General features: G+C 41.2%; 2 protein-coding genes and 1 long non-coding RNA gene across 3 annotated transcripts; 1 reads left to right on the top strand and 2 right to left on the bottom strand.

Moving 5' to 3' along the window:
* Positions 1-6002: 6002 nt before the first annotated feature.
* LOC118236198 lies at positions 6003-7204 on the bottom strand. Its single transcript, XR_004767000.1, has 2 exons — positions 6887-7204; positions 6003-6342 (listed from the first exon to the last, which is right to left on the bottom strand). It is a non-coding gene; the product is annotated as an uncharacterized LOC118236198 (long non-coding RNA).
* Positions 7205-9791: 2587 nt separating this feature from the next.
* On the top strand, positions 9792-22837 carry vkorc1l1 (vitamin K epoxide reductase complex, subunit 1-like 1). The gene is made up of 3 exons (XM_035433180.1): positions 9792-10101; positions 14193-14302; positions 18783-22837. Exons 1-3 carry the CDS (start codon positions 9872-9874, stop codon positions 19007-19009), a joined length of 567 nt encoding a protein of 188 aa, XP_035289071.1. The 5' UTR covers positions 9792-9871; the 3' UTR covers positions 19010-22837.
* A 210-nt stretch (positions 22838-23047) lies between these two features.
* gusb (glucuronidase, beta) lies at positions 23048-32817 on the bottom strand. Its single transcript, XM_035433178.1, has 12 exons — positions 32534-32817; positions 30888-31073; positions 29827-30008; positions 29260-29402; positions 28932-29119; positions 28584-28736; positions 27878-28056; positions 27494-27640; positions 26755-26839; positions 26026-26202; positions 25608-25743; positions 23048-24878 (listed from the first exon to the last, which is right to left on the bottom strand). Exons 1-12 carry the CDS (start codon positions 32747-32749, stop codon positions 24730-24732), a joined length of 1941 nt encoding a protein of 646 aa, XP_035289069.1. The 5' UTR covers positions 32750-32817; the 3' UTR covers positions 23048-24729.
* Positions 32818-60948: the final 28131 nt, after the last annotated feature.

Raw genomic sequence — 60948 nt, 5'->3', positions numbered from 1 at the left:
AGATCACCAGGAATACGCTACAATACTGAAAACAGTGAACGGCTCCTTTATAGACATTGTCATGTCACATAATGGCACTTCTGTCATCAAAGATAGACACATGATGTAGGCGGCTTCACATCATTCACATCACTTTGCAGAAGGCAACCCTCCTCACTCACTTTCACCGTTCCTAATTACTAATGGGTCCTTTTCAATTGCAGGAATGGACAGTGTCAGTACTCTGTTCATAATATGACTTTTTCAGACAATTCCTTTCATGTTTTATGTAAGTAATACTTATGCATCCCTCTTTTTTGTAGTAGATCGTAGTTGGGTCTGTGTATGGGAATTTTTACTTGCATAGAACTCCTTGGCACACATACTGTGGCACACACTCATGCCAGCACAATTTCAAGATATTTATAAGATGTAAATTATTATGTTGTCATGTCAGTAAGTATAATTATATAAGCATTTCATGAATAACACATGAAAAACCATACAATTACTATGACTATACGGCTCACATAAAAAACAATTTGTCTATATTTGAAAGGCTGGTGAATAACCTTAAAATCTTTAGAGAAAAACTTGTTTCTTATGAACATTTACCCTCAGTATGGAAATGAGAAATAATTCTGCAAACATACTAACCAAATAGGCTTATCTGTTTTCATCTTCTTCATTGCTTTCCCATTGTGAAATTCCCCTGTAATCAGTGACCTATTCCATGCTTTCTGGTCATTGTCTTTCCCATTTTCAGAACTTGCTCTTGGACTCCGTTTAAGGTGCTTTAAAAGAGAAAATCTATTTTATTCCTCAAAAATCTGTTCACAAATTCCTATTATGGCAGGTCTGATTCCTCTCTGCCTTTAACAAAAACACTTGTGGCCATTTGATCAGGGAGGCCATTTTGATCAGGCTTTCAGCTGGGTACACTGATATTTGATGGAATTTAGCAAGTAAAATGGACAGTGGGTTGGTGCCTTAGACCACGATGTTCCGAGCGCTTCTGATAAAGTAGAAGCAAATAGTTAGTGAAGCTGCAGGCTCGCTGTGTCAGTGATTTATGCTGAAGAAGGCTGTCGCTGAAACGTTGGTGCTCATTGTACTTCATACATGTACTGTATATAATAAATTATCAGTTGGATTTTTCTAGCTAGTGCTGCCTGTGTTTTTCTCCACAGCTAACTGTAAGATACATGATACAGAAAAGGATTGCAGCTGGGCTGCAACACTCATTTAACTGCTATTGGTTAACTACATAATCTCTCTTTCTCTGTAGCCAAATAATTTTACACAGCACTGTGCTATATTTTATGACAATATCAAGGTATGTGGAAGGACATCCAGAAAATGTATCTAATAATTTGGTAGATTATTATTATTATTATTATTATTATTATTGTTGTATTTTTAGAATACAATACGGCAGTATGAGGTAGGCCTTTTTTTTTTTTTAAGACCTTTAGATAGGCAAGCAAAGTAGCAGTGTATTTAAATGAAATTATGACTTGATGACATACATCAGTGATGCATTTTAGATGGCTCTGTAAAGCTAATTCTCCTCCTCAGATGCAAATGGCACTTCGACTTGCATCATCCTGCCTGCCGGTCCTGACAGCCTTGTCCTGAGCTGTATCATTGTGGAGGTCGGGGACATCACCAAGTCACTCTATATCTTTGGTATGTCCACTCTGGAGGCAGCCATTGAACTTACCCTTTATGTTACAATGTGATGTGAATGCTAACATAATACAGTATATAATGGATATATACTGCCATGATTGACACAATTAAGTGAAAGGAAATCAGGTGCCTTGTTTAAAATGGCATTTATGAAAATCAGAACAATGCAAAAGGGGTTCTAAATCAGTGCACAGGACTTAAAGGCAAAGTTGCCGATTTTTCATATCTCTTAACTGTCTCAGTCTCTCATATTCCAGTCTCATGCTAGCTCTACGGGCAATCAACCTGATATTACATGGCTCTGTCCACAAATGGTTTTACAGGGAGAACAAAGACGCTGAGCCAGTCTGCATTGGAGATGTACCGCAAACAAGTTGAGTGCCTGAAGTTTCCACAGCCAAGCTTCAAATATGATGGAAAGCTAGGTCAGTGACTACTTCATCTGTTATGTTTCTACCCAGCCCTGTAATAACCACTGAACAATAACTGAAATAAGACCATATACGACAGGCCTGTAACCACCAATAATAGTGTCTTAACCTCATTTTTCACACTACCACTATGTTGCTGCTCACGTGTTATGTCTTATGCTTACGAGTTTCATCTTAAACTGTGCAAACTGCATTTACAGACATTTCATTTAATTTCATAGGACCTAGGTCACATAAAGGCCTTCCTCTTCTGTCCCTTCCTGTTTCTGTTCACAGCCTTAAACATACTATTCTTCTTTTGTAATCATTATATCCTATTTTCCAAGAAGTCGGCTTGATTGTGATTTATTTTTATTATTGTGAGACAATATCATGGCATTAATTGAATCATTGTATTAACATAGCACTTTTCCGAACCCTCAAAGGGCTTCACAGTGATGAGTGGGAACTCACCGCACCCACCACCAATGTGTTGCACGGCAGTCATTTTGCACCAGAATGCTCACCACGCATTAGCTAAGGTGGAGAGGGAGAGAACATTTCCTTTAGCCAATTAAATCAAGGGATGATTAGGTGGCTAGTTTGAGACATCCAGGTTGGGAATGTGGCCAGGACCCCGGGGAACCCCCTACTCTTCGCAACAAGTGCTGTGGGGCCTTTAATGACCGCAGTGAGCCAGGACCTCGGTTTTTGCAACAAGTGCTGTGGGATCTTTAAGGAGTCAAGACCTCAGTTTAATGTCCCATCCTAAAGACAGCATCTCCAACAGCACAGTCTCCCCCTCACTGCACTGGGGAAGAGGCCCTGCTGGCACCAAAACCACTTCCAGCAGCAACATAGTTTTCCCAGGTGGTCTCCCACTCTGGCACAAACCAAGGCCACCCTTGCTTAGTTTCAGCCATTCAGCATGAGCAGAGTGCATGGTGGTGTGGCTGCATAAGGCCTTATACTATACGTATATACTATACATTATGTAATTATATACACTGTTATTCGTGTATACAATTAATGTAGTTATTTGTTCACAGTGTACTTCAACTGCAGTAGTAAATATCCAACTAAACAGATTTGCTTTAGAAGTGAATTTGCACAACCAAGAGATTTAATCATCATCAAAATTTGCACGACATAGACAATCAAAACAATATACTCTTACAGGCCCACAGACTCACCTGTGTCTGAATCAAGAGAAAAAAGATTTAAGAAAATGCGCATTTCGGTTTACACAGCTACATGTAACAGGACACAGATATTTATTGGTTTGACAACAGTCTTTATTTTTATTTACAGATATCTGTCCTGATAAAGAGAAACCCGCAGTCACAGAGGAGGACAAACAAGGCGACAAACAATGAAAGTGCTTGGTGAAAGTGATCATTGAGTGACATATTTGGAAATAAATGCTACATGGTCCCATGACAAAAAGTGTTCTTGTTATTTTCATCACACACTATTTAAAAAATCATTGAAATAAGGATTCATGACAAAGGGACAAGAAAAAAATGTTAAAAAGCAACACACACGATTCTGCAATTATCAATTACAAATATATATTTTTGCTTTATATCGTATGCATATATAGAATATGGTTTCCAGTGAAGAGAACATAATAATTATTCCCAGAATAAATAAATAAATAAAAATACACAAGACACCCACTTGCACACATGCTGATTGAAGAATCTAACGTCCATTTTGTTAACCATTGCATTTTCTTAAAGGAGAAGTGCACCCAAAGATATGGTGTTTTCTAGATAGAGAAATTCCAAGTCTCTGAAAACAATATTCTCCAGACTTCTGCTGTTACTTCAACACCCACAATGCACTGCTGTACTATGAAGCGCCGTTGTGGACAAAATTCAGTCAAACTAACGCAAGAGGAAGCAATTTTTGAGTGAGAGAGATGCAATTATCCAGTGAGAGCAACTGAAACCATATGAATGAAACATATCACCCAGTTAGGTAGCTTCACATTAGTTACCTAGATAAATACTTAGTATCCTCAGTTAGCTAGTTAGCCAAGACTACATCGTACTGCTAGGTGGCTGGCTAGCTAGATCGTGTCTATTGATTTCCCAGGCAAATTGCTATTGAGATAATATAAAAATGATGATGATCATGTTGACAATTATAATGTATAGTAATATTGTCGCTTAATTTCAATTTATCAGTAAGGCACCTGAACTTTTAAATGCAAGACCATCCTGTCTTTTCATTGCTGTAGAGGTGAAATGCATACTTGCATCGTACTCCTGCACCAGTGAGATCTTGCCAAATTGGCCCACTAATGGTATAAGAGCATGGTAACGTTACTGACTTTGTAAACAACCAGGAAGTGGTAGCTGCTGTTACCTGGCTACACATTAAGTATGACAACGCAGAAAACAGTTGAGTTGCCTTATCGATAATTGGAAATAAGCGACAACATCACTATATATTACAATTAACTCAGTCTTTTTGCACATGAGGACATAAAACTTAAAATCTGGGTTCTTGGCTTGGTTATTTGTACAACCCAACACACAACAACATTTCAGCATTTTTATGTTGGTAATCTACTGACTGCTTATTCTAACAAGTTTTTCCTCACCTTGCTAGTCGAAATATGCAGAAGTGGTGGTTCTGTGCTATAGGATGGACTTTGAAGTTTGGAACCGGATCTTTTATTCATATTATGGCCAAGTAACATGGGGAAATAAATGGTGCAGTTCCCCTTTAAGTGAAGGACACTGCCACCTAATGTACAATATTATCCAGCTGTGTTATTTTCAATATATGTCCCATGTCTCTGTTACTACCAGACCTACAACTGGGGGTTTTTGAGTCCTGAAACAGACTACCTATGCACAAAGTGTTGGAGAAACCTCTCTGAAAACGTAACTGTACATACTACCAATTACTTCACACTGAAAGTAGTTGAATTACAACCAATGCATATTGATCGTATATTTTGGAAATCCCCACACAGCAATAAATAATGATTGTTCCTTAACTGAACTATGTAGAATGAGGGAAAAGATTGAAATTGGAGACAATTTACACATCGGATCTTTAATCTGATTCGTTATGGCATGTTCCCTGTCTTTCCGGTCACTCCGCCCACTTGCCTCACATCGCCAACTATCCCAGCATTCCTTGCGGATGCGAAAACTCAGCTACCATTGAAAATGGAGGTGGTTACAAAGTCATTTCTTGTCAGATGTTTATCTTGACCCTGACCCTGATGCTGGTTCTCACTGAATCCGGCGAGGATGCCTGCCCAAACTATCCGTTTAATGGGCGGTAATATGCAGATAGTTTTGGCGAGTTCCATCGGATACATGCCTCTATGGAATCAATACGAACAAGTGATGAAGATGGGCGCTCCTTATAATCTCAGATTAAAAATCCCAATGGGAAAACTAAATGTTCTTCTGGCACCATGTGGTTGCTAAAGTGTTTCTCTATTTTTTAAAAAGTAGCCTACATTTAGGATATAATTCTCTCATGTGGGGCTGGAAATAATCATAATCCTACATTCTTAATGTGACAATAAAGATTACAAGTTTAGACTGATACATGAGAAGCACATAAAAATTGAATATTTAGGAGATTCTATTTAATATTACCATATGCGTCGATTTTATTAAAATTATTTTCAAATTTTTATATTGGTGATGTTTCAAGGACACAAAAGTAACACTTTTAAGGATTTATTTCCCCTTGTATAATCTGTTAATCATTTAAAGTATATTAGATGCAGTTACATGGATTTGCCACTTTCTATGAAAACCCTAAATAAAGGTTGCCAAAAGAAAAAGAAAAAAAATTAACAAAAGAAGCTAACTTTTTTCTGTGTATTTTGATGTCAAGAACTGTGCCATCTCCTTTATGATTTGTATTTAAAAACAAACGAAAATATTAATTTATCAATGTATTCTTTATTTATTGACAAATCATTTGACCTTGTCAGAAACTTCTAGATTCCAGGAAGTATGTCAGCTAGATTAAATTACACCCATGCATATTGCCTGTTCTTGTACACCTTTGTGACACCTGCCCATTCCAGGCCACATTAGTCACATGAAGCGGAAAACGAATAGGACATTTTCTCAGGAACAGGATTTAAGGATTCAAAGATGCATCACAGTCTCCAAGCTCCATTCTTGGGACAGGAAACCAAGTAGTTGAACCAGTAGTTCAAGGAGGGTACAGTACGGTCATCTCTTCAGTCCGTGATTCCGTTGTGCAAACATCAACACTAAAGGAAAAAAAAGAACAGTTGCAATTTGTAATGAGCCATATTTCATTAAGTTGAACACTTTAGCTAATAAAACTGCTTTCCTGTAGAACATTTTTGACCTTTGAACATGTCCTAACAATTATCATATTTCTACTGTCAAGCGCACAGCTTGAAATCTTGAATCATAACAGTAGTAATATTGATTTTGCAGCATACCCCTGGCTTCCTTCAAAGCAAAACCACTGGGAATTCTACATGATACCTTCATCCTATGCAGTCATATTAACGATAATCACATAACCCAGATTTATGTAAAATACATTAACTAATTTGCAGCCCGTTGTTGTATTACAAAAGGTACAATTAGTAGATGGTTACAGCCGTACAAAAAAGGGATAATGGCAAGCGAACGGCGTCCAGCGGATCAGACACCTTTTGTGCAATTGCGCAATAACAGTATTCACCAAAAGACATGTTGCATCAAGAGTTTTAGAACAAATGTTCTAGAAAAAAGCGCATACTTTTCGCCTTGCTACATCGCACTCCATTTCTATTGTATTACCTGTAGGGTATCCATTAAGAACAACTTTTTGTTCTTCTGCGTTTTATCTCGCTGTTATGATATTTTTCTGCAATTTTCCGCTCATGCCCAGCAGGGGAATGGCGATTGGTGTTCAGTTCAATCTCCCTTTTTGTTCTTCCTTTCCCTCGTGCATGACACGAGTATTCATTCATATTGTAGTACTCATACCGATCATAGTGTTGCTCTTCGAAAAATGCCAATGTCTCAATTTCTGTTGCCATGTTTTCAGAAATAAAAACAGCCTAAACTAGCCTAAACGAACAGTCTCAGCTTTCACTGTATGTAAACAAATACTAGCCACTCCTTAAAGGCGCAGAAGTCACATGTTCGTTTTTTCATAAATAGTGCCGTTTGATTAGCTGAAAATAGGGCGAGATGTGGCTGAGTATTCTGGGCTTGTGTTGTTGCGTTGTGTCTGCGAAGATACACGGATATTTATGAACTATTGACGGGCGAATTCTGTATGCACAGCGAATGGGTTGAGCCGTAATGATGAATTAACGACCAATGCATTAATGCTATTTTACACACCACGGCGCATATCATGATTGTAAATATGAGCATAAATCTCAAAAAGCAACACATTACTTTTTGGTTTATGTTGCTTTGTTTTTAATCCACTTTGACAACACGAAGTGAACACATGACAGTGGACTTGTTTTGTCTGGAAATAATACCGTTTGTGAAGCAGATTCCTGTTTAATGGCTGTCCTCATGGTGAGTTTTTGAAATGCCGGAGGCAGTGTACAGCTGGGAGGTGAGAGGAGAAGTTTGAAATGAAAGCTGCAGATGGCTCCCACATTGGGCAGCAAGGGCCTCTTAAGGCCTTGTCTAGTAATTACACACAGAAAATACATTGTGGTTACTTCAAATGCAATGACGTTAAACACATTCTTTCAAAGGTAAAAATTTGCCATTTAATTCCAAATGCAAAAAACAAAGCACCATGGCAGACCTGCACCATGCCCAAGAAAGAAAATTTCTTTATGAGCACAAGAAGGAATGAAAATGAAAAATATGGGTTTCTGTAGTGTTTATGTCAAAGAATATTTGGTCAAGTTATTATTCTATGTATATAGGTATGAAACCATGCTAAATATTATTTTTGCTGAAGATTCTCTTTTTATCACATCAGTACTCTGCTGTCAAATCTACACTGCCATCCAGTGGTATTGCAGTAGTACAGCTCCACAATGCTCCCAGCTTCTGTTGCTTTTACCTGGTCTTACCACTGTCTCAGATCTGGAAACACCATGACTTAAATACACAAATACTCTGTTCAATATTGATTTATTCTCACCAGTTCATACCATTATGCTGAATTCTTAGGATGACTAACATGCATTACAGTATTATGACAGATTTTAACAATGACTATCCATCTGTAAAAGGTTCAAATATGTTACATGCAGATTGAAAGAAGCATTCTTTGAGGTACCCTGTACTTAAAAAGTGGTGTGTCTTGTTTCCATTTCTGATTGTGCAACTTCTAAAACAATACTTGCATGGGTCTAGTATGCTTGAAGATGCTTTATTGACTTTAAATTCACTTTGTTAAATGCAATTCTATTATAATTATTGAAGTTGGAAAGCTTCTAGATATTAATCCTGAGCATTTCACCGATAATTTCACGCACTGCTTTTCTGTAAATTTCAGGAAAAACCGATAAGCTTTTGTTTCTTTTCACCAGCCACGACCTAACATCCAAGTATGGAAAATTGTCCTTAGAAAGTCATTAGGTATTCATTATATCAATACTCAACTTGGAAAAAGTGTTTTCCAAATAGTGTTATTAAATAAACCATGCAGTATCAGACTAAAAAGAGTAGCTATGTTGGTTCACCGGTGTTTTGCAATGTTTCTTTGCCTGGAGGAAAAGCCACACAAAATGAAGCCATTATGTTGACAGCACATCACAACATCTGGGTGAGCCATTGCTTGAGCGTAATTGGATGCAATGTAAATGCTGTTTAAAAAGTTGCATACGTTGCTCCGCTAAAGAACAGCATCTGCTAAATGCCTGTAATGTAATGTCTGGCACATATGATTAAAATATGAAGTGCAATACAGTGGTAAAACTGTGACTGCGTTTGATTTCACTTCTCCTTGTGTGTTGTGCACAATGCTATTAAAATGGCAAAAGCTGTGGCCATCATCTTTTGGCACATAATCAATGGAAAAATGAAGGCGTCTGGTGACAGAGTTGCTTTAAAGAAGCATGCAGCTTTATACCAGAGCCAACCGTCTAAGTCGTGTGTCCAGCTATAGAGTGCGGGCTGATGATATTCTGACCGTTTTAAGAAATGTGGGTGCTTTTTATATGTTAGAAATGATAAGGGGAGATGTTTTGGCCAAATGTCTTTTGTCCTGATCTGAAATAGGGGTCAGTGCACACTTTTGTGCTTTACCTGACAAAGCCCTACCTCCCAAAATCTTTCCTTTGTTTCCAGAAAAACACTTTTGGCCATTAAACTGTGTACTCCTGGGTTAAAATATGTAATTTGACAAATCATGTCCTCACAGGATATAGGATTTATAGAATGAAAAAAGTAATTCAATCAATCCAGTATGCCTGGAGAATCGTTATGTTTCATTGATGAAAGGCAGCAATGAAGTATCATGCCTGTTTTAGATGTAACAGGACTAGTTGCATTATTATTATTATTCATATTAATAAATAAAAAATGCTACTTGGATACATTAAAGCAATATACAAGCTACAGATTAATCGATTTATATTCTCTGAAAAGTAGTGGAGCTGTGTCACAACCTCTGCTCCAGAGACCAGCAGCCTATTAGGCTCCGTTCCAGCTCCGGGTCAGTGTGAAAGTCTATTATCTAGCTCCGCGTTTCACAGAAGGCTTGGTCAGCTCATGTAGACAAGAAAAGTCGAACAGGGTGACACGCCCCTGGCGGTGTGGCACGTCGTACGCTATTCCACGTCGCAGCTCCCCGGAGCCCCAATGGTAGGCGGCTGCGTGTGCAAGCAAGGCCGTAGAAAGATGGCGGCGCCCGTCCTGAGAGTGTCTACCCCTCGATGGGAAAGAATAGCCCGGCTGCTTGTCTGCCTGTTGGGCATCCTGCTCTCACTTTATGCCTTTCATGTGGAAAGCGAGAAGGCGAGGGACCCGAATTACAAGGCAATGTGCGACGTGAGCAACTCAATGAGTTGCTCTAAAGTGTTCTCCTCCAGGTAATTTGAATTCAGTACAACGGCGGTGATTGTTGGTAGTGCGAGTTCAGATGAGCGACTGAATGAGATTTGGAGGGGGGTCTGGTGGCATCATTCCCCTGTCAAAATTATTTCGTTCATATTGATGTTGCCCCATTGGTGTTGCTCTCATTATATGGTAGTTAGTTCTGAAATCTTGTAACGTGTACAATGCACGACTCGTATTTCAGATCACTGTGTTTGATTTATTGTAGCTAGCTAGCTGGTTAGCAAGACAGAATAGCTAGCTTGCAAGCTAGCAAGCAATTCAGCTACATAATGCCTAGCATTGTTCAAAGGCCACCCTGAAATGTGGTTATCATGGCGATATTAGTTCATAATGATCCACCAGTGGAGCTATCGATAGCTGGATAACGTTACTTCACAAAACCCACTGTTTTTGTTTTAGGTTCGCTTAAATGTAGCTAGCTAGCTGGTTAGCTGGAGAGAATGGATTGACAGCCAACTAGCGTGAAGCTAAAGAGCTAGCAATAAAGCAGCCCATATATGTGGGCATGTTCTGCATTAATGGATTAACACAGTGTGTTTGTCGTCATTTAAAAAAACTAAAGGTAGGTTTTAGACTGTGAGCAGCTAGATTAATGGATAGTTACAACGTCAGAATGGATGGATACCCTGTAATCAACGTTATCGATAGTTCTTTTAGTGCTATTCGCATTGACTGGAGACAGTCATTGCTTAGGCATTCTTCAGTAATACGAATATTTGGAATAGCTGGACACGTACTGTGTGTGTGTGTGTGTGTGTGTGTGTGTGTATATATATATATATATGTGTGTGTGTGTGTGTGTGTGTGTGTTATACACACTCACCCACACAGGTTTTGCATGAGTTGTACTTTATGCATTTTAGATAGCTATACATTTGCGTATTATTTTATCTTTATTGACTGCTAAATTCAATAGTATACTCAGAGTTTAGAGTAGTTGTTTTCAAACTCGTATCACTGTATATATTCGTTTTTATCACAGCCCATACGGTGATCATTTAAAATTTCTCATAACTAGTAACTTGAAATTTTATCCAGGATGAATAGTCTTAGAACTGCAATATATTTCCGTAGATTAATATGCTGTAGTTTGAAACAGTCGTGCAGGGTTAGTTTGTGCCTCAGAAATGCAGTTTATTCTAAGTGATTGATCATGGGCTTACATGTTGCCTTAGGGCAGTTGAAAGATCTCCTGGAATTAAATGACGAGGATGGGATGAAAAAGACTATACTAGCTAACCAATAACAAGTTAGATGCTGGAGCAAGACTGTGTAAAAAAGAATGATCTGTTATCCCCTGCGTATTTTTGTTGTGTGGATAGTTTGAGAATTCAGCATGCTTATTTATGTGTCAGCTAAGTAAAACATTTCGCATTCATGCATATTGGGTGCCTGAATATGTCTTGGGTTGATAATAATAGATATTGGGTTTGTTTCATAGTTCAGGTACAGGGCTACTTTCTCTCATTAGTCAGGAGTCATATGGTGCAGTTCCCAAGGCAAATCCTAGACTAGGCAACTGCCATTGGTTTGTTGAGTAAACTTTGCGGAACGGGGAGACTTTGCTTGTGGGCTGCATGCAGTCGAATCCTGGACTGGCCGACAGGCTCTCTTGCGTTACGTTCGACACTCACCCCCCAGGGAACGAGAAAGAGGAAGAGCACGTGTGGTGTGGGAGTCATGCAAACCGTGGCGCTGGCGGAAACGGTTTCATAAGCACCCTCAGCTCAGGGAAGGCTGTCATGTGACGGCAGCCTCGAATCGTAGGTAAAAAATAAATGGTCTTATTTCCACAATTCGTGGCGCGGCCCCGGGCTAGGGGAGAAATCCCATATAGTTTCATTACACAAAACGGGGTTTTGCTGATGCGGTGGGGAACTGCGTAGGGGAAATTTTGGCACCCTTAAACCAAAAATAATTTGCATTATAAATCACTGTCATTAACTCTCCTTACACCTGGTGGCGCATGACATGCAAAGGTCATATACAAATCTGTTCAAGCCCCAAAGAACTGACAGGCCATTTCATTATCAGAACTGAACCCGAGGACCGAAGAAAGGTTTGCTCTTTGACTGCATGCCATATTGATCCAGAGTGATCGCCCTGCTTATCCACATAAGCGCAAGGGTTTATTTTCAGTCAGGTTTTCTCCTTGCTTGCCCATGACTGCATAGTCAGAATTATATGAACGTAAATCTTTGTATTTTTTATTAAATATTTTCCTGCAAAATATCAAGGACTGATGGATGGCTTTTAATACCATTTGTATGATGCTTATTGTATATCGCCAAGTGCTTCTTTGCAACTCTGTTCAGGCATTTGCTAATTCATTGTTTGAAACCAAAATGATAACTTCGCTGTCAGGAGAAACCCCCATGAGTGATGGAGTGAAGTACTGAATAGCTTATGGTGCAAGAGCAACAAGTTGAACGTCTATTCAGCTGTTCAGGGACATGCCCTGAAATGATGCCGTTTTCATTTCACTCATTTTTGTTTCGTCGCAATTAAGATTTACCAAACATTTCAGTTATGATTTCTTGAGGTCTGTAGCTGTGACATTTGTGGGTTAACGCAATGCGTGCCTGTGGTAGGAATGCATGCAGTGAATGTCTTCATGGTGTCTGAAGAGCCGTAATGACCTTCAGCACATCATATGGCGTAGAACTTGGGGGGGGGGGATTATCAATTAAATCTTGAGAACATTTTCCCGAAATGCCCAGTTGTGATTGGAGATTTCTCCAGTTGCTGAAGCACCTCTGGAAGTTTGCACAGTAAACTTATGGATTATTTTGAAGTGTTACACATTATTTTGAACCCTCACTCTGGCTTGATGGTTGGGCTGAGTCACTCGTTTATATATAGATATTATCATGTTATTTTATTCAATGGTTTTTGGAGTTTTACAGAAAGCTATTTTCCTATTTGTATACAGTACTGTGCTTTTGCTATGCAAGTTCTGTAAATCCTTTGCTTGAATTTTTTGCTTTTGTTAACTGTACCAGAAAGGGCCTTGCAGGTTGAAGCATTGTTAGCATTTAAACATAGCATTTTTGGAAGCAATTAATTCAGTGCAGGCATCTTCTTCTTTGTTACCCCTTACCACTGCATGTAATACATCTTCTTTAATTATGTCAGTCTCTGTGCTACTGTATTACCGGTGGCCTCAGACAAAAAGAAGTATATGTCTGTCTGAGTCTGCATGACCACTGACAGGGCAGTGTGTGCTGGTGCTCGAGTTTGGCTGAGCATATTACTGTGGCAGAGAGCAAGGCCTTCAAAACAGGCTGCATGTTGTCACAGCACTAGGCTTACTTAAGGTCTCTCCGCAAAGTTAATAATCTTCATTACACAGCAAATATACTGCAGGCTAAAGCGATTTTGGCTAGCCCAAACAAGGAGACCGAGTTTGCCGTAGACAACCATGTGCTTTATTCTAATTTGGGACAAGAGAAGCAACTTTGGTCTCTGTGGATGGTAAAATTTTTTTTCAAACTTCACATTTTCCAAGAGAACTAATGAGGGACCCTCATCTTAGCTTTTTAGTGGAGAGCAGCGCCCACTGAGACTGGAATTATTCATGACCAAAGTTATTGTTGTTATGAATAGTTTTATCCAGTCTATATTTGGAGCAGAGCTGTGTGGGGGTCATATTTCCTTGCAGAAAAGGAAAGTTCCCAGTGAAAAGGCCAGTGATAAGGGGACCATAACTGCCCTCAGGCCGAGTTGCCATCAGTATGGACATTTTATTTATTCTGTTTTGTCAGTTGAATGTATTCTGTGCATTTTAGACCAGTACTGTACTTGCATAACTTGCATTTGCATTTAGGCATATAGCAGAAGTACTTTAATGCAATATTGAAAAACTGTCTACTAAAATTAGTTGTACTAATTTTCCTTTTGTGTTACATCTTCAATTCCCAGTTCTGATCCTTTGAACTGGCTTCTTTTTAAAAAGAGTTAAAAAAAAAAATAAAATAAATAAAAGTAAGATTTCTAATATATTCAGTGTATTATTATGTTCTATATTCGTCAACACACTGCACTACCTTTCTGTCTTTTTCAGGTGGGGTCGAGGGTTTGGACTGTTGGGCTCAATCTTTGGTAAAGACAGTGCAATGAACCAGCCAAACAGCGTCTATGGAATTTTCTTTTATGCATTTCAGCTGTTACTAGGTAAGTTTTGGTTTGTCATGCAGTGAGCACCTGCAAAAAAAGTTAAACATTATAAAAACTCATATTTTTCTTTTGAATATTGTAAGCAATGGGGTTGTCTTACTTGTCAGGTGAGTAAACACGAATATTCTAGATTGGGTGTGTGAGTGGAATGGTTTCTTCTTTTTGGTTTCTGTGAGGCCCTGCCCTGAAATCATGTGCAGTGTGGCTTGTGACCTCACACGGATATTCCATGTTTAAAAAGGCATTTGTATAATTTTCTTTAAACACATTCAATGTGCCTATTTCTGCAAACAGCAAATTTCTGCTTTTCTTTGTGGACCTGTTACTGTGTGTGTGTGTGTGTGTGTGTGTGTGTGCATGTTTATGTGCGTGTGTTTGTGTGTGCGTGTGTGCACGTGTATACATGTGTGTGTGTGCGTGTGTGTGTGTTTGCGTGTGCGCATGTGCGCGTGTGTGTGTGTGTGTGTGTGTTTTTATGGGGGGGATGAAACATGAGCCAAAGAAATGTGAAGTCCGATTAGCCTGTTGACACAGCTCGTCTGAAGTAAGCTTTCTTCTTTCAGGAGAACAGGACAGACGCTTGCTTAGAGTCAAGAATTAACTCAAGTGGCCAGAGTTGAGAAGAGCTTTACTATTTTGGCATACATTGTCGGTTTCTTTAGCAGTGTACATCTGTAAAGGAACTGAGATACTAGGGAAGCATTTACAATTAAATTTCAATTAAAACAATTTCCAGCTATGAACCTGAAGGATTTTTCCTCCCCAAAATGCATGTATTTTCACCTAATTAAACAGCTTGGTTTTAAAACATTGTTTAAAAAAACTTTCCCTATTCTTCGGTCCTAAATTTAGAATGCCCAATTGCAACAGCTAGACATTTTATTGCTGCAGCTATGCTCCAAAATGCATACAGCCAGCTATCGTCACTATTTACTCTGTGGATCCGCAGCTGACCTGTGCATCCATTGGATGGAAAGATAGCACACTTTACACAGCTGCCACAGTCAGACCGCTGGTATCTGATTATGAGAGTTGCTATTATGTGCTAGCCTCACTTGGCACTGTGGCTGAAGGTATGTGTTCTTGAGGGCCTCCCCGCCACTGTCAGGATTAAATTCCCAGATCATAGGGTGCACCACTGCACCCAGAGCCGCCAGTTTAGCTAGGTGCAGCACTCTCGGCCGATGTGTCCAGAGTGACAGGAGCCATGAGTTTCAGTCGGCCAGGCCGAGTTTCAGTCGGCCAGGCCGAGTTACAGTTGGCCAATACAAGTTACTGTTGGCCAAGCCGTGTTACAGTTGGCCAATACGAGTTACAGTTGGCCAATACAAGTTACAGTCGGCCAAGCCGTGTTACAGTTGGCCAATACAAGTTACAGTCGGGCAGGCCGAGTTACAGTTGGCCAATACAAGTTACAGTTGGCCAATACGAGTTACAGTCAGCCAGGCTGAGTTAGTCGGCCACGGTTCCTTGCACTGCAGCTGCAATAGTTCGTTCAGGTGGTTGCCCACAGATTGCTGCTTGTGGTCGGTTAGAGATGCTCCTCTCCACTGATCAGCGTTAGACATCCTGTAGTACTCTGTGGTCTATAATGTGGAAAATATTCAGTGGGTGGTAGGTTAGTGCTTTGGATTAATGCATGTTTATGCTGTATTCTTGCACTGGCATGGATAACTTAGTGGGGATGCAAGAGGCACAATTAGGGGCAAAAAATAGGAAAAGTATATCAGGGGTAGACATGCGCAACTAGGCTATATATTGGGTATGCACTTGATATGCTACTTGACAATCATGAAAAGTAGTTAAAAGTACACTTGACTGTCAGACATACTTCTAAGTAAATATACAAAATACATAAAACCTATGGAGACTTGTTAACATAGCCCCTTAAAAGGCTGTCTCGTGGCGTAGCCTGTAGAGCACTATCCACATGCTCATTGCGAGCCGCGACGTTGGCGGCTCGAGTCCGACCACGTGACATTTGTCGCACGTCTCTCCCTCTCTCTTCCCCTGTTCTTCCTGTCTCTCTACATTGTTCTGTCTAATAAAGCTGAAAAAAGCCCAAAAAAAAAAAAAGAGACCTATTTGAGGTGAACGGAAGATGCTGTTTTGGCCCAGGGCAAAAATAAAAGCTCATATTCTTCTTTCAGCTGCGGTCATATTCATTTAACCAACGCATTTCAAGGGCCGTGCACATCCAGAACAAGCTCTTCTTTGTTTTGACTTTGTTATGCTACTTAACAGAATCTCTGGATGGTAGGCAATGTGTGTCTCTGTGAACCCCTTCATCACCAGAACCTTTCAAAAGAGTCGCGGGACTATGGAACTCTCTGGGTGTTGGCTTTGCGACTTGGTTTCAGACTGATTTCCTCATCTTTGGAATGCTACAGTTATGCGAGGCAGTTCCAGTCAGTTCTGTGGATGAAAACCTTGCACTCTTGCACGTGCCCAAGGGTTTTCGCTTCTGAAACCCATATCAGCTGGTACAGCAAGTGGGTGTTACACGCTCTCTTTAAATAGGCACGGTGTCACATGATAGGGTACGCATTAGAGGCATGGAGCCATTGTTATTATGAGCCATTTATGTGTCCATTTAATATTGCACTGCATAAAATAACTATTGAATTAGGTTAACCATAAAAAAAATAAAAAAGAGAGTACAGGAGTGGGCAGGCTTTATTAACTTAATATTGGGCTCTTTATTTATGCATGGTCTATGGAAGGAGGAAACCTAATTGGACAGTTTTAGGAACGTTTAGGAAATCCTGCCTGGATGGACGTTTTCTGTCCCAAAAGGACTTGTCCAGGGAAAAGAAGGAGATCTGGCCAGCCTAACGGAATAACTCTTCCTACAATGGACTGGTGTTAAAAGTTACATTTGCCTATGATTGAAGTAGATCCCTACTTGCGTGTTTATTTTTGGTTTTCTGGAATAAGGAAAGAGTCCAGTATTTGTCACCGTATGGCTAGTCCACTCACCTTCCTTTCACGATTGGTATATTGACTTCCAACATCTTCCCACAGGCTGAATAAATTAATTGGTGCCCAACAAAAGGCCTTTGAAATGTATTAGCCTCACTATGATAGCATAATTTGGAAAAAGGAAATGTGAACCAGGTGAAATGAGGTGCAAGAAACATTATCGTGGTCCTCACTGAAGTGGTTTAATGAAGAAAACAAGAAAATTGAAGGGATAGCATTTAAAATTAAATGGGGCTGTCAAAAGCTGACGTGATAACTTGGTTGCTTGCTCTGTGTATGGCTTGCTTTAGGATCTCTTCAGCTTCCCCTGCAGTGCCATTCAGTAGACTTGGTGATCTCACGTTTTGCTGCGTCGATCAATTTAGCAGTTCAGATTGCCCGTGCCCGTGCCCAGGCTCACATTTCAGTGTCTCTGAATAAAATTTGGAGCCGACAGATAAGGGCCTTTCACAGAACAAATTGGGAATCCCGCTGCCAAAGAGCGCATCATTAATCCAGTGTTCCGGCTGCTTCTCTGCGCACCAAATTTGTAACCGTGACTTCCTGACTGCGCCCCTCCCAGCCCCACCGCTTTTTGAAATTTCAGCACTTTGAACCGAGCCTGCGCAGCATCAAAGGCTTGCCCTATTTCCAGAATGCCAGGCCTTTAAGCGACCATTCACATCTGGCTCTGCGTTGGGCTGTGGGGTGCTTCACGCCAGCGGGTTTCGGAAAAGGTCACGCTCCTCCTCTCAAGCAAAAGTGCGATGGCCAAAGACAGTAGGGTATGGTTTGAGGTGCGGTAATGGACCCCTCGCTAAACGGAAGAGTCCGTCTTGACAGTCGTTGCACACCCCTCCCTCGGTCTGCTGCTGCAGGACGAGCCCGGACATTTAAAGGTCAGGCGAGCACCGCGCAGACCCGGTCGCGTGCGTTACTGCGTTCACGTTTGTAATGGATGGCGCGAATGCTCGTGAACTTGAAGCGTAAAAATGTCACCAAGCAAGTGGCGTGAGGTGTTGTGATTCGTCTCATGGTCCTGTTCTCGTGGCCTTCTCAGACCTCTGTGGTAGAGTAAGTGAAATATGTTTTTAAAAAATACAGTTATTAAACACTTTCTAATTTGAATGTCTGAAAGGGCTTGTGCTCTGAAAGCTGAGGCTCATTCTGGCCTGTCATTAGATAACAGAAAAATGTGTTATTTAATGTATTTATGGAACCATGGCCTGTAATTAGTTTTTCTTGGGATGAACATCCCTTCACACAGGGAACATGAAACATTAAAAGTTCACGAAGGTATTTGAAAATATTGATCCGGGACATTTCAAAAAGGATCTAAATTGGAATGGATGAAAGAAGTAGATAAATAGATAAATAAATACTTATCTTTCACAGTAGTACCGCATTTAGCCATGTTCAGTAGCACTGCCCTGAGCGCTGGCGATACTGTCTGTAGTGGTGCTGCGTGTCCCTCTTCTTTGTGTGGTACCTTGTCCTGACCTCTGTGCCTTTGCAGGAATGACCGTCAGCGCAATGGCAGCACTGATCCTCATGACCACGTCCATTGCGTCAGTCGTGGGGTCGCTGTACCTCGGCTACATCCTCTACTTCGTCTTGAAGGACTTCTGCCTCGTCTGCATCACCACGTATGCACTGAACTTCATCCTGTTTGTCCTCAACTACAAGCGACTGGTTTACTTGAATGAAGCTTGGAAGCAGCAACTCCAAGCTAAGCAAGACTAAACAAAAGCAAAAGAGGTAAAATGAAAGTAAAACAAAACAACAACAAACAAAAAAAGAAATGTGACCTCTGAACTTTTGACTCGCCATCAGGAGACCTTGCTTCCAAACAATGTTTATTCTGCAGATTAAAAAAAATCTAAACGATAAAAAATGCCACCACTTTGGGGACAGAGATCACAAGTACCGTGCATACAAAGGAAGGATTTAAAGAAACATAAAATGAACTTTTTTTTTTCCTTTTATTTTTGTGTTTTTCTGTTTTGTTCCCCAGTATGTTCTTTCATAAGGGATGGGCTTTTTGGAAAAAAAAAAAAAACAACAAAAATGAATAAAGTGAGCAAGCACTGATGAAGTTTGACTGGAGGACATCTTACCATTGAAGAAGGAAATTTGAAAGATGAGAACGGGACTTGAAAGGTTTATACTTGAAACGGATAGGAAAAATGAGTTCATGTTGATCTCAGCTTTACGTAAATCTAAAGGATCTGAATTGTGGGGATTAAAAAAATGCATGATCATGGAGTTATTTCATAATTCACAATTGTGATTCCCTGAAAAGAGATCAAATGGAATAACACCATAATTTTTTTTGTTTACAGAAAGTTGTGAAGAGGACCACTAATATAAAATATGGGAGAATGTGTATTTTTTTTGCAATTTTGTAAATAGCGGCTTAGCAATATTCCAAGCTAGATTGTGTTTTAGTCTTTGAAACAGACGTTAAAAATATACAGATTTTTGAGTCCTCTGGATGAATATTACCAGAATGTATTTGCAGTTGGTGTGCAACCATCTTAATTTCTGAAATCAAAGCAAGGAACACGGCATGCTATTTTGAGTTGTATGGACGATTGATGCCCACTGACCAATCTCAGCTGTCTGTCCTCAGAAGTCAGTGGAGTAAAAAAAAAAAGAAGCTTGTTTTAGTCCTCCTTCAGACTTCAGATGTTGACCAGAGGAACTTCCAGTTTGGCACCTTTCTTTTGGAATCAATACACGTGTAAAGCATTCCTGACATCATACCTGGAGAGGAACACAGGTCATAGTGTGCAAGTACAAATCTATGACTTCCTGTTGAAGTTAAGTAGACTTACTGGGGAAAAAAAGTGTGGTAATTTTCATAGTATTCAAGTTTTCAGGCAGTTGAACAGTTTATGGAATAATTAATCCAAGGCCAAAAAATTAGAAGTTCACTTTCTTTCGTAAGATGCTGTTGCTGTGATTTCATTATTTCCCCCATCTTTCCTTATTCCTCCCTATTTGGAATTCCCGGTCACAATTTTAAGTCCGACATTGGTCCAACATCCTCTGTTAGTACTGGTGAAGGCACTCCTGGCACAGCTGGTGCAGACTTGCTAGCGTGCGATAAGGCGAGGATAACCTGCTGACTGAAACCCTACCTCCCTGAGAGACGACTTTGCTGCCCCATGGGGCTGCTGACCACTGTAGGCACTGGCAGAGTCAGGGTATGATTCCAGACCATGGGATGCATCACTGTACTGAAGTCAAGTGCTTTAGTAGAATACGCCACCCAACAGCCCTGTTTGTTTGGTCACCGACACCCTTATAGTCACTTTTAAATCTTGCACATTCTGCAACTGATTTGTCTGTTAGTACCTGCCGTACAGGCACAGCCAGAAAGCCTGGCTTATGCCCACAGCCTTCCATCCAACGCTTCATCCAGTACCCTGCATTGCCGCCCAACATGTATGATAAAACAACCTCATGTGACTGCCCATAAATTCTGTGAAATGGAGGAGAAACTTATGGACCCACAACTCATAAAATGTTTTTAAAATTGTGTATATTACAGTGAAGTTAAATTTTGTTTGGGGAGGCGGGGGGGGGGGGGGGTGGGGGGTGGTTGTCAGTTTTTGTCCATGCGTATGTACACATGCACTCTCCTTCCATGGGCTGGGCGATCATATTGGAGAGTTGAAGTTAATGTATATTGTTAATAAAAGGGGTACAGTATCTAGCTGGTGCTATTCACAGAGAACTTTGGCATGGTAAAAAAAACTGGCTTCTCAACAGGTTGTTTCAAGAAAGAATTTTAGTTTTCCATGCAGAGTTTTGACTTTTTAGAAGAGTTAATTCTGCATGATGAGAAGGAAGTGCTAAGCTTTTGCTTCATCCAAATGATGTACACACTGTGATCATGATAATAGATAAATAAACGTATAAAGTCAATCTGCTCAAAGCTCAAACTGATTATTAGGCTTGTATAATGAGGCAACAACTGTAAACTTACCTGTCATCGTCCTGCTTTTATTACCCAATAGTTTCAACTCCCTGTGCGTTAGTGAATGACTTCAGAAATCCCTTTTGAAAATATGCTTTCTCAAGCACATAGGGCTAGCAAGCTAAAATTCTGAAAAATGACATTATGGCATAGGTCTGGAATAACTTCACATCTTTTCATGATCACGCTCCATACAAATGTTATCTGTGCTGTGAATGGGACCTAGCATTCTTGAACTGGTTCTCAATAATAAAAAGCAAACCATAGAAAGTATACTAAAAAAACAAAACGGTTGACGCAAACATGTATGGTGGATCTTGTGAGTTGGTTGCCAACAATGCATTCTTGATGTCGATGATGCCCAAGCAATTTGTGCCATTATTTTATTTGCATAGCAGCAATTGTTAGCAAGAAGGCTGGTGGTAGCTACAGAGAATTCTCTCAAATACTGTGGGACTGTGTAATACTGATTGTGATAAAAAGGACATAAACCATTATGGTTTTAAGGTCAATGTTGAAATGTAAATGTTAATACAAGGTTACTGCTTTTTCAATGAGGTTATTTGTACTGGGTTGTCTTGCAGAAGAGGTGATGGGTTTAGTGGTGGAAAATGGTACAAAGTTATCTAATTGGTTCTTTTTCAAGCAGACAAACCAAAATGTGTAACAAATTTCCTGTAGGATTCACCTGGAAAAAGTCATACTGTTAAGACGAACAAATAAATGCAGCAAAATTTTGTATTTATTTAAATGTGTGGTAAAAGTATGGTATCGCTATTTTGCGAGAGAGGAATCCGGTTTACTGCAGGTGATTGGGGTCGCACCAGTGATACCACAGAATGTGCCTTCTGCACTGACTGGGCCCCGGACAGTCATTCCTTACGCAGCAGAAAATGGCCGCCGATAGTCCCGCCCACCCTTTTAAGGTGTAGTCCGATTACCCAAAATCCCCCAGCACCATGTAATTTGCTCCTAATGGATGTCGTTATAGAGTAGACCAATCAAACTGTCTCAAAAAAACAGTGGCTCCTGTAAAATTTTCTTTTTTTTTTTTTTTTTTTTGCTTTTAGTAGTAATCATGTCAATATTTTGTTTGTCTCAAACTCCAAGAATGTTTAAACTGACCTTTTTTTGTTGTGTCAACTGTGACTAAGTAAAGAGTTTATTTCTCTCCTAATGTTATAAGAAGGGGCATTTATGGTTAAATTTACTGTGCCCTTTAGCTGTGTAGACTTAACACTATAGGTTATTTTATTAGGAAAAAAACAACAAACAGGATTGGAGGTTGGGGATTCCATGTGTCAGCGTCAATTTTTTTTTTTTAAATCAGTTTTTGTGGAGGAAAACTGTTTTTAGGTTTTTGCTTCTGTATTTGCCAAATATGTTGTTCAAAATGCTGTATTTTCTTACATGGAAAAGTGTTACATGATGGGTAGGATGACACAAACACGAAAAACCAATTGATGAAATCCACCATTAGATTCTGTATATGACAAAATGTTGCGTGTGATGACAACGGTGAACATTAAAATCGTGTCATTGTCGTGTGGAAGTGGTCTACCATTAAAACATTCCCTCTGAAGCCACCATCTTCCTTTTCATTTTTGACTGTCTTCTTTACTCCTTTCCGTGGAGAAACATCCACTTAAATATGGCAGAAAGGTTGCTATTGCAGCCAAGCCTCGAACTCCGACACAGATACATGACACACCACTGATGACACGGGTTCCTAATAATGTCAAAGGGGTAAAAAGCTTTCACAGACAAGTTTTCAAAAACATTTCACAGACAAGCTGAAAAATACACAATAAGATTTTTATTGATAATAGAGTTTCAAAAATACAGTTTTCTAGAAATACTGGCATGTGCAAGTAATCAAGATAAAAACCCAGAATAGATTACCCCGAATAGTGTTGAGATTTATCATTCATGACCGGCAGACAGAAACAAGTTGTATAGCCTCACATTTTTGTGTATTGGAAGTGCACTGGCTAAGAATTCGGCTGCAGAAATCACTGGTATGAGAGCAGACCTTTTTTCTCTGGTGATGGATTTCAATCAGCCGAATGCTTTGTTTAAAAGTATTTTGTCCTTTCTGGAAGTTTCCCTGATAAATCATAATGATATTGGGAATAATCAAAGAACCATTTACCTGTGATGAACAAGGTCTGAGCAGTCTGCATTTTTTGTAATAAAAACATGCGGGTATAAACATCCCAAGGATGGAAAATATTTTAAATGTGCATTCCTCATTTATTCAATCCAGCTGATGAAGGAGCTGTAGTGTTTATTCTTCCATAAGAGGGCATAGTGGTTCAAGGGGTAAGAGAGAGGCAACTATACTTAAGGACTTCCAATTTACTGCATTATGGAGGTCAATAAAAAATTATACTTAAACTGCTTGGTTAAATTTACACACATAAACCTTATAGTTTGTTATACTCAAAACTTACAACATATGTCTTGGGGTACTGGTAACTGTACATTGCAATTTACTGTACATAAACTTTACACTGATTTGTCAGAGATATTTAAAGTCAGAAATCACATACAGTAGAACATCTATCCCTGGTGTGACAAACTGCTTTCCCCTAATCAGACTTGGTGAGCTCAAGCTATTCAGGCACTGCTGATTTTACGTAAACCAAAAAATGCCAAAGATCTACCATTTTATGCCATCTATGACATTCCTCTCTCAATTGCTTACTGTTGATTTAGGAGTTTGCTGTTAAGGTATCCTGAACTGATGCCACAATGGAAGATAACTGCCGCAGGCTACAGAAGCGTCAGAGAGCACTGTGGGTGGTACGAGAACAACACCCAGCTAAACCCGTCTCTCCTCCCTCGCCCTTACACCCCGCCCCCGCCCAGCCCAAAGTTTGACTCCGACAAGATTTTCAGCAGCTGTAATGGTGGTATTTTGCTTCCATATGACAGTTAATGTAGCTCACGTGCTTTTGGGGCAGGGCCCATGGGCTGGTTTCCTACCATGGTATTTTAACAAAAAAAATAACACTGCAATTCCTGCCACACAAGGGGGATTATGGGAAAGTCACATACAGTCGCAACAGTGTGGGTAGTGTGGGAGACACCGTTCACACAGGATTGAAACCCATTTTTTTTTTGTTCCTTTTTTTAGCTCTGGCTAATGTTGACCTGTTATTGTAACCTGCATTGAAAGACAAAAGCTTATGAAAATAGCCAAAACTGCCATTTAGACAACATACAATATGGATAGCGGTGAAATGATGAAAACTGAAATTCACATTTATAGCAAAACAACTTGTTCTCTGATTGAAGGAAAAAAACAAAAAAACTTGACCCATAGGATATGACGCGTCGATCAATAAGAGCACCATCCTTTTGTCCCGTCTGACGAAATAAGGCACTGAGTTCAAAGGCACTTGCGCTGGTGCGTCCCCCGTTCCCCTTCTGATTCCGGCAGCGCGGTTGGCCCGTGGCGGCCGCGGCGGTGCCCTCACAGGCAGGGGTACCGCGTCCAGCTGGGCAGGAGGCCCGTTTCGTTCGCCAGCTTCCAGTACCTCTCCCTCAGGATGAACGCGCCCGTTTTCGGCTGTCGCTGCCGGCTGAAGATGCCCTTCTTGTTCCCCACGACCCGAGTGATGGCTGCGAGGGAGAAAGAGACAGCTCTCGTGCATTTCCGTGCAAGCGTGAGCGTGCGTGTGTGTGCACTACTGAAGCTTAATGGATCTGAGACCAGTCCTCCTCTTAGCTAGTGAAAGGAGAAGTGCCAAAAAAAATAAAATACACTGACCTCTACTGCCTGTCTTTTTTTAATATGAATTATTTTTTTTTTTTATGCTTCATCAGGCTGTGACCTAAATCTCCCTTGGGGCGGGCTGTGAGGCCACGCTGTTGGGGCTGTCACTATGGCAGACATCCCGCTATGGTAATTCGAGGAATATGTGAATGCCCGTCTCGCGCGCCAGCGGGGAGCCGTCGCCGGCCCAGCACGTAATTATGAACGCTGCCGCTGTGCCGCCTGGGTCTCAGCTGAACACAGCGCGACACCGCCAGCCTTAAATACCAGGACCGAACCGCACAACGCCCTGCTCCGGGAACGCCCGAGAAAGCATTGTGGGATAGAGGGGCGTGTCCACAAATGTCAATAATACCTTCCTGTTATTACCAGGGTAGGATTTGCGTACATAAGATTGCATAACGTTCAAATGGCCATGGTCATTTTAGAAATTGCGGAAGCAGTACTTAATTAGGTGAGGCGAAATCTGGTTTTACGTTGTTACACACACTTTTTAGTAACAGCCGTTTTCTTATCACCGGCAATTTAATGAGATTGAATTGCTAGGGCAATTTCAGAGTAAACATCTGTCTTACTTTGCGCCGTCATGAAGTCGGCAAAGTTCCAGATGAGCTCGCCGATGACGTACTCCTTCCTCTTCTGGTCAAACACGCGGTGATAATTCTCCAGGACAATTTTCTGGTACTCCTCTGTGAACATCATGGGCGGGTCCTGGCGGCAAAAAGCGCAGAGCATTTATCATCATTCTGACCTAAATCGTCAGTCAACGCTTTATGTTTTTATGTTTTAGCTCACGGTTCTCGTGTAAAACAAATTGCCTTTAAGCCAATAATTGCTTATTTCATTCATTCATTTTAATATAACAAGACAATTTGACTTGAAATGCATGGGTCTTCAGTTGAAAAATCCTTTATATCTGTGTGCTGTGCATCATATATGCATATTATGTCTAGGTGTATAAAGGAAAGAGGGAAAGGGTTTCCAGGCACTCACAGTGTGGAGCCCTGGAACAACATCAGCTCCATATTCGCTCTGAATGATGGGCTTCTGGTATTTGCTATACCAGTTCTCAAACTGGGTGTTCAGCTGAATGGGAATGACTTCCAGATGCCCAGGGTCATGGTACCAGGAAAAGTAGCTGTTCACACAAACAACGTCCACGTAGGGAGCCTAGAGTGCAAACAACACCAAACTAGTTATTTTCTCCCCCTCATCCAATAGATGCTACTGCAGAGCTATGGTTGCCGGAGGGCTGTGAAATTGCAGCCTGCATTAATGCTAATTTTGCACTTACATTGCTAACATTCCCGATATACAGCCTCATTTGGCAGAGTGTAATCTCAAGATAAAGCTGTAATGATCTATAATAAAGGCCAAGGTCATGTGGCTGATACTCTTAGTTAGAACGAAAGTATAGCACAGCACTACACAGTGCTTACACACAAGGAACTGGGATGAGAGGCAGGAAACCTGAACGAAGCAGTGCAAACTTGCACAGACCGGATCAGGGAAGTGCATTTTGCGTGTTGGAATGCTGCTCAAGTCCTTTCCTTTGGTGAAGCTTGTTTTTGAATGAGTCACATTTTTGTGCTCAAAGAGAACAGGTTTGTTGTAGTTTGCCAGCCAAGATACAGCACAGTGTACACTCACTGTAGAAGGAACTTTAGCCAGGCAAATGAAAATGTACGGCTCACAGCAGATGGAAAAGAATACCACTCTCACCCCTTTATCCCTGTCAAAGTTGCTATCGGTAATGAAGGTGACAGGCCGAGAAGAATCCAGAGACTTGGTGTGCGTAATCAACGTCCTAAAAACATAGGGAATTCATTACATTAAACGGCACAGAACTGGAACCAAATGGAGAACCACAACCATATGAAGTGTATTCTTAATTTATTTGAGCATAAAATGAAGGAGATGAGTTTTTTTGTTGTTGATAAGATCAAAGTCTTGTGTCATTCCTTAGTTTTATGCTGCTCTGCCCCATCTTAAGTAACTGGTTGCGCCACCTGTTCTCCTCCCTCAGTAAGATCTTTCCAGGGCTACCCTAACCACATTCCAGCACCAACATGCTACAACTACACACCCAACACTCCATATCTCCACCATCAACCACAGCTAAACGAACAGGGCTAATCTACAACACGGGTATGCAAACAGAAAGTAAAGCCAGGCCTCCTATTATGTAGTTTAGTTACTGTATGTTAAAATGTAGTTTAGTTACTGTATGTTAAAATGTCACATCTAGGCAAGGGTATATAACAGCATGCATTAGGCACAGTGAAAATAAGCATTTAAGGACATGACTGAGAAAGTGCAACTTAAGAAAACACTGTTCTGCTCAATGGTAGATTACATTCATGTTGTAAAGTACATAGACAGAAATGATAACACACAGCAGTATCTACCATTCAATGCATAAGCATAATAAACATTTGCCTACGCTGATGTGCCATCTTACTTAAAGTATAATCCAGCAGGAGGCATCTCGGAAGCAGGTTCGTTGGCTACGGACCACATGACCACAGAGGCGTGGTTCTTGTCCCTCCTCACGAGCTCCTCCATCACCACCAGGTGGTGGGCAAGGGAAGCATTTCCAAAACTGCGACTGAGGGGATCACACACACACACACACACAAAAAATCAACATCCTCACATCTGCCGGACAGCTTCGTTATAATACAGGTCATAGGACAAGCGCGACATATATAGATGCCGTTCTCCTTTTCAGTGGTCATCCATATAATGGCTGCAGTTGGCATGGGTAGTGTGTGAGGGCTGAGAGGCTGTTTGCTAGCCGTTAGCGGAAGCTAAAGCGGCGACGCGGCGGGCGGGCGCCCCTCACATGTCTTTGATGCCCACGCCGGGGCACTCGTCTATGACCACGATTCCGTGGCGGTCGCACATCTGCAGGATCTCCTCGGCGTAGGGGTAGTGGCTCGTGCGGAAGGAGTTGGCCCCCAGCCACTTCAGCAGGTTGAAGTCCTTCACGATAAGCGGCCAGTCCAGGCCCTTCCCTCGAACCTGCCCAACACAGCAGCTCGTAAAAGGCCACTCACGCCCTGGGGAGTGTGGGTGTGACTGTTGACCCCGGTGCTCTAGTCAAATTGCCAAAACGCACTCTGTACACATGCCTACCCTAATAATCCCCTACACAGTTGATATGACATCATCCCTTACATGAATAGCATGAGGCACCATGGTAACCATGGGACATGAAAGGGTCTATGGAGCCAATGAACAGTGAGAGAATCAAATGAGTTTACACTGACCTGCCTGGTTAAAGAAAAGTAATGGTATTCATAAATAAATAATAACTTATAAACTAAAAGTTTTTTTTCTCTACAGAATAAAATGTCTGCCAGATTAATTATATTGATTTATTGAACAATGTTATCAGTGGCATTAGTTTATTGTGTCTTTAGAGTGCTTAAAGGGACAAAGAGCAAGGCTGACTGGCACATTGGTAGGGCACTGAAACTCAATGAGGAAGATAATCAGGTGACCAGGGACTCAAAAACTGTGTACTGCTGCCCCCTGCTGGTACTCACATCAGAGTCCTCATGCTTGTTGACTCCATGGAAGTAGAAGGGCTTGTTGTTGATGAGGAACTGAGTCTTGGTGACCTGGACTGTGCGGATGCCCACAGGAAGAGTATAGAAATCCTCATACTGCGAGCTGCCGTTCACTGCCTTCAATTGCACCTGGAACACAGGAAAGTCACTCTTATCCATCCTGCTCCAGAGCCAGAATTAACCATTCCACAATTTAAAAAAAAAAATTGTAAATTCTGGAACGGTATACAACCTCAAACCATTCCATCAAGGTTGTGAAAGACAAGTAAAACACAGACCTAACATGATATAGTATCATTTTAACAACTGCAAAAGCAGGTGTACCTCAAGAGAATACAGGTATCCCGGATTCACATGCATTAGGTAGGGCCACCACAGATTGACATCCACAATTTTGAGAATCCCAGACGACCCATTGGCAGTGGCCACGCAATGACCATCCTTGTCCATCAGCATCACCTTCACTGCCGGGTTCTGACTGCCCTTGACAGACACCTGGTAGTTTATTAGTCCTGGAAAAGGAGGAGGCAGCATTGGCACTCTGAAAAGTCAGATTCTAGGAGACCATTCCATGTAGTCCATCTGAAAAGCCAGGAGTCTTTCCAGAACATCGGTGTATTTTCATTACTAAGGATCAGGGGTACACACTCACCAATATTATCTGCAAAACTTGTCTCCACTGTGATGTCATCAATGTAAGCCTTCGGGGTAGTGTATAGTAGCACGGGTCGGTGTATTCCAGCATAATTAAAGAAGTCAAAATTTGTATTCTGCACAATATAGTTGGCTGGGTACCTGTTGATTAGCACAAAAAATATAATCACATTACAGTTTTGTATAAAACTAATTTGGCAACAAAATCTGGCAACTGCGCAAAAAAAAAAAAAAAAAAAATCTGAATGCATTCCGGTATCCTACAGTACTAACATTTCAGAAGGCAAAGGGTTAAAGAGGGTACCTGTTGATTAGCACAAAGAAAATTAATCACATTTCAGTTTCTTAGAAAACTAATTTGCACAGCAATGATCTTTACCCATATATCCACTATCTTATCTGACAATGTTTGAAAAATCTGGTAACTGCAAAAAAAAAGGGAATACATTGCAGTGGCCTACAGTACTAACATTTCGGAAAGCAAAGGGTTAAAGAGGGGTTTTTTTTTTTTTTTTTTTTAAAGGACCTTGACACAATTTGCTGAGTCACAATATAAAATGCTAACTTTGTGAGGTCGTCCATGTGCTGAATGGTGCCGGGAGGCAATGTTTGCAGGGTCAGTGTGTTGTTGACGGCAACGGTGATCCTGCAGGGAACGGTGGGGTCAGCTCGGAGCACGCTGCTGACATCCGCTTCGAACGGAAGGTGGCCCCCCTCGTGCTCAGCGACCATCTCCCCATTCACCCACTGGCAGGATCAGACAGGAAAGCAACGGTCACAGTCAGGGGGTGAGGTTCCAGTGCATCATACACTGTTAAAGAACATGCGGCAAATTTTGTCTGACCTGACCGTGAACACGCCTATTTAATTAATCACCAAAAAAAAAAAAAGCACAAGTGAAAAGGATTGGGGAAGTTTTACGTTTTAACTGCTGTGCATTACAGTACTGCGCAAGAGACGCTATAATACATAACTTGAGACACTTTTCATTTTCCATTTCATCTAACAAAAGGAATGTTGCCCAAAATATAGAAATCACCGCCAGTTGTCCAACAACTAAAAAACAGCATTTCAACTAAAGATAAAAGCACCATTTCACATCCCTAGAGATTAGAAAGGCAGAAGTTCACACACCCTTTGATAAACCACATATTTTCACAGTTTTCTTTGTAATGCTTGTAATCATCCCTTTTTAAATGGGAAGTGTGGTCAATCGAGCACTACCGGTAAACTTTGATCCTCATCTTTTCAAGAAGGACTGACCACATGCAAGGACTGACCACATTTTCAGGGATTTTAAGCAGCACACCCATGTGCTCTTTCAGCAAACAACTTTGAAAGGGACACACAGCACTTGCTCTTTGTGGACTCCCAAAACCTGTTTAACCTTTTGCTGAAGAACTGAAGACAGAGTACCAAAACCTCTTTAGATTTTAGATGTAAAGGTGATTCAGGTATAAGTAGAAACTACTGTAAGAATGCAATATGGTTTTTTGCCTCTATTGTATCAATTTGTGAATGAACAAGTTCAGTAAATGTACAAGCAATAATAATGATCTTCATGGTGCCCAGCAACTGAAACCGGTGTTTCCCACAATGCACAGGGCAGAAGGATGGAATACTTACAACCACAGAATAGTAGTGTGCACTTCCCACCCTAAGCACTATTCTCAGGCCCTCATCAGACACCCAGCGGGGAGGGACCAGCACCTCCCGCTCATACCACACCCAGCCAATGAAGTCCCTTAGTCGGGGCTCTTGAGTGATATCATTGAAGCTGGCAGGCACAGGCATGTCGATCACAGGACCTGTCTACATAAGAGATTGAAGGATTAGAGAAAATCAGTTTACAGTGGTGACAAAATGATAATGTGATTTCACAGAGAACCTATGCAGAATCACTTTAGCTTGAATGATTCAAAGAAATATAACTAATCGTTTCTCTAGTTAACAGATCACCAAATGGCCAGCCTGTACAAATGTACAAAACAAAACCTGCTGAGTTGCAACCAACTTCATAGATTACGACAGGTGGGCAAATATACTACTGTAAATTTAGTTGTTTTCGGTAAAATTAATGTCAATACATATTGTAAAAAGAAAACATTTTTGAATAGATAACGTAAATATGCAATGCCGTATCTTCCTAAGCCAAAGTGCAAATGAGTTGAAACAAACTCTTAAGTTTGAAAGGACAAAAAAGGGCATACATTTTTTTTTGGCTGTGTCTGCATAAATTGGCTTATTAGTTTGAACATATTTACTTACAAATATAATATTCACAAGCATTACAACACCTGAGTACGGTTCGTATCGACACAAAACTTAAGGTGGTAGTACATGTTGGCCCTATTTCAGAAATAAAATCCAGGGCATTTGCACAAGATTGGTCAAAAAGTTGTCATGTTTCTGAATGCATCCCAAGCTGTTCTGTAAATACCAAATCGTAAACCTTGCATGACTTGCACGAGACTGGGAAGTTGAATGTCTATTATATGTCCTTCAATTAATTGAAACGCACAAACAACTCACTTCCTTTTCAGGTTTTAAAAAATACGCATGCCATCTTTAGATATTCCTTTCATTGTTAGCGCGCACAGATCCCCTCCAACATGAGTGAAGTGACATTCTTAGGGAAGAAGGACCGTTTCCTTTTTTCCCGTTGATTATATCGCTGATTTGGAAGTCGGTGGCTTTTGTAGGCAGATATGAGGACAAAGTAGGGGTGGAAATCTACGAATCAATAGCGATCGTCCTTCTTGCCAATACTTCAGGACATTACATGCTTTAAATCTCGTTTTTTTAATCAACACGAATAGGCTAATCTGCCACTGTTAGCTTCTTGTTATGCTAACACGATCTACTTCCTAGTTGTTTAATAAACGAGGGCGCTAGGTTAATAATAAACATTCTCATTCAATTAAACAAGCGAGGGGGCAGGTTAGAGGGCCAGTTGCTGTGGCAAGCTAACTCGTTGGGATAACGCTGGTTTATAAATTTACTAGTAAACGATAAAAAGAAGGAATTGGTTGAGGCGTATTAAATTCACGGTAACATTGTAGCTGGAGCATGACTTACAACTTGCATGCGTCAGGACTTTTCCCAACTGTACTCTGCAAGCTAGCCTATTTACTCAGGGTCAAAATACAGTAGTCATCAAGCTAACTAACGTTAAATCTCCTAAGCAAATTATCTAGCTTGTTTGTAGCTTGACACGGAGAATACAGTTCAATGCTTTAGTTTTCGTCGCGATAGTGGCACTTGGTTTTTACCTGTGCCAAGGGACTCTTGAACCATGCCTTTTCAAAGCCCAATTTCCTGTTCCGTGAAAAATCGGCCCTGAAGCTCCACAATCCATTCAGTTCTTTAATTTCTCGTGACATCGACTCGCGAGGATAGAGTATTCCGCCGTCTAATGCGCGACATACATTCCATATTGTAGAAATGCAAATAAAATTGGCGAATACTAGCTTTCGCATCTTCTCCATCTCAGCCTTTGCAAAATCCCGCAAAGCAAGACAGCCAGTTAACTTGAAAAGTCACATGACAACCGACCTAGGTCACATGATTGAGTGTCATCTGCAAGCAGCCTGGTCTGTTTTTTAAATTTACGTATGCGTAGGATTACGGTTACTGTAAGATAACATAAGGACTAGGGCAAGACCAGTTAGTGTAAGGTCACAAAAATCGGAAAAAGGAAATATGCCGAGTGGAACTGGGCTAAGCAAAAAAGTTTGCTTTGGTCTACAGTTTTAAGGGGAACCACAGAAACATTTGCTAGCCTACACCCCAGCAGGATGCATATTTCTAAAATCCTTGATCCTTGACTCACCATTAATTTGTGGTTATTAATGACGTGTATTGATATTTTTGTGAGAGGATATAAATTATTTAATTTAATGTCCTAAGCTGGCGTGCAAATGAAGTGGAATCGACAGATTTTTGAGCGTTGCACTAGCCAATAATGGTTATTAAGAATCAATATATACAAATCAAAACCATTTCAACTACAATGAGGTACTGGACAAAATGTTAATTATGATGCATTAGGAAAGCTGTATAATTTTTTTTATCAAGTTAATGAAATATTGGTCAAAAATCAAAATGATTTAGGGGTTAGTGAAGTGTATTAAGTTAAATAGTCTCTGCATGTTTTATAAGGAATGCCTCACTTTTGTCAATATGGATTCCATTTGGATGGAAAAAAGGCGTTTCTTATTATTTTTATATCTGAATTGATAAATGGGTGGTAGCTAGAACACTGAGTGGAGTCTTTGTTTTGTTTCAACATGAGTGTAATTACAGTGTTCATGTGATAAGGCATTGAAGAATGAGAGAATTTCAGATATTATTCTAAGAAATAGTGGTGCAAAAAAGTGGCCAAAATTGTTTGTAAAATTCTGATGGAGATCCATCAGTTCATGGCAATTTATTGATATACATGTGGGAAAGTGTTTTTCTAAGTTCTTCTGAATAGAGTGACTTTTCTAGGTTATTTCATTGGGGTTTGAGTAGCTTAGGTATGGAGACATTTCTCCAAAAGGCTTTATCATCTTCTAATGTGGTGTTGTGATCAGGCATGTAAAGGTCAGAATAAAAATGTGCATGTGTTGTTAAGTTAAATTGGGTTTTGGGATGTGTTGCCAGGTGTCTCTATACAGTGCTATGAAAAAGTATTTGACTCCTTCCTGATGTCCTCTTATTACATGTTTGCCACGCAGAATGGTTTCAGATCTTTAGACAAAAATGTAATATTAGACAAAGGAAAACTGAGTAAATACAAAACACATTTTAAAAATAATTCAACAACCTTTTTCTCCTCTCGTCTGGAATTTCCCTTGATTGTGGAATAGTGTGCTTGCAGGAACTTTGTGGTGACTACTTAACTCTGATAGTAAGGTTCTGTGTGAGTGAGGTTTAGATTCAAGGCTGGTGACAATAAAGCCTGACTGTGTTAAATCAGCTGAATCTAATTATTAATTAAATTTGGTTAATTGGTTGATTGAGTAACTAAGGGGGTTTACTTTTCAGACTTATTGCATATTTGTCACACTGAGAAAATCAGGATGGGGGCAAATACTTTTTCATGGCACTATACATGATTAATGAATTTTCTGCAGCTTGTTTTAATATATTTGGTAGTATTTTTCCAGTCTTGTTTCAATATCAACGTATTGCTGTTGTAGTCTTATGAGGGCAAATTCAGTTTCTTTATTGATATGTTGTTCAGTTCATGTTTGGCCCTTAGTAGCCTAGTTCTTTTAGAATTGAGTCATTAGGCCAAGAGGTCCAATGTCTTCACCTCCTTTTACAGGTTGTTTTCTATTATTGTTTCTTTTATCTTTTTGTGAAGAGAAGGCAATTATTTTTCCTCTCATCACTACTTTTGCAGTGATGATTCTATGAATGTGAGTTCAGTGCACGCATGGTCTGGCTTTAGAATGTAATGAATGGCTGGATCTGTATTCTATGTGTAATGGAATTATTGACAAAAAGAAATCTATAACCAAGCGTGATTTATGATATGATATTGCCTGTTATTCACTTTGTGAAGTCTCCAGATATCTTTCAGTCCATAATCTGACATGTCTTGTTTGATTATGGATGAGGAGTGATGGGGTTTATATGTTGAGGCTAGGATTGAGTGGTCTAAATATGGGTTAAGGACTCTATTAAAGTCACCAGTCAGGATCGTGTGAGAGTTGGGAAAATTGGACAGGTCTGATGAGAAATGTGTATGGAGGAATGCAGGAGTCTGTGTTAGACTTTAAACATTTGCTGCTTTCATGTCATCTTTGGTGGCAGTGCTGCCATCATTTATGAAACAACTGCCTATCAAATCAGTAGTGATTGTTTTATGGGATTACGGTGTGTTTTTACTGATTAGAAAGGCGACACCATTTTTCTTTTGCAGTTGTAAGTAGCATGGTAAGCCTGGGCAGTCCACTTAACTGTGAGTTTCCAAAACTCCTCTGCCTGTGTGAGATGGATTTCCTGTTCTGAACAGATGTCCGATTTAAGTTTTTGGAAGTGTTTGATACTTTTGTCCTTTTTGCTGGGGAGCTGATTCCGCTTTTGTTCTATGAAGTGGAGTTCACTAAAAGTGCCATATGTACAATGTACCAGGTTTGGGTGTTGAAATTTACAATGCGCACCAGGGATAGGCAGCGAAGGGGGGCTAGGAATAGGGTGACAGCGATGGGTAGGAGAAATGAACGAAACCAGAGTTACCCAAGGCCAGGAAAAGTTTGTGTAACATGTCAGCACCAGGGGCCCCCTCATCAAGGCACCAAGCCCAAACAGAGGCTGGGGCGGGGGTTTAGTTGCTGTAGAGCCCCCGGCACCAACACACAGGGTTGACCCTCCAGAAAATCTCCACATAAAAAAGGGGATTTCAAGAGAGATAGATGTAACAGAAATAGAAATATTAGAACAGTAGGGTCCCGTCCCGTGGGACTGAACATCTGGATTTGGATGTGGATCTCCCTTGACAATGTGCACTGTGCACACAAGGTAGGCTGTGTGGTATCTCATATGAGCTCGCTGGAGTCTTTTAAATTTGGTTCAAATGTACAATGTAGCTAAAAGGAAGGGATCACTCGAGCATTGAGTGTGTACTTGGTTCCCTTTAGGAGACCAATGTTGCCTGCCATCCTCTCAAGTAAGTAACATATGGTATTTTTCTGAGTGTGAACAGCAAAGCTGTTTAGCTATTTCATTGGGACAGTCTTAGATCAGGCATTGCTTTTTCGTATGTCTACCGGCACCTCTCTAAAGGTGATTTCTGTTACCAGGGCATATTTGGCAACTTATATCTGCTATAATGCTAATTGTTTATGACTTATCTATGATGTTCCATCAAAAGTGCTTTATTGGATAGCATTTTATTGACTGAAGTAAAACTACAGTCCAGGGTTTGTATAGCCTCACTTACTCATTGTGTATGCCTCATGCTTTTCATTGAAAAGGCATTGTGTCCAAAGTAGCTAGATTCTACACCAGTGCAAACTGGACTGGTATTCATTAATCATCACTTTATTTGTAATCTTGTATTTTAAAACCAAAAACATGTGTTTGGAGTCATTTTGTTGAACACAGTTTATATGTTGAGTCAAAAAGCCTCTAAATCAAGGTAGCTTTTACAGTGGCTGCTTCCTACACATCATCTTGGGCTTTCAAGACGTCAAGTTGCCTGATTTTTGAAGATGCAATTCCCAAGTTTCAACACTAGGTGAAGCTGCTCCCTTAAGAACACAATTTGACAAAATTCCAACTGTCCCTTATTGAATAGGCATTGGTAACGAGAGCATAACATTCTGCTCCAGGGTCAGACATTATAAAGCCCCATTTCAGCTGTAAAAAGAAAGAAAAACCTCAGACTCTTACAACACAACTGGGGGGATTACATTCTAAATGAGGTCACTGAATCTAACCCAAACAAAATGAGGTCATTGAGATATTGGTGGGGGTTAAAACTAATTTCCTGTCCAAATAATTTCCCATGTCTCCTTGGAAAATGTCAAATGAGGGGCATGTTCTATATAGCATATTTTATTAGTTCAGTATGTTACAAAATTTAATTATGATCATTTAAAATTAAATGTCTTCCTCACTAAAGGTATAGTTCAGAATAAAGAATTCTAAAGCCTGGAATATCCATAGCCTTGATTTTTTGAGTCTCTTTAATTTACATGAGCTAGGTCCCGTGGGGATAAACGGAAGACTTTATGTAACCTCCGTGCATCACCAAAATGCTTACTCCAGTGAAAATACAAGAGTAACAAGTTAGGATATTAATTATGCATTGTACAAGACTTCCAGAGTAGATGACACACATTGTTTAAGGTTCAGTTGGTCAAATTCAGCAGTTTTGATTGTTACTTGGGGGTATCTGTAGCCGTACACCTGGAGGTTGTGATGTTGTGAAAGTAGTCTGGTAGGCCCTACTCTTGTCACGCCATTGGTGCGTCACATTGAAACACTGCAACCTGCTTAAAAATGCATGTTACAGACCAAAGGGGACAGTAAGTGGTGCCCAGCTAGGCTGAGAGTGCTGAGAAAAGAAGTTTCAAATGTTTTGCTGTTTACTGGCCGTACAAACAGCACAGTAGTTTTAAAAGTGCCGAACTAAGGTGAGCTGTGTGCTCACCATATACACGGACTTCAACTCACAAAATACTGCATGACCCACTTTTTTGCATCCTAATTTACTTGGGGTCTACTTGAAGCTTAGTTTTTGCCGGTATCCCCATTTGGGCAATTCGATTTTTAGTTGAAACTGTGGAAATGAAATAAGTGGAAAGAGGTCATGTTTGGTGATCCCATTAGAAGCTTGTGAGGGTAAGCACTGCACCCCACCCAAACAGTCTTCACAAGACTTACCTCCACTACTTGTCAGCAGCCTTACTCAGCATTTCTCCCTGTAGTTGGAAATGGCCAATCGGCACTCTTTTCTATGCTTATATTTCAAGTGAAAGAGTGAGTAATTTATGAGCTTTTGTGCTGATGGGCGCAGCTGTACCCGGTATTTGAATAATTGCTGTAATACAGAGGTGGACAACAAGGGCTGCATGCTTCTGGTTTTCATGCTAACTTCTGACCTTAATTACTTAATTATCCCTATCATTTACGCCATCTGACATTTTAGCTACATTACTTGGTAGGCACGTGAATGACAGCCGAAGACTGTTCTTGTCCCCCTGTATGAAATGCTTTGCTGTGATCTGCTGTAATCTACGAATGAACCAGAGTTGAACTGCATAGCCAGCTAGCTCATTTAGCCATGGTGGCTAGTGGAAACAAGAACCTGCATGCTCTCCGGCCCTCCAGCACCAAAATTGCCCACCTCTGCTGTAGCAAGAGGCCAACTGCAGATGAAATAAAATTCAGGAGGAAGATTCAGGAGGAAGTGAAGTTTTCCCAGTATTGCCACGAGGATTTCAGTGCAAGTTTCTCCTGTAGCATTTAACGGCATTCGAAACAGACAGTGTCCCACATGCAGAACTTTTTTTGGCGCTGTTTTGTAAACTTGCCTGAGTGGTCATTAAAATAAGGTGCAAAGCGTGGCCTGTGAGTGTTTTAAACAGACACACTTGCATTATTAAAGACTGAATGAAAACGGCAACGTCCACTGGAAGTGCGCCGCACGCAAACTTTTCCCATTTCCCAAATGTTTTCTACATCGACTGGAATTTGCTCAATGCCAAATCCTGTTTTGTTTTTAATAAATAGGGCCCATAAAATCTTAAAGCTGCCCTCCTCAATAATAAATGAGCAACAGAAGCGAGTCTGTCTTGGAGGCGCTCGTGGCAGGAATGCGAGCATCCTTGTGAATGCTTCGTAACTGTTACAACTGTGGCCGTGTGGGGAGATTGTCCGTGGTTTAATTACCGGTACAAACAAAACAAAATGTGCTGCTCCTTTGTGAGAGGTTGCTATCTCATGTAACCTTGTGTTACATTCTGCACACTTACAGTTGGAGAATATGCAAGAAACGGAGGCCTTCCATTTTAGAAGAGCTATAATTTGTGGTTGGTTATGAAAATCACCTGGCCATTGAAACTGAGAACCTTTTTCAATACAGTTCAAGTGGTATTGTGTTTAGATTATGTTGTATGATCATTGTATACTAAAATAAACTGTGAGACAACTGACCCTCCTCCCCAGGAACAATGGACCCAAATGTGATTTCAATGTGTATGAGTTCTAGTTGTACAATTTGGTGCTGCTGTAGAATCAGGTCTAGGTCTTATGAAGAGTGAAGTGTATTCTTATTGTAACAGATAATGGCGCTTTTTGTTTCATTACAAAAAGTGAGTTCCATTCCAATCTGAATGTCATGCAAGGCTATGCCGGCTGTTGGAAAGAGAATTGATAACTTGAAGGAATCAGAGTGTTGTTGACGTCTCCTGCAATCTCCTGCTGTTTCCACACTTTGTCTGCATCCTGCTTCTCAACATTGTTGATGTTGCTTGTCAATCTCTGCAGTCGTGTTCACAGGAGAACAAAACCCTCTGGTGGAAGACTTCAACCACGGTGGCCTGAGCTTGAAAAACAAACCTCTGTCCAGTCTTTCAGCCACAAAAGTTTTTTTTTTGACTTATTGTGTTTGTCATTTTCTAATTTTAGTGTTTTTCATGATGAAACCCGCTGTTCAAATTTAACTTAATGTTTTGGGGGGCAAACATGAAACAGAACCGCGCACACCAGCTGCTTTTTCAGCTGTGGAATCTGTTGCGTCGTTCAATGTCAAGTGGAGGTCACAAAGAAGCAACCGCACGGAGCCCGGGCCAGATTTAGCTTCAGGGACCATGTGGTGCAGGGTGAGAGAACACAATTAATGGAAACTCACCGGCCCTCTCTCTCTCTCTCTCTCTTTCTCTCTCTCTCTCTCTCTCTCTCTCTCTCTCTCTCTCAGACGACTCTGCAGTTCAGGCACTGGTCCATTGCCCATGAATCATTACGACACCACGATATGATGACCAACTACAAGCATTTCATTCGGCGTAAAACAAGAAAAACAAAACAAGAAGTTAATTTTCCCTTTCAGCTGCCGTGCAACGACCTTTGTGATGCAGAAAGTAAAAATGATGCCTTGTCTAGTCTGTCCTTTGTCCTCCCTACTTGATTATAAAAGATTAGACGGACAAGAACAATGCAATTGTTCTCTCAAGTCCAGTTTAGTCTTTACAAAATCGTAACAAAAAAGCTATCAAATGACATTTCAAAGAGAGGTGGGCTTGCGTGCTCTTCTGTTGCGATTCCAGGAATGAAACATGGATCTTGTGCTGGACGCACAGAAAAAACGGGACAACAAAGCGCGCCGTGAGGGACTGAGGCGAAAGCGGAGGCGGCCATACTGGAAGCAATCCCCTCAATCACGCAGAGGCGCGCTGCAAAGATTTAACGACATCGTTCATGTCGAGATCCCCCCCGGGGTGCAATCACAGCGGGTCAGGTCTCCTCAGTCACTGGCATGGAGGAAAATACATTAGAGGCACACTCCGATGCAAATCTTTGTCAAGAAAATCCACTTGGGGCAATGCCTGCAGGTCACAACCAGAGTATGAATAGGGTGCGAGGCTGGGCGGGAGCCTCTCTCTAAAAACACAAACACTAAATGCCGCGGAACAAAAGCCTGCCAACGTCCCACTGCGAGGCTTACTGACCCATTAAAAAAAATGTGCTGTGTTTTTGTAATTTAAGATTCATACAAGAAATCGGCTGGTTTCTTATGGTGCTTTCACTCCTGCCCCCCCCCCCATCTCTCTCTCTCTCTCTCTCTCTCTCTCTCTATCTTTCTCTCTCTCAAAAGAGGTTCTAAATAAGCAAAGAGCAATAGCAATTTCCTAAACCTATTGTCAGGGAAGTGACGATTAAGCAAAAAATCTTTAATTTTCTGAATCCTGGAGTTTTGACCACTAACACCCTCATTTGAAGTCCGGCACTCTGAATACCAAACACAAGCGCATCAACGGTGTAAACCTCACTTATCCAACATGCAAAATATATTTAGTAAATCTGATTTGTTAATTATTATCAAAGATATAAACTATTCATTAAATCGCTGAATTCATTGATAGACAGAGCAATCACAGTCATGATAGAAATGGGAGGAAATATCAAACTACAGCTTGTTTTTCCAAGTCCATCCGAGAAAACCGAGACCAGTGTTCAAAAAGCAGAAGACAGCCGAATATTCCAAAAAGCCAGAGGTGAAAATGTAGAAATGCCAAATGAGCTGTGAAACAAAAACGTCAGATCCTGCTCGCACCAAACACCACGTCAGATGCAAAGTTCCGATTCCGCAGATAGCAACAGCAGATATCAACAGCCTGGATGTCGGGGTGGAAGTGTGGGAACAGGGTCAGACAGGGAATGTCTTATCTGAGAGCTGACAAATTTACGCATTAAGTCGTTGAAAGCAAGGCTAAGCACTATGATATTATTATCAAAACATTCATTGTCTTACAATCTTGATAAAGAAACAAAACATTAGTCTGTTAGGAGGCAATTCAGCTCAGTGGGAAGTTTACTTCTGCTTTTAACAAAAGAGATGGTATTTGTAGAGAAAAGTTAAATCTCACCTGTTGCAATCTCCACCTTCTGGGTAAATATTTTCCATGTAACAAAACCAAATATCACTGCGTTGGTTTCCGCTTGAAACTGGAACCACTACGAAAACTGTAGATTTCAGTTATCAGGTCTCAACAATCATTATCTATATAGCTGTATTTACATTATAACTGAGTGCAAGCTAATGATCATAAAGTGTCTATGTTGATCACCGGCAAGTTGATAACTTCATTTTGAAAGTTGTTCCAACTCAACAGATTACAACACATTTACAAAGACGGAGTTACTGATAATGATAATTTTGATTGTCTGTTTTAAATTGATTGAGTGCAACTTTTGTTAACAGTTTGGCCAGAGTCTACATAGTTAGCCTACCTAGTCTACTTAACACACAAACAAAGGCGGAGCAACAATAATTTCAATAAATTGATAACATAAGGCTTAAAGTCTATTGTTAATCATGTGGCATAGACCTACTTTTTAGTTGGGCCCCTGAGTTTGTTCAGATGGACATCTTTTTTTTTCACTTCATCCAATGTCTTCCACGCCTAGATTTCTAAACAGGTTTTCTGGTGACTTAAGTGCCTCTGTTTCCCATGCACAAAATTAACAACACAATACCTGCTGAAAAATTGCCTGATAGTAAGCTATTAACGACAAATCAATAGCAACAATACTTTAATTTGAATTGCTGTTGTATTACAGTGTGAAATATTCAGGATGACAGAGCGATAAGGCCATTTCTCTTATTCATAGTAGCCATCCTTGTTTCACCGATTTTATATTCCCTACTGTTCCATACATGGTTAATTGTTAAAATAATTATTTTAGAACAACCAACATTATCTTAAAACCACAAAACCATGAAAACCAGTGAGGCATAGCAAACGTTTGTTTGAAATTCTTAGCCTACATGCAAAGCACCGTGAATGTGCAGGGGAAACGGATGCTGAACTCAGCAGCACACCAGGACCTGGGTATGTCATGAATCACTGTTTTTTATTGCTACCTGTGATCATAAATCACCGCCTCCCCCCTCCCCATTGTTTGCCAATCTCTTTTCTTTAGCACCCCCATGACAGGAAGGTTTTTAAATCCTGCGCCCGCCCCTCAGTGACCATGTGTGTAAAATGGAAACGATCCATTCAAAGGGATCGACGTCCTTTAATATTCCATCTACTTAATTACAGGTTTTGATTTAAGGCTCACAAGGGTGATGGAGAGGGGCGAGGGTTCAGCAGAGCACAGGGTGGTTTATTTAAAAGGAGAACTGATTGTCTGCCATGCTCACATATTTATCCACTTCATTCAGACAGTGGAAAAGCAGAGAGGGTTACAGATAGAGAAAGCTCCTCACAGTACTGGAGATGCCTTGGAAGGAAAATTCCCCTGGTGTACTCTTTCTTTTTTTAGTAATCGCCACAAACTGACGAAACTGTGAATCACTGTTAAACAGTCAACTGCCAGCTAAATGTGTCAGCGTGCATTTACCGAAACGGACAGAGAGGAGATTGAACACATGGGACAGGCCTGAAATTATGATAGGACATAAAAAAACAATCTTTTTCAAATTAAAATACTTGCTTCCCCTCGGCTTAGACTGAATCTTGAAAACTGAACACATTTTGCCAGTGGAATATGCGAGAGTACATATTTTTGAAGCAAATTTCAGTGTATCATGAATTATAGTCTGATCTTTTTGTACAGCAATGTATTTTTAAAGGCATTGCTGTTAATATAAGTTATTAGCACACTTTTATTAAATGGGGTGTGAGTGGCTTTTGTGAATTTTAATTTGCGCATGAAAACTTGATTAAATGGATCATGTGCCCAATATTGTGATTGAAATTAACAATTGTGCATAAAATGTGGTCCCGCCTTGCATTCTGGACATTTAATTCAGGGACACTTACAAAGGATGGTATGAATAATTCAAAAATAATAGTAAGAAATTCATAGAAAAAAAGTGTCTTTGGCTTCAAAGTGGAAGCCTGTGACAAACAGAAGGCAGAATTTGCACATCACGGCGAAGGCGCTGCCTGTGTGATCCTATATATATACGCAGAGTGAGAGGGTGAGAGAGAAAGAGGAGCGAAGAGAACGACGGAAAATAGGCATCCCTCACATCATTCCACTTCCCATGAGGAAATGCCAGCGTTAAATAATTCATAACCCCGCTACTGAATAATGAATAGCGAGTGATTAAAGGAACGCATACTAATGAGGAGGCCATGGCACTTTCGCAGCTGTGAGCTCTATCACCTGCACTTCCGCCAAAAATACACAGGCAGAACAGCACAAAGAAAACAAAGGAAATATCAGCTATTAATAAGATGCATTTTCTTACTGGAAAATACATCTGGTCTCCCCAAAGATATTAAAACAAGTTGGGCGCCTTGATCTGATAAAAAAATAAAATTAATTGTTTTGAAGCGTATCCTTTGGCTCTGCGCAGTCCTATTGGGTTACATAAGCCAGGTGCAAATTAAGTATGAGGGAAGCTCTCTGCCTGAAGGAGTGCCTTTTATGAATAATGCATTTTCATCCTGCAGTTCTGGGACCCTGGGTAGGGGGTTCCCTGTGCAGGGGGAGAGGAGCGGGGGGGGGGGGGGGGGGGGGGGGGGGGGGGGGGGGGGGACGCAGAGAAGCATCCGCAAGACAGAGCTAAACTCTTACACGAACGGGCCGCTAAGAGCCATTCCTCTGCTGCAGACCTGTTAAGCAGAACACAAACACAGAACCCTCTGAGGCGGACGAATCGCCCAGGCACAGGACAACCTGACAAACAGGAAACACCCCGTGCTCAATTATTAAGACGCGTGGAGTAAGTCTGAATATTTCACTAGGCTGGAGTGAACAAGGGTCTGGAGGGCATTTGAGGGGGCTGCCTTTGTAAAGATTGCGTCTAAGGTCATTCTCAGATTTGAAGCGTAAACAGTAGTATTGCTTTTCATTTGGTCTGCAACATTCATGCAGCATTTAACAAAAACTGTTTATATATCAAAGCAGGTATTGATCGTAACACACGCGGGTTACCAATTCTGGGGAATTAGATTACTGGAGGTTGAAACAGACTTGGGTCCACAGCTTACCTTTCGTTGAGCCTGGAGATGACACATCCATCGACTGTTATGGTTGTTGGGACAACACTTTTGTGGCAATCTCATTTTGGCTTCGATTGCATGCCAAGTTGGCCATCACAACTGCGGAATTACATGGTGGTGGAGAGGGCAAACAGCCTTGTTCAAAGTATCACCTGAGAGAGCAGACCACTGTGTCTGGTCATAGAAAGACTGTTTTGCCATTGTCCATGTACTGGTCATGTTCCTTCACAACAGGCGGCACAGGTTCATTCCTTACGGGACTGATCATTATGAAGTCCATAAAGTCCAAAAATTGTGATCAATTTTTAAAAGGCTAATTTTGTTCATCAGCACAAATCCCTACATACAGCCCTGATCAGCTATTTAATGTGTCCCTTCTGCTTAAGTCTAAAATGTGTCAGAAGGATATGTAGGAGAACCTTGCTTGGCTGACAGAAAGGGCTTAAAGCTCAGTTTCTCTTCAAATAATAAAGATTACCACTATATATCTTAACAGCCAGTTGATGGAATATGATTGATTCTTCTCCAATTTTGGTGAAGAATCAATCATAGTGATTAGTGACTATCTTAATTATCACTCTTCAGTGAATAATCACTTCAGTTCTGTGTAAAGTTTAGCCTTGGTCGTTGACATCCATCGACATCTGCAGAGGAAACGCACGTGGGAGCTGGCATGAGGACAGGAATGGAAATTATGAATCATTTCATTTTTTGCTGGCTAAGTTAAATTGACCACAATATGTAGCATAGGGGGGATCATAATATATTAGGTCTGAACAACTCGGAGTTAATTTCTTTGGTGAGTATTGATCAATTAAGATTTTCCAGCTGCTACAAAGTCATTTAAAACTACGAGTTCATTATTTCTCTCAGTTCTCTGGTATTTTGCCATTTAATGTGTTGGTATAATTTGTATCAATTGTGTATGTGCATTTGTAAAATAACAACAGATTAAGGAGACCCTGAGTGGCCTATCCGGCTAATACATTTTTAAAATCATTTTTATTGAGCTTCTCAGCTATGACCTAATGAGCGAGGTTAATGACATTGAAGATCTCCAACAGAGTTGTCAGACTCTATCTAGTTTTCACCTTTGAGAGAGAGACAATATACTGCTCATGGTCCACTCAATATTGCATTGTTATTAAGTGGCCTGCTCTGTTCGAGTCTGTGCCTGTCTCATTCTCCCCTCCACAGGCACAAAAAAGAATGTTTTTAGGCAGTTAAAAGCCATGATGAGGGTCTTATCTATGTATACAAATCTGGGGTGTCATGGTGTTTCCTCTCTAGGATGGCTTTATTACCTTCTGTAGAAACACAGAACACTTGAACTACTGGGAGTCAGGGGCCCAGTGTGGCCACAGAAAACTATACGATCGTGGTTTTCTTTTTATTTTAGGTTTGAATGCCAATCTGTGACATTCAGTTGAAATCCTCATTTGAATGTCTTAATATCTATGTACTTGCTAAAAGCAAAAGTAAATTTCCATTTTTGTATTCAATTGATGAGGGGAATTACCTCCTGACATATTTGTGTTTGGTCTCTTTTCTTAAACATGGTGCTTAGCTCTGTTTCCGTCATTATAAGCCACATTAATAAAAAAAATTTGTCATCTTTTGGATAAGCCAGTCCTTGTCTGACCCCCTTTCCACACCTTAACGTGGCCTCACCCAATCAGGCCGAACATTCTCCCCTGATCATTCATTAAGTAGGCCTGGGCCAGGAGGGGAGAGTGGGTCTGCTTTTACTTTTGGCGGTTGGCATCTGGGGTATCTGAGTCTTGCATGTGGGTCTGGCGTTTTTTGTTTTTGTGTCTGGTTTTGTGTGCGTTCTTACTTTCTTGGTCTTATAACTGCCATTTTACATTTCTTCCCTGGCCTTTTGGAATATTCTACTGTCTTTTGGTTTTTGCACTTTGGCCTGGGTTTCTTAGGATCCATTTTTGAGAAACAAGCTGTGGTTTGGTATATTCTTTCATTGATTTCTTTTGTGACTGTAATTTGTCTAGGTCTGTAACATTCTTTGTATGTTATGGTAGTTGATCCTTCATCTTTAGATATTGAATACTTCATGTATTTTAATAAATCTCTCAATTTTAATCTGGTTGTAAGTTGTACATTTTGATAAAGGTTGATCCAGCAGATACTCTGCCTATCAACAAATTTGGTAATTTGAAAGTTTGATAATTGATATCTTCGATAATAATTAACAAATGAAATCAAATAAATACATTTTAAATGTTTAAATTTAAACAGCTAAATTAGGAGATTTAGCTGTTGTTGCTGCTTGTGTTCAGTATTCAGCGTGCCCAACATTAAACAAGGGTGTTAACTGTTAAAACTGCAGCATTCACTTCCCTGACAGAGTGTTTGTTTTGATTAGTATTGAATTCATTTATGCTGTTCATCATAATGCATAACTATTTTTCCAGCCCTTGTACTCAATGAAAATCACTTAAATGGGTGAATAGGTTCGTATGCAGGAAGTATATTGACCTGATATTGTTGTAGCACATTGTGCATTGTGTACAACATTGGTTCAGGTCAACAGCCAGCGGTTTGGTTCCCTTAATCAAACCAATGGTGAGCCAAAGTAAATAAATGCAATGTTTCCTCAGTCTTCACCCAATTTGATCCCCAAAACTATAAAACAATAGGTATTTTTCACTGAGTGACTCAGCTATCTTGAAGCCTTTCAATTGATACTCAGCTCTGAGTGACAAAATATTGATGAAAGAGAGAGATTGTCAGCATATGTACTTATGGAGTGCCCTTTTTTAGTTTCCTTAAGCCTTACATTTACCACCTTGAAGAGAAGGAATGTAGGCAAATACTGTGTGTTCTACAACATTTGGTGGTTATATTAATATAACCCCAGTGTTCAGTGTTATGTGGGAAGGCCATACGCAATGGCTGTATCATTTCTTGCCCTTGCAACTTCAAATAGTATGTATGTAGTTGCAAAAGGAATGTTTAATTGAGATGTCCGGCCAACCTTAAGCAGAGAAGCGAGGAAATTGGTTCTTTCACAAAATAAATTAATGAAACGTAAATAACATCTGGACCAAGTGTTTGTGCGGATGGGCCAGGCATGAATAAGTATTGTAAGGGCTACTTATTCAATGTGTCTTTGGTATATAAATCAAAAACGTGTGAACTGAACAGCGGAGAATTTAGAGAGTAGGCCTGCGTGATCTTCCGCTTTACTTCAATCAAGATCTGTAAACTTCACCGAAGGACCTGCCAGATATCTGGTGAATGAAGCTTGAAGCAGTATTCAGAGAACATTTCCAGCTGTCAAAAGAATACTGCTGCTGATTTATGAAGCTCAGAAATAGAACTGCCTCTCCACCTATCTTGCAGACCGTATCCTTAAACCTACATTCATCGGGTCTGTGCCATGATGATGTAAACTTCCTGTTCTCATCAGACAAATCTGGACAGCTTTTGTTTTCAGACAACTTGCACTTTTCTCAACTATGGCCTATGTTCCTCACCCTTGTTGGCATCCTGTTGACCAGATTAGAGGTTGGCTCATCGCAAACATATTCCTTCTTCCTCATCCTGTTGCTTAGTGACATGAGGAGCCTGGCGTGTGGTACACGGAGGCCAAAATAGAGAATAGAAGTACAAATGGGAATATACAACAAGCAATCCGGATGTCTGGTGGACAGTTTCCCACACACTGTGCCTCTCTCTCTCCTCCCTCATTGCAGGTTGCAGTTGCAATGTCAAGTATAAGGAAATTGTTCCAAAAGTAGTGAAATGGAGCAAATGGCACCACAAAACACATGCCCTGGACCAGAGACAACATTCCTGTTTGATAACTCAGCATACAAGTATAACCTGGTGGACTGGAGATAGTGACAGGCATCAATGCTAAAGAATTTCCCAGAAAACAGGAAATTGGAAGTAAATTACAGTAAACGGTACACGTTGCAGAACTAAGAATAGAATTATGCAAATGTTACACAGATAAAGGACACGGTCAGAAAACCCTTGTTCTTTTTACAGGTCATGATATCTATCTGGGTGGACAACTGTTCCTGGATGGAAAGTATGAGCAGCACTCAGATGGACTCCTTTTCCCACGTGAACATCTGGAGTTCTGTGTGGGTGAATTTTTGTCAAAGGTCGAAGTATTTGCTCCCTTCCCCCTTGAATCGTCACTCTGTTTAATGCTGGAAGCCAACACATTGCGTTTGAGCTGAGAACTGTGTATCCACACCTTGTAGGGCCGAAAGGGCCTAAAGGGCTCAAAAGAGCCTAAAGGCAAGAACACTAATAAGATATTACACCCATTACCAGTGCACACTCGTTTTCTCATGGGAGCCATTGGGCTGAACCATGTTTTTTTCCCGTTCTGGAGATATATAGCACTTGCCATACCAAGGGTTCTCCCCTTGATAGAAGAATAACAAGGAAAACAGAATGAGCATCAAGGGATGCATTCCTTCCACAGGACACCTTTATTCTGGAGCTTACTGACTGGATGCAAAATTGACTGAGAGCCAAAACATACATCTGAGCCACACATTTCCCTGAAACTAAACAATCAGTAATCAGTAAAGTAATAACCCCGGTGTCCTATATTTTTTTAATGAAATAGTGTTTCTTAATCTAGCCATGGCCTACGTATCAAAATCCAAAACCAACAAACTCAACAAAAACCTGGACCCACAATGGCAAATAAGATTACCCACCCCTGGTTTAATGATTAAAAGGTTTTTAAATGTCTTTAAGGAAAGATATAGGCCTGTTTAAGATATAGGGTGGCATGTTAGCACCGTTGCCTCACAGCAAGAAGGTGCTTGGTTCGAATCCTGGCCGAAGCCTTTCTGTGTGGAGTCTGCATGTTCTCCCCGTGTCCGTATGTGTTTCCTGTGAGCACTCCGGTTTCCTCCCACAGTCCAAATACATGCAGGTTAGGTTTATTGGTGAGTCTAAATTGCCCATAAGTATGAGTGTGTGAGTGAATGGTGTGTGTGCCCTATGATGGACTGGCAAACTGTCCAGGGTATATTCCTGCCTCTCACCCAATGCATGCTGGGATAGGCTCCAGCGCCTCCCGCAACCCTGACAAGGAATAAGCGGGTATAGATGATAGATAATGGATGGATGTTTAACACATTCTGTTATAACTACAGCCCACCTTAACTTTCTATCAAAGGACTTGCCAAAGCTCAGCGACTGATTTTGGCTATTTTGTCATTAAAAAGCAGGTGCAAGAGGAGAGACAACTGTAAGGATAAAAAAATGAATAAATGAATTAATAATTTTTTTTTTTATTGGACATCTATTTATTAATTAAATACATTTATGTAATAATTCCCATCTCAAACGTAATTCTATAATTCTGTAAAGCAAAAAAATAGCCAGCATTCTCACATATAGTAGGGATACAGCCCCAAGCTGTTTTTGGGGACCTAGCCAATTTTTGTTTTCTTTTCTGTGATGGGGAGGTGCATCTGGCATATAGTTGCATGTGTTAAATTCAGAGGATGAAATTGAAGCAGCTGCGATATGAAAGGCTTCAGCAAAGGGCATCTAAGGACATCTAAGATCAAACATCAGTGCGAATGGGAGTCACGGTTTGAGGAACACCGTGTGCACTAGAGAAGAGGAGCGACTCTGAATTCTCTGTTGCTGATGAGAGCCAGTGGAAGACTTTCTGCTCTTGCCTCTGGTGGTGTTTCACTAGTTGAGAGGAAAACTTCTCAGGAATCTCAGAGTTGGACAACCCATGGCCTGGGGTAGGAAGCTGCTTATGTATTTTTTAAAATGTTTTCGTAATGTGTGTGTTTCATTTATTTAGTTTCATCAGTCTGACAAAGCAGTGGCCAGCGTTATCAGTATGACCTACAAGGGTGGGGTATAATGAGTCTAATCATGAGGTTTACTGGTCCTCTTCAATGGAAATTAAACCTATTGGGAAATATTTCTGGGCCTTTATCTTGATCACAAGATGATCTTTTCAGAATTTTCATATCACCAAATGGTAAATGCATCACTTGGGATACTCAAGTACCAAAATGGTTTTTCTCAGTGTTACAGAACTATGAGTGCTTATCTAAAGTAGCCAAATATGGCAATCAACCAATATTGGGCAATGCTCTTAAGTCCTATTTGTGTCCTGAAGTTGGCTTCTATGAACTTACATTATTATTGGTTCAAATGATATATTTGGTCTATACTGGCAAGGAAGTCAAAAGGCAGGAATATAAAAAGCTGAAGACAATAATGAAAAAACATAAAATGGCTCAAGTTTATGGCTTTATTTTAGAGGCTATATAAAGTGTTGCCTGAATTCATGCATTTAGGAAATGTATAGGAAAGCCTTACGGCTTATTCACAAAACATTAAAAAAGGGATAAAATGCAGCAAGCAAGTCAATAGCCTCAAAATAAGAACCTTTATGGTAATTAAAATCCTTCTGCTTGGTGTCGAGATTGCATCACCTTGCCGGGTTCATAGTTTTAAACTACTGACTTGCTTGCTGCACATTATAAGATATTCTTTTTCATTATTTGGCGTTAGGTCAATAGGTGAACAATCCAGGTTCAGAAAGTAAAATCCTGCCCAGCTTTTTGTTCCGATCACCTGGATTCACTAATAAGCACAATTTTTCAGACAGGAGGTAGAACTAATGAGTGTAAACAGCGGCCTGAGTTCATGGGTGTAAGAAACACAAGGCAGGACTTTTATTTTGTGATCCCTTGAACTTTCCACCTCTGTCTGCTAGAGATACGTTGACCAGTCAAGAGTAAACATATGGGACCTATGGGAGAATATGAAAGACATAAGAGACTTTCACTCCTGTACATCAACTCTGCATTGCCATTATGACCATCCATCCATCCATCCATCCATCCATTATCTATACTCGCTTATCCTGAGCAGGTCGTGGGGGCTTCTGGAGCCTATCCCAGAATGCATTGGGTGAGAGGAATTAATACACCCTATGGGAAAAATGGATTCTTTATGACAATGGAAACAACAGAAGCTGATTACCAACAGCTGGATACTCAGAGACGAGGGAACAATTTCAACCCTGGAAACTGTTCCACTGCCTGTTTCAAATCAACAAGGGCCAGCTGCTTACGAGTTGCCTGTCTAACAGTAGGCTGGATTGTTTGGGTTTGGCTGAACCTTGAGTGACACGGGGGTGGGGGGGGGGCCCATGGAGCCACCGTGGTCACTGCAGCCAGGCTAAGCCCTATCTCAGCGGCTAATCGGCGCTGCGGATTGTCTCTGCCATTATGACACGGCTTGTTCCATTCGGGGCCCTCATTGTTTGCAGGGGAGGTGTCTGAGCCCGCGTCCCCCGGGGAGGGGCACCGGCGGGGCAGGACAGCATACCGATGTACAAACCAGCTGTGCGGACGGCCGGGAGAAATTTGGCTGCTCTCCCAGGCGCACGCTGGAGGAAGCTGCTCCAGAGGGCAGGCGGGACGCGGAGCGGCCAGCGATCGAGCGGGAACGCGGTCCGAAGAAGAGATGTGCGGCCCATCGCCGCCTGAGCTATTCTGAACTACGAACCTAATGGAAAAACAATGCCTGTAGACTGATGGTAATAAAGTCATCCTGCCAAAAGCATTGATGAACCCTGTAACCTAATCATCTTAAATTTCCTCAGGAAGTCTGGATTATTATTAGTCTATGGTAATCCTCTGTCTGGACGAATGGCCTCGGGGCATGACCTATGGGCAACACGTAGCACTGTGGTTATGGAGCTGGGCTTGCAATCTCCACGGTTGTAGGCTCGATTCCCAGGTGGGGCACTGCTGTTGTAGCTCGAGCAAGGTACCTAACCTGAATTACTTCAGTAAATACTGGGTCTTTTTCATAATGTGTTTCTTGTAAAAAGAATGTAGGCTCTGCAGGTCATTCCTGATAAGAGCATCTGCTTAAAATATAAATAAAAAATAAGAAAGCAACAGTCTGTGGTTGTAATATAGAATTTCTGGCTGGTACTGTAAGAGTTTGGCACAGCTGGTTGAACTCCAAGGTCTGCTTCATGTCTTGTCTGGGAGTGGTGAAAAATCTGAGAGAGGATCCTGCAGCTTTTGTGGTACTCTGCTTTTATGCAAATAACTAGTCTGTCCACAGACGGCTCAGATGGCAGCCTGAATTGTGTCTGAGGAGACAGTAAAAGAGTATCTGGCAAGCACTCTTTGTCCAACTAAGTGCGTCAGAACAGCTTTGCTCAATGGAATATGCAATTACCTATAAAGTGTGTCCACTCAGACGTGGGAATGGGCTCTGTCTGAAGAAGGGCATCCTGACTTGACGTGCTGTTTTTCAAAACAGTTCGCTTATTTTTATGCTAAGAGAGGGAAAGGACTTCTTTCAGCATATAGCCATAACCAAGTCGCTTTATGAGCCTTGGATGCTAAGTGCAGGAAGGGAGTATATTTCCAAGGTATGTGGAGTCAGCCGATTGACTAAGCAGATGGTGTAGCGATTGGAAAAGTTTTTTTTTGAGGGCAGTATGGGTGGGTAAGGTGGGGGGGGCGATGGGGGGGGGAGACATGTTTGGTTGTGCACGCAGCGGGCGACAATGTTGGGAAGTGGCCCTTGACTGCCCGGGCTCTTACACTTTCTCAGAGAATCTGGGGCACACTCAGCGCACCACAATAAACAAACTGGGGCTCCAGGCCTGGGCCGCGAGACCCACATGAAGGATGCCTCCTGTTTTCTTTGTCCCCTTCCCAGGCCGCCGCAGCCCTGGCTAAAACAAACAGGGGGCCTCTCGACGTGTACGTTGTTCCACATCCGCCCGGGTCGGAGCAGGGGCAGGAACGTCGGCCCCCCCGCCGAGGCGCCGCTTTTTGTGTGCCGCTGACACGCCTTTGCGCGGATGGCGCCCCCTGTCGCCGGGGGTCCCGCTGCCGGGCCGCCGCGGGAAGAGCAGCTGCCCGCTCCGGAGCGTGTCTCCCCCCCCCGGCCGTAGCCGGAAAAACAAAGCGGGCCGCGGGGGCCGAGGGTTTTCGGCGACATGCTGGGCCGTCCGCGCACGTATGCCTGTCCTCCCCCCCGTTCCTCCGTACGTTTCCGAAGCCCCAGTACTTCGCTTGGGCTGTGGAAAAAACAGCTTAAGACTGTCACAGACTGTGCAGGGAACAAAAATGAATGAAAAGCCTGAAGGGCTATTTGTGGAGAGCTGTGAAGTTCTTTTCTGATCATCTGACTGGTGAGGATTTTATAGCGCTGCAGCGAATTTCTGGCGGTGACAAAGTGACAAGATAAATATCAGCGTGCAGATAATTTCCAACTGGTTTTGTCTACTGCAATAATTTATCAATATCAATGTGCATCAACAAAAGTACTGTTTAAAAACCTGATTTTTATAAAATGAATCAGATCAAATTTTATTTCACATCAATCTGAAATCAAATGGATCTTTTCAAAATCACATACATGACACCAGTTTCTTTGTGTTCACAAAAAATTAATAAGGTTTCGAGAGAATTAACAGAACCTTATTTCTTCAGAATAGCAGTCTATGAATATCAGTAATAGCTGACAGATCAGAACTGTAAACAGATTTCATCATGTGCTGTGTAGAGTGAATATTTTACATACACACAGTGCATACAGTATACTGGGTTCCCTGTGTGGTCGAATCAGTGCTGGATGGACCTTGTGAGCACAATGTCCTGCACAGCCATCGTAAGGACCTGTGAATGGCGTGACTATGAGCGGGCAGGCATTCCAAATTTTTTTTCCGCGGTTGCTCAGACGTGAATTACCGTGCACGGTACCAGGTTTGTAACTTCTGTTTCCTCCGTAGGAGTGGTCACATGTGGGAAAGAGGCCAGCGTCTGCGGAACGGCGAAGGTGTGACATTTTTATGAGTTCCAGAACTGGCAGAGACGAGGAAGGAAGTGGAATAATTCAAAAAGTGGACCAGTTCTCCTCAGAGGGTTGCATTGTGTAGTGGCATTGTGGTCTCAGCTCAGGGGCTGTTGAGTAGGTCATTTGGTAATAGCTCCGCTTGTGGCACGTGAGTGAGCACCGTGGTCTCGGGTCGGATTCGACCCGTGCTAGTGCCACCTGTGCCCGGCAGTCCCAGAGTCCTTGCGTCGCTCTGGGATGCGGGTCAGTAGGCAAGGTTGTAGCACAGAATTCTGAGCCCTATACATAAGCAATATCTGTGGGCCCCCTTCCTCTCTTGATCCATGTCTCTCACGCATCCCTCCAGGCTTCTCGAGGGCCCTCCCCCCATTCGGGACCTGGGTAGTCAGTCCCACTTTTCCCCCCACTACGACGCCCCTGCAGTAGGGACAGCATTGCTCATTGCTTAAGCGACTCCCGTTGACCATCCCTCTGACCTTGCTCTATGCGCGCGCGTATGATTGGGCCTCCTCCACCCACGCGGCTGGCGAGTGCGGTGAGAAAAGAAGCGGTGTGCGTGTATTTTGTGGGAAAATTGTGGTTTCGGGTGGAACTGGATATGCCAAATTTGTAAGAAAAAAAAAGCTTGGTTACAGTCGAAATGTGTTTTGGTGACAATGAAATACCAGAACAGTGCCGAGAGAATCTCATTTAACCAAGAGCGATACAACAAACCTGATATCGGCCAGAACGGGTAACTTTATATGATTTTCCAGTTTCAACTGAAACTTCCCTAAGGTGTGAATGATTATTATATTTCTTCACAGAATTAACTAGTGGCTTTCATTGTTCTAAATGTCGTAGCGGTTAGCATAAGTAACTTAACTCAGTTTGATACCGCCATTTCCTCTCATTGCCTTCTATTCTGTTGATCTGGCTTCATAGAACGCGATGATGTCATGCCATTCATTCTTCAGCTGGACAACTCTGATTCTCAGGGACATGAAATATTGCAACAAGCCCGCCAATGCTTGTTGCAATATTTCATGTCCCTGAGAATCAACAAGCATTGGCGGGAAAGGAGCAGCTAGGTTACAGTTTGACCAAATCCAGTCTGTTAGGGTACATTCTGTGCTCTCCTGCTCTGCAGTTTAGGACAATAAATTTTGCTCTGCGGAGATTGGGGGATAATAATTTGCTGAAGTAGACAGACACCAGGAGCCTGACGTAATCCGAAATGGCCTTTCAGAGATGTGTATAATGAGGCTTCTGCAGCGGTAGACTCACTCCAACCATTCCATAGATAAGATTAACTGCCTAACTTCATACGAGCTGTGCGTGAAGGAATTCTGTACTGTGTACTGTTATCTTATAGCAATAATAATGTCTCCAGATTCCCCAGGGTTATTCACGCAAAGGCCCTCTGAAGCCTTGGGTGCCAGGATCTGAAACCCTTGCGCTCACACGCGTACACACACTTGAGTTCACCACATGCACACTGTGGTCCTTGCGGTCAAAAGTTTGACTCGTGGTACCGCATTCGTATGCTACATTTGGGGGAGATGCAGCAGTTTTTCCTAGTTCATTTTTCTGTTTTGGTCAATGGGGCCAGAGCCACTAACAAATGTTGGCCCAGTATGGAGTCTGCCTCTCTGTCCAGAATCCTTCTTAACTGTAAACATCAGTAGATGCCCCAGCATTACTTTTCAAAATGGGTTGTCCCATTTTCCTTTTATTAAAAACAAATGCATCGAGAAGATTGCCAGTGTTGGCATGAAAACAGCATCTCTTCATGTTGTCTGAGTCATTGAAGAACATAGCGGAGTGAGACATTAGAATTTTATTGCATTATCAATCAGAATAAAAACAACAACAACAAAAAATAACAGATGGCATCTCATTTACATAAATAGCGCTGTACACTATCTGTTCAATGCTGTCATGAAACATAGAAGTTTGTGTGTGTACACGAGTGTGCAGATACATTTTTAAAGAATCCTCCTCTATATATATCACATATAAATAAATATAATGAGTAAGTGAAGTGAGCTTAGAAGTTCTACCTCTCTCAGGTGGAATGTCTGTGAGTGTCTAAGAGTGGTCCCTTTTAAACGTCCATCACCTGAATAAATCATGTCACAGGAGCGCCACAAAAAATATGCCTCCTTCTATAGGAAAGTGCCTAACAGCTTAACATTGGTTGAGTCACTAATATCCAGTAGGATGGAGAAAAGGCTGGAGTGTGGGCAAGATAAAGTGGAGCAGTGTGGCATATTGGCTCAGGGTCTATGGGACTCTCATATGCTCTTTGGGTATTTGAATACACCTATGACCGTTCATTGACGCTTTTACTACAAAAGAATAATTTATGAATGAAACTGATAAAAACATAAAATAAACAAGACTTTGAGGTGAGTGGTCAGGTGCTGTTTGAGTTATTTTGATCTGTGTGAGGACACGAACTTCCTGGATTGTTGCTGACAACACAAAAGCAAGCAAACAGAGAACATGCTGGCCCTGTTACCCGTGAGTGTAAGCAGAATCGGGGAAACCTGGGCTCCCCTGCAAAGTCAGCATGAGCTGATCTAAGGAGTCTCGTGCACTGGCACTGTCCTTCACACACACACACACACACACACACACACACACATACACACACACACACACTCATACACACACACATACACTCATATACACACATTCTCTCACTCACATACACACTCTCTCTCTCTTTCTCTCTCTCTCTCTTTCTCTCTCTCTCACACACACACACACACACACACACACACACACACACACACTCATACACACATGCACACACACACACATACACTCATATACACACATTCTCTCACTCACATACACACTCTCTCTCTCTTTCTCTCTCTCTCTCTTTCTCTCTCTCACACACACACACACACACACACACACATACACACACACACACACACACACACACACACACACACACACTCATACACACACTCACACACACACACACACACACACACACACACACACACACACACACACACACGCACTCATACACACACACACACACACACACACACTCATACACACACTCACACACACACACACACACACACACACACACACACACACACACACACACTCATACACACACTCATACACACATGCACACACACACACACATACACTCATATACACACATTCTCTCACTCACATACACACTCTCTCTCTCTTTCTCTCTCTCTCTCTTTCTCGCTTTCACACACACACACACACACACACACACAAGCACGCTCATACTCACCCACATACAAATTCATTCACTCACACACACTCTTTCTCTCTCTCTCACACACACACTCACACAAACATACATTATTCCCCATGCTCACATGCAGGGCAGTTACACCTGTGTGCTGCACATTGGGGAAATTCTTTCATCTGTATGTTTGTAATTATGAACAGTTTTGACAATTATGACAGTTTTCTTTTGGATGCATCAAAGAAAGATCCTTGAATCTACGCACGCATCAAAAGTATGAACGACATGCGTAACCCAATTCTCCAGACTGTGAGCACACATCAGCAGGTGATGGCAAGAAAGAAACAAGCACTTCTGTACTTCAATTTGCGGTTAACAAACAGGCTAGTGAGAGAATGCTTTAGAGAATGTAGCCATTTTGGTCTTTCTCACAAGTACAGCCAAAGGCAATACCTTAGCCTTCTGCTCATAGGTGGGAAAACAGGCGGCTTTCAAGGAAACGGCGGACAGAAAGCGCCCGTCGACATTTCCTCTCCTCTTTTCTGCATAAAGGGCACTTCTGAAATATATTCTCTTTCGCTGCATTGTGATTTTGGCACCATCTGGGAAAGCAATCCGACTTTGATCCCAGGAGGCCTGAAGCGTAACAATATACGGAAGACTTTTAAACATCTTTCAAAGGTCAGAGCCCAGCGCAAGGTACAAAACACCAGAACTGTCCTTGAACCCCGTGCCTGACTGGACTGTATAACAGGTCTGCATAAAGAAATGAGGGCTATGCAGTTGATTTCTGTATCTGCTTTAGGGCATGCAACCATGTTCAAAGCAAAATTAAAGATGCAGTGTGAAATAACAGATAATAAAAATTTTTTGACTGGTTACCTCCAGGTGACCTATACTGAGAAAATGATACACTTTCTACATTGTTGTTTACTGTAAATCATACCAGACGGGCAGTATCTTAACACTGTGATAAAGCTTACAGTAAACAGAGGTTAATAAATGGAATGCTTTTTCCATTGATTTCCATTGTCCATTTCACCCCCTTGAGCAAACGGTTTGTGGATAGCAAATAAATGTTTGTGAATGGCATGGACATACTGCTGAGGGGTCTCTGGGTTCTCAAAAACAAGCTCATTCTCCCCTAACCCCTAAGGCATACGATCAAAAATTCAAAGAATTCGTAATCGAACATTCTAAAGCAATTGAGTCCTAGAACACTGACTTGGAATTTTGAAAAAATAAATAAATAAAATTCCAAAAAAAGCGACTCTTCAAAGGGTTCCTTCCGACCCCAACCACGTTGCACAAAAGGTGAATACAGACTCAGAATTTATTATAATACCAGATGGCAAAAGATGTGCAGCATTAAAATGAAATACAATACAAAACATGAAAGAAGCGTATGACAATATTAAACACACACCCATGCCTGATATAAAGCACTTAGTGCCTAACAGGATTTCCTCATTACAGATTGTTCAGTAAACTGATGGCTGAGGGAACAAAGGAATTTTTGTATATGTTAGTCTTAATCTTTGGCAGCCTAAAGCACTGACCTGAGGGTAGAGGGAAAGAGAGTGCAGTGGATGGTCATGGTCTAAAAGGACAGCCTTTCGCACTGGCCTTTGTGCCAAACTTCTCTGATTGAAATGTCTGTTTTACCTCAGTTATCTTGCTGCATGAACAATTTGTTTGAGTGCATTCCTGTGTTTGACATTCAAACTAGCAAAGCGACAAATCATAGTTAAACCTAAAACCAACTCAATAAAACACTTCCTTCTTCTGAAAAACATTCCTTCTGCGGTACATGTGTGTTTACATCAAAAGACAACTTACAATCAATAATAATGGCATGATAATTGTAACTCTCTACAATGTCTACTTCCTGGCCCTTAATCATGTATTTAAGTAATGGCACAGGGTGTGTGTCTAAAGCCAATGACAATGTCTTAAGTTTTTAAAACATTAAGAAGAAAGGCGTCATCACACCACTGTCCAAAATCATCCATAATAGGCCCACAATGTGTCATTTTCATCCAAGAGTCTAACAATGACTGAATCATCAGCCATTATTAGTGTATAGAATGTACAACAGGATAGAGAGAACACAGACCTGTGCTGACTCTTTGAAAGATGCTCAACAGGTCAGACAGGCAGCCACTGACCTTAACATAATGTTAAGGTCAGTGACTATCTTAAGCATCGGTGTTAAAAAATCCAGTATCCATCCAACGACATTAATATCCATATCAAAATTGCTAATAAGTTTATTTGCTAAAATGTGGGATTAAATATTGTTAAATGCAGGTGAGGAATCAATGGGCAGTAGCTTAGCATTGTGTCTTGGAACCTTCTGGATGTTTTAGCAACATCATGTTTAACAATATGGGATTCGAATCCTCTTATCTCCCAGATTGTCACTGTAAGCAAACTGTAGCGGGTCCAACTGGTGTTTTTATTTTATTTTTGCAATTATAGTTTTCTCACCAACTTCCCAAGACAGTTCATAACTAATGAATGTGAGGGCAACTGGCCTAAAATCATTTCGGGTCTTGGTTTGTTTTGTTTTTTTTGCCTACAAAAAAAAGGGACTACTGTGGCTAGACTGATGTTTCTAGAACTGGGGCACAGTCAGACCCAGTGATATCTGGAAGATGCCACTGAACACTGGGCGTAGCTGCTTGGCTCACAGCTTCAGCAGACGATGTCCTATCCCATCTGCCCCTGGGCTTTTCTCACCTTACTTTGCGTTTTAGTCCTTATCACATTACTTTCATCAAAAAAGCTGTTGCTTGTCTTAAAGTTCAATGTCATCAGTTTCCTGTGTAATATCCAATACGTCAAACCTTAGGTGCAGTAAAATTTAATCAGGTCTTGTACAAGATGTTTAGCAGAGTTTTACCCATCTACTTTATCCTTTCTGTTGCCTTTACACGCTTGTCAAATGACTGTGTTCATGCTCCCAAACAGGGCCACTGCTTTCTGATGTGGAGAAAGTACCACGGCAGGAAATAAAATCTCAATCCAAAATCTCAGACAAAAGACAGAACCCATTGAAAATAAACTACAAGGCAAAGGCTGGATTATAAAAGCTTTTCTGACAGATGAGCTGACAGAAAATCCTTCACATCCATATCCTGGTACTGTGCCCTGTTGTTTGCAAGGTCATTAAGAGTTAAATTTTTGTTATACCTATCTTTTGCCCTTTTTTTGCCAATTCTTAATATAAAAGTTCCCCTTTTATGTTTTAAAACAACAAAACATTAGCGAAAAGCTTGTCAGACTTAAATAGGGTCCCAGAGCATTCCACTCCACAAGGTCATGTACAGTGTGGTTGCCTTTCCTCTTTTGCTCTCTCTGAAGCATTAGGAAAAACATCACATAGCAGGACATGGACGGCAACTCTATCTGTCCA

Source organism: Anguilla anguilla, chromosome 9 (genome assembly GCF_013347855.1).
Source record: "Anguilla anguilla isolate fAngAng1 chromosome 9, fAngAng1.pri, whole genome shotgun sequence".
Classification (NCBI taxonomy): domain Eukaryota; kingdom Metazoa; phylum Chordata; class Actinopteri; order Anguilliformes; family Anguillidae; genus Anguilla; species Anguilla anguilla.
This window is presented reverse-complemented; position numbering and strand designations above follow the sequence as displayed.

Excerpts from the sequence above, each read along its gene's own strand:
- vkorc1l1 (XM_035433180.1), top strand. The coding sequence starts at position 9,872 with ATGGTAGGCGGCTGCGTGTGCAAGCAAGGCCGTAGAAAGATGGCGGCG. Across the intron at positions 10,102-14,192 it reads TCTAAAGTGTTCTCCTCCAG|GTGGGGTCGAGGGTTTGGAC; the intron begins GTAATTTGAATT and ends TGTCTTTTTCAG. Across the intron at positions 14,303-18,782 it reads TGCATTTCAGCTGTTACTAG|GAATGACCGTCAGCGCAATG; the intron begins GTAAGTTTTGGT and ends GTGCCTTTGCAG.
- gusb (XM_035433178.1), bottom strand. The coding sequence starts at position 32,749 with ATGGAGAAGATGCGAAAGCTAGTATTCGCCAATTTTATTTGCATTTCT. Across the intron at positions 29,403-29,826 it reads CACATGGACGACCTCACAAA|GTACCCAGCCAACTATATTG; the intron begins GTTAGCATTTTA and ends GCTAATCAACAG. Across the intron at positions 28,057-28,583 it reads ACAAGCATGAGGACTCTGAT|GTTCGAGGGAAGGGCCTGGA; the intron begins GTGAGTACCAGC and ends TGTGTTGGGCAG.